The sequence below is a fragment of the Cibotium barometz genome, chromosome 22, assembly GCF_041138505.1.
Source record: "Cibotium barometz isolate CiBa-2024 chromosome 22, ASM4113850v1, whole genome shotgun sequence".
NCBI classification, from domain to species: Eukaryota; Viridiplantae; Streptophyta; class Polypodiopsida; order Cyatheales; family Cibotiaceae; genus Cibotium; species Cibotium barometz.
The window spans coordinates 19,229,060-19,301,148 of NC_141067.1; the positions used below are offsets into that span (position 1 = coordinate 19,229,060).

Genomic DNA, 72,089 nt, shown 5'->3' on the forward strand with positions numbered 1-72,089 from the left:
GCAACCTTGGTGTCCATGTTGAGTAATGATTGTAATATTTTTATTCTCCATTTCAAGAGCCTAAAATAGTAAGAAAAGTATAGTGCTTACTCCACCCAAGAGGCTAAGGGCTAAGAAAAGTACTTTGGGTTCAATTATGATTATTTTTAGGAATGTTCATGATAGAGACATTAACCAGGTGCATTGGACCTAATTTCTGGGAGTAGTTGGCGTGTATAATGATGGATGCCAAAGCTTGGTGTCTGCGGAGTTGACTCAAGCCAATCTGGATCCCAAGCTTGTGGGTTGTTTTGGATAGGGACCACTGGCTGGGAGGTGAGTCCCTAGCCAGACTCTATTGTGGTCATTGATCTTAGATTTGATGTGGGTCATCTTAACTCTTGGAGGGTTCTCACTTATGTGATCTTTACATGAGTATGAGATAGGTAACCATGGTTGGAAACTAGCTTCGGAACTCCTTTTTTTTGGTGTATGTTCCCAATGTTTAATAGGCTTATTTCCTAAACTTTTAAGGTTGCCAACTTTGTGTTTAAATCCATAGTTTTTCATTTTACAAATTTGTTTGCTTTTTTCTTTTTACAGTATGTTCTATGCCTTCTACAGTGTGAAAATATTTACTACCATATTTAGTAGAAGGTTTGGGTATAGCTTACTCATGTGCTCTGACTTTCACTTAAAAGGGGTGACACTGGTTGTCAAAACAAGGATTATATCAGAGGTTAACTTTTCAAAAAGTGAGGAGATGCTACCCTAGGTTGTGTTCGTTGTATGTATGACCTGGACGGCTCATGGGAAGCGGATTATGAAGGGTGAAGAGATGCTACCCTCGTTGTATGTGTGACTTAGACAACCGCTCATGGAGGCCGATTAAGGGGTCTAAACTTGGAAAGTTATGGAAGCCCTAGATGACTAGAGGGTGGTCGAATTAACAACCTAGTCACACAAAGCTAAGGGCTTGAGCATGGTGGTTTTTCTTGTTCCCATTCTTGCATTGACTAGCAGAACTAGCCCAAGGCTAGCCGCCTAGCCACCTAGGGGTTGGATATTAGCAATGGAGAGGAAGGTTTAGTGGCATCGGAAAGGAAGGTTTAGTGGCATCGTACTAAATGTAGCACTTATATATCTCTAGCTCATTGATGCCTATACACGTGTGAGTCTTGATTTAACTCAATGTTGACACTAAGACGATGAAATTTCTTAGGGTGTGTCTTGAGCATTGTAGTTACCTAGATAGGATAACCTTGGGGGTTATGGTTAAGGTGGGTATTTCCATGAGCTTTGCTAGTGCTTAGTAACCAAAAAAACATAACCTCTTTACTGAGCAGTGGGTTTTACCTAGATGGGATAACATTGGGTGTTATGGTTAAAGGTGGGTATTTCCTTGAGCTTTGCTAGTAATTAGTAACCAAAAGAACATAACCTCTTTATTGAGCAATGGATTTATTACACAACTTCTCTCATGATGGCTAGTTCATGTTTGAACTTGTGCCTTGTGTACAAAGAGGCATCTTTTACATGAGAGAGCTACTTACAGATATTGGTTAGGATTGTTGTCATTTATTATGACAACATGAGAAGCATACATTGTCTAGTAGCTTAATGTATCATACTAGAATGAAGCACATGGAGGTACATTATCACTTTATGAGGGAGAAAGTTCTAGCAAGTAATGTGGATTTGGTATATATCAACATAGAGGATCAGGCAACTAACATCTTCACAAAGGAATTGGGTATAGAGAAGCTCCATAAGTTCAAGAGCTTACTTCGAGTGCAAGGTATAGAGTTGAACTCAAGGAGGAGTGTTAAGATATTGAGCTCAACCAGTGCACATATGGTACAAGTCCACACTCACGCCATTGGCATGGTTGGTAAAATCATGGGTGCTATACCACCATTGGTTTATAGGCTATTTGACATCCACTTTGACTTACTAGAGTTATAGCACAATTATAGTACCAGCTATATCAATCTTACTTTATACATGTTCACAGACCCATAGGAATTCTTCTTTACTTTATGGATCCACTTGCATCCAATTTCCTTCTTCTCCTTAGGCAAAGACACCAAATCCCATGTCTCATTTGCATCCAATGCAACCATCTCTTCATCCATGGCAACGTCCCAATGCCTATGTCCAAGTGCCTCCTTAGAACATGTGGACTCTATCTCTTATATTGCTTTGACCATATATGTATAATGATGGGATGTATACCTATCATATTTCAACTTGTCTATTGAATATCGGATCCTTGTGGAAATGTGTATACCTAGATCACTTCCATGTGTTCTTAACACTACTTTGGCTCTTTGTACACTAGGTCTAACAACAACTGAGATCCCAAATTCCTCATTAAGGCTCTATTTTAAGCGTGTATACTAGCTACTAATCTCATCAAACACAATGTCCCTGCTTACTCACATCTCATGCATGGTGGTGTTATATCATCGATAATCTTTCTACTCGAGGGAGTATCCAATAAAGATACATTTTTCTACCTTGGGATCCAATTTGCTTCTTATCCCATCTAGTACATGTACATAGGCAATGCACCCTAACATTTTCAAGTATGGGTTATAACATCTATAACCTTTCTGGTCAAGGGAAAATCCAATAAAGATACATTTTTCTACCTTGGTATCCAATTTACTTAGGCAATGCATCCAAACACTTTCAAGTGTGCCAAATCTTGTTTTCTACCAGTAAACTTTTGTTTAGGTGTCATGCCATGAACTTCTATACTAGGGGATTCTATTTATAATATAAACTACAGTTGCTACTAAATAATGAGGCATTCCTTTCTCATTTAGACAACTTCAACAATATGCATGTTCTTCCTTTATGAAACCCCTTTTTGTTACTATGTGTACCTGCATGTTAACTACCTCTTTATCCTATGGTGTCCTAGAACTCTTCATTGAATTCATTCCCCGCCATATGATCTTAGGCATTTTACGTGCATGCCGTTTTCTTTCTCAACCATAGAAAATGCGTAAACACTTCACTTTTCTCTTTCATGAAGTGAACCCACACCTTTCTAGTGTGATCATCAAAATGAAAGGATATATATTAGTTGCATCCTTTGATTGATACCATATTTATTAGTCCCCAAACATCAGAATGTACCACATCCAAAGGTCTTTGACTTACATTCTAATCGTATTGAAATGCATACTTAGATTGTTTTCCCAATTGGCATGCATCACATACTTTGTGCATTCCATCCACTTTGAACCTTGGCGAACCTATAACAATAACTTGGGCTTGCATATTTTTCAGACACTAGAATATTGACATGCCTAATATATTTATACCAAATGTCAATGCCTGCAATCACACCTATACTATGTGTAAACATTGCAGCCTTCACTTCAAGCATGTTTATATCCAATGTATACACTGTGCGAATTCTATTCCCCTTTACAACCACGTGGCACTGGTTATTGAAATCTTCTACATAACATCCACCATGAGGATTAAACTCACTTGTAGACCTTGCTCAACCATTTGTCCAACAAAATTCAAGTTCTCTATAATATTTGGAACATGAATACATCAGCTAGGTACATCATTTTACCATCTTACATACATAGACAAGACCTTACCAACATGTGCAATAGAATGTGTAGTATCAACACATGTTTCTGCATACCGTGGGTTTTCTATTTTTTGCATATCTCTTCACCATGAGTGGTGATGAGTGGTTTTTCCATTTTCTACATTTCTCTAAACCACTTACCACAATGACTGGTGAGATTTTTTCATTTTTTGCATGTCTGTAAACCACCCCATGACTAGTGATAATGAGTGGTTTTTTTATTTTTTGCATATCTCTCTACCATCACCATGACTAGTCATGTGTTTAGAAACATCTGAAGTAACATGCCATACATGTTAGGGAGTTTGTGCATGTGCAATCATGGAACTAAGCGTATGCTAGTCCTTTGCTATATGACCTCGTTTGCCACAATAATAGAACTCCATGGAAGTAACACTCCATGCTATTTCTACTCTAATTTCTTTGCCATCCACCTCGATCACTTTGGATCCCCCTGCCCCTAGAGTGGCCTCTTCCACCTGTATATGCATTAGATTCCTATTTGCTAACCATGATTTTTGTTTCCATAAAATAGGCTACACCTCAACCTCTAAATGAAGATCTACCTCTACCTCTGTCCATGTAAGAAGGGCTCAAGTTTGGGTATCTGTCCAAAACTGATCATACTCTTTGCCATGCCCACTTATGTGACACTAAGTCGTTTAATAGAGGCGAGGGCATCTACAAGTCCTTTCACTTTTAGTGAGAGTAATCACTGATACTCATCTCATTCCTTTACACAGTATGCAAGTCTTGCTTTAAGTGCATCTTTCTTGCCTTGGTACTTGTGCTATATAACTTAACCAAGGTATCCTATGCATTCTTAGGTATCGTTGCATTCTTAGGTACTTGTGCTATATAACTTAACCAAGGTATCCTATGCATTCTTAGGTATCGTTGCATCATGTATATGATCGATCATAACATCCGATATGATAACACACAACCACTTTACTAGCTTTCTCATGCCATGCCTTAAAGGTATGCACCCCAAAACAAACTTTCAATATCCTTTTCCCATGGGAAATGTTTTCATCCTAAACTTCCATGCTTAGAAGTTGTTCTTGTCCAACTTCTCACTCACAATCTAGGATAGAGTGTCAAACATTACCTGCACAAACTTACCAAATACTACTTGTAGAAACTTCTGCACTTACAACAAACCTATAATCTTCACACAGTCACCTCTCCCGCAGTACTGTAAACTTGTATATACTGCAACTATATGTCAAGCAATCACATAAACATACATCCATCAACAACTTGTCAATCGCAGATTCACAACATGAAATGTTTTGCAACTAAATTTCTACCATAACTATGCATTGAACTAGACATTAGACATAGACAAATCAATAATTCTACATAGTGCAAAAAACTTGCAGAGCTAAAATAGGGCTTAAAATGGATCGAATCCAAATTCTCATAACACTAAGGTTGACATCCTACAAACTGTTCCCACATATAATAATGCCCATCTGCTTCACCCCGTAAAGGGCATCTCAAGAAGTGACAATACACCTTACTATTGTTGTGCTTGCCTCTGCCACTCTTGAGACTAGTAGCTACGTGTAGAGATTCACTTGTAAATCAAAGGGAAAGAGATGGAGTTACCCTTACCTACCACTTTCTTTGCTTGCCTCTTGAGCTCTTCAACACAAACTAGCACTCTGATACCATGAGAAGAATGCAGGGAGAGGGTGAGATCTAGAGAGAAAACACACATACATAAGAGTAGATAAGCACACAAGAGAGATGGATGGCTATTTTTTTTCCTATTCTCTTCTCTCTTCTCTACAACCATAACTTTAAAGATAAATGAACATGGTATAAGGGAAAGTACTCTTCTACTACTAATACATATAAAGTTGGTCCATAGTGTTAACTCAACTACATGAGATGACACTATAACTATGAGAGTACATGCAACCATAAGGGAAAGTACTCTACTACTATTAAAACATACAAGGTTGGTCCATAGTGTAAACTCAACTACATGAGATGGCACTATAACTATGCCAATCAAAGTGGCTGCCACACAGTGTGTAAAACCATTGGCGGCATATTGCCCATAATCTCACCAACCATGCTAGTGGCGTAAGTGCAGAGCTGTTATCTTAGAATGTCATCCATATTTACACTAGTTGAGCTCAATATCTCAACATACAAGCAACCCTAAGGCACTATAAGACCAAAATATGTCATATGTGAGAAGAATGCGATGGGAGAGTGTGAGTTTGAGCTCCTTGTTGCAAGCACACACACACAAGAGTAGATAAGCACATAAGAGAGATAGATGGCCAAATTTTATTTTATTCTCTTCTCTTCTCTACAACCATAACATAAAGAGATAACAGTATATACTATAAGGGAAAGTACTCGCCTGCTATAACATACAAAGGTCGGTTCATAGTGTGAATCCAATTACATGAGCTAACACTACAACTATGCCATAACTCTAATGCACCAAAGCGACTAAATATCCTGTAAACCACTTAGAAAAATATCACCCATAATCTCACCAACCATGTGAGTGGTGTGAGTGTGAAGCTGTCATCTTGGCATGTCACTAATATCCACACTAATTGAGCTTGATATCTCAACACTCTCCCTCGAGCTCAACTCTATGTCCTGCACTCCAAGAAAGCTTCTAAACTTGTGAAGTTTTTCTGTACCCACTTCCTTTATGAAAATGTCAACTGCTTGATCCTCTATGCTGACATACACCAAATCCATGTCACCTACCTTCTCCCTCACAAAGTGATAATGCACCTAATTTGCTTCATCCTAGTGTGATACATTGGGTTACTCACCAATTGTATACTTCTCATGTTATCACAATATATGATAATAACCCTATCCATGGGCTCACCCATATCTTCTAACTACCTCTGTAATAAAGCTACCTTACATGTTGCCATAGTAGCACCCTTGTACTCAGCCTTTATACTTGATAAATCAAGCTTTTTGTTGCTCTAGCTAACAACAACACTCCTAAAAGAAAACATAAAGTCGCTAGTAAATCTTTTATCTAAGATACTACCAACCAAATCTGCATATGTATATCTGTGCACATGTATCTATACTTTGGCTCTAGCTAGTAACACTCCTAAAAGAAAACATAAAGTCGTTAGTAGATCTCCTATCTGAGATACTACCAGCCAAATATGTATATGTATATCCATGCACTTGTATCTATACTCCGATCTCACAAGAAAGTACATAGTGTATTATGGACTTTATATATTTGAGTAGCCACATCCCAGTGTGGCTTCCTTAAGGCATGCATAACTAAGTCATCAACCCAACAAATAGCTCAAATCTGGCTTGGTGATAGTTATGTAAGTCAAACTCCCTACAATGTGCCTATGCATAGTAGGGTCCTCCAAAAGATCACCTATATTCGCAACCAATTTTGTGATTTGAAAAAGAATCTCCATACATCATGGTAATTCTGGCCAATGTGTCAAAAAGCTAACTCTTCATGTTTGGTTTCTAGAAGTGGTCTTGTAAACGTTTCCTCCTAGTGTTACATATCCTCTAGTCATTCATGCTTCCTAGAAGTGGGCCTCTAAACATTACCTCCTAGCATTGCATATCCTCTAGTCATTCATGCTTCCTAGAAGTGGGCCTCTAAACATTACCTCCTAGCATTGCATATCCTCTAGCCATTCATGCCTTCGTTTTTGCTAAGGATAGAGTGAAATTAGACCCTCTAAAGGTGAGTCCCAATGAAAACACATATCTGGTGGGCTACTTGATGTAAAGAGCATAATCTTGGTCTTGTGAAGATTCACAACCTGAGATGCCTGAGATGCCTTTCCTCGTAGTGCATAAGAAAGAAAGAATAATATCTAAAGTGCAACCAATTGCCTATGCAATTCCTCGATTCCTGAGTTTAATATTATCTCAATATCCTATATATATATATATATAAGAGGATGGGTAGTACCACCACTTGGGCATAGCCATGACCCTTTGCCTCCCAGCCGGTTCCATAAAATTCTAAATCTCACCAATATACATCCCAAAGAGAGTAGGTCCTTCGAGCCGCAATGCAACTTCCCAAAATGTGGGTGTGCTATCCCATCTGGCACGTCTTCACTCCATTGTGACTGGAACACTCCATGGCTAAGTGGGTGTACTAGCCACCATCCACCACATCCTCACTCGATTGTGACACTGGAACACTCCATGGCTATGTGGGTAAAAGAAGAGTTCTCTTTGCCAAGATGGAAGCAAGAAGGAGATAGCCTTTGCAGGGGTTCTCTCTCACAAAAGGTGGAGGCAAGAAGGAGATAGCCTTTGTAGTGGTTCTCTCTCACAAAAGGTGGATGTAGAAGAAGCTAATAAGAGAGGGATAAGCCTACAATCAAACCTATTCAAACTAGAAACCATCTAGCAATACAACATCATACAAAAAGCAAGAGATCAGGGAAGAGACAGAGCTCACAAGTATTCTATTATAAGGGAATAAACGTGTATCACTCAAAGTGTTCAATGCAAAAAATGAATTATAGACAAATGGCTAGTGTTCACACTTGGCTATCCACCACCATAACTTAAAAGTAGTCCCGAGCCACTAGTTCTAGCCTTAAGCATATACACGAAGTGTGTGACTTCCCTATTTGGCATTAAGATCAGGGTAAGGCTGCTTTATAAATTCCAATGCCATCTTACAAGAATTGGGTATGATGGCAAAGTGCGACTATAGAATGGGTGGGTGAAACCATGCTAACCTATAACATGGTTAATAAAGCCCCTTCCTAATGGTGATCACGTCCTCACATCGTCACCAAGCTCGGGTGGTGTACATGCTTCTGATTCCAGAGAGGTGTGGATGGTTAAATCATATAGTCAGTAAAGACTACTTGGGGGCCTATTTAGGAGATAGGGTTTGGCTAGCCATTTAGTTAGGAATAATGTCGAGGCTGTGGTGTAATGTGTGTGGAAAAATACTTGATGCAAGGCCTCATATCTGGGTTTGTGAATTGGTTGGGCCCATATAAGGAAAGAGGGCCCATGGTGTGCTTGGAGATTCATATGCCAAGGCCACCTTCATTTGATAGGCAATGGCCGATGGTGGTCCTGAATGTATCCACATAAATTAGAGCTTGTAGCTTATGCTTTTGGAGTGGATGATACATCTAATCACATTATTAAGAAACCTCTTAGCTCTTGCAACCAAATCCAAGCCTCCTTAGGCTTAAGCTAGCCAAAGAAATTAGGGTTTCCCATTCTAAACTTGTAATTAGAATGTCAAACTTAATACAGAAAACAACATCAAAATCAAATGCATCCAAGACTCTAAAACTAAATATCTTTTGGACTATAACCACCTACTGGAAAGAGAGGACGCAAATTAGCACCACTATTGGAGGCTAGTTCCCAATAGTGGATCCAAATATTTTTAAGACTAGAGCAATTCATGTTGGCCCTTTCTCAATTTTGAATTTTTTTCATCTCATCTCATCTCAATTTTTGAAAGGAGAGCTATCACTTCTTACCTAATGATTTACTTAAGAGAAAAAATAGGAGCCTCTCTATTAAAAGGTGAGTTTCATGATGAAACTTCAATGTGTAGATCTCTCTCTCTTTCTCTCTCTCATTGTAAAGAAAAGATAAAAGACGTTGCATGTAAGATGCATTTATCTGAGAGTGAGCACCCCTCACCACGCATCCCCATCCATTAAAATTAATTTATACTAAAATTTAATTAATTAAAATTATATGTGTAGTGTGTGCATATACAAATTTATTTATATTTATAAATACACATATACGTGTATGTATAGGTATATGTGTTTAACACAATATTATGTGTGTGTGTGAGAGAGAGAAAGAGAGAGAATTTCTATGTGTGAGAGTGTATTTAGGGGGAGAAAGTGTGCATTTGCATTAATGCATATGGGGTTGTGTACATGGGGTCCTCCCATTCTCCAAGAAACACTTTTCGAGCGAGAAAAAAATCAAGCAACACATTTCAAGGAACATGCACACAAGAAGGCTAAGGCAAGTAATGAGAACACTAGATAGTAATGTGTAACACAAATTCAACACATCTAGGAATGGATTTCAACACAAATCAATTACACCATCACAGTGAGCACTTCAGAGTCCGAACCAACACCAAGACATGTGTATCGAGATTGAAACATATGACAACAAAAGAGAACACAACAAAGCATACGACATTTTCAAACTTCCTTAATAACATCGCAAGTGGCAACTTTCCAAAAATGCATCAACTCTAGTGGATTACAAAAACATAATGTGGACAGGAAGTCATAGCCCACCTAAATAAGGTAGGTGCAATGGCAAGGATGAATATCAGTAGAGCCCCAAAATGTGACACATAAATACCCAGATGGATCGGGATGACAATATCAAACAATATCAAGGAGCAATGTTATGGTGTCTCCCACCTAGTGCTTGAAACAACTCCACCTAAGTGAGTGCAGCTTGGTACATTAAATCATATGCCACAAGCTCCGAACCAACAAGCACCTGGATGTAAATATAGTAAATATGCTTGCATGGAACATATGTAAGCTTTTTGCTCCCTCACAAATGGATCGTACATGAAGGCTGACATGGTTGGCCAACCTTGCACTCTATGCACATGGTCAAAATGAATCAACATGCTCTCTAAATTTCCACATGGTCGCATCCTGTTAACCAAGTCAAGCCCACTTTTGGGGCCCATAGTTGACATTTTTAACACATGGCATTCATGTTCAAAGGCCATCTGACCTAGAAATAGGACACTATGAATGAATGGAAACCTGCATTTTGTTTTTTAAATGAACGATAGCCTCCAAGCCATAACCATGGCCATACTTCCCCTTCCTTGCTTCTTCTAAACACCGTTGAATCCTTTTTTTGTTTGAAAGTGGAGTCACACTACCTAGAAGCTCACCATACTCCTCCTCCCCAATACCAGCAAACAGCAGAGGCTCCACCCTTCTCATCAACAAACATATTGAACATCACATCCTCAGTTACATTTGTCTCCATATGTTTGACTGTAGTAAATGGATTGAAGTTTGCCCTAAATGAAACCATGTCTTCAATGCTTTGTTGCATTTTTCTACTCTGTTTTTCCTCATATGGATGACTGTGATGATCCAAGTGTATTGCACAACTGCTAGTACCCTTATGGTCTCTAGGTAAGCAATAATATATCACAGCATGACACAAGGCCACACATTCTGGCAGAGCTGGTCACAATGTCTGCAAAGAAGGTTCCCATACTTGGGGCCAATCAACCCTGTGAGAAAACTCTTTTTAAATCTGCCCTTCCACTGTGTTTCATTGTGATTACCAAGCCTAGAGTAATAAGGACAATCAATGTTCACACAACGTAAGTGGCCTGAGCATCTACTAAACTGAACTTGTCTCGGGAAACAGTCACTTGAACATGTATTATATTCAACCCATTGATGACAATCATACTTCTGTTCCATCCCATACATGGCTGACTTCTCTAAACATGGAGGTAGTTCAAATGCTACATACCCATCATAGGCCGTAGGCAGCTCGTCCACTTGCTTAACTTCTTTAACTCTATGCAAAGCTACATGTAAACTACTGTTCAGAGGCAATGTTCTTATTAATTGTTGCAAAACACTATTTTTTTTCACCTTGTCTAGATTATCAGGTTCCTCATTGCTAACCTTAGCAATCACTGCAACCACTTTGTAAAACTAGTGTTGCATGGCATCAAGAGTGAACCCCTCTTCTCTATTTGAAAGCAACACTAGCTCAAGCTTCACATCTTCACCTACTAGCATCAAAGGTTGCAAATAAATATGCATTCCTTCCAAACCAAAATGAGTTTTCAGCTCTTCTAAACCAATACAAACTAGTTTGTCACTTGACATAAGCACTAGTTTTTGTCTCAGCTCTAGGCCGTAGATGCTAATATGCCACAACATTGGATTTGTGCAAACAGGCCAAACAAGGATGAAGAAAAGGAGAAGAATACATTGCACAGCAATCAAAAAAGCATTTTTGAGGAAGGAGAGATAACCATTAACAGGCTGGTTGATAACGAGTCTTTATTTAATATTTATATTACTAAAATTCAATGTTAATAAACCTATAATTGTGATGATAATAATCCAATAAATATTCTATAACAACTAACAAAATTCAATTCCCAAGAGTAAAACTGAAATTAATTATTTTTATATGTAAATATTAGATATGTATAAGAGTTTCATGGTATATAAATATTATTACACGAGAAAAAATAATATTAATAGAATTATAGTAATTTTTATAAATGGTAAAATATTTAAATCTATGTCAAAATTAGATTTTCTTAAAGCAAATCTTAAAGCACGACCTCGAAAATCGTACCCTTATAGTTATCAAGCTGTAAATAGCATTAAATGTACTTACATTCCTTAATATCATCTATCATAATGCCAGATTCAGACATAACTGAATAAAAAGAAACATTCAAAAAATTTATGCATCTCAACTAACAAGTATGAATTTCAAAAAAATAACAACAAAACAATTAAACTTATCAACTTTTTGGGTTTTTCCTTTTTAACTAGGGTATCACTTTGTTTTTAACTTATTGTCTCTTTACTTTTTTACTAGGGTTCTACACACAATTCTTCTTTCTTCTTGGCCAGAGATCTTTCTTCCTCCTTTCCTCATTTTCTTCTTCATCTGCTGCTCATGGAGATCTTATCTTGCAAGCATCGATGGCACCGAGAAGAAGCTGGTTTCTAGGTTTGTGTGCAATTCTTCATCCTTTTCTCTTTGTATTGAGGAGGGCATGGCCTTCAAGCTCTCCATGGCAACTTTCTCCAAGGCCAATTTCTTTTTTTAAAAGAGCCCCGTGGGCAGACCACGCCGACAGTCAACCCACAGGGCATTTTTAAAATTTTTTGGCCTTGGAGAAAGTTGCCATGGAGTTTGAGAGGGAGAAGGAAGCTAAGCTTTTGTAGCATTAGCTTGCGTTGCGTTTTTTTATTTCTATGGAGAAATGGAGAACCCACTTGTGTTGTAGTTTTTTAATTTCCATGGAGAAATAGAGAAGCCGCGCTGTGTTTCTTTTGCATTAGGGTTTTCTTTTTAAAGCCCTATGGACAGGCCGCATCGGCGTAGCCTACATTTTTTAAATTTTTTGAATGCCATAAGGGCATGGAGCAAAGGGCTTATGAGGATAGTTGCATAGCTGCAATGGGGATTCAAAAAATTAATAAAAATGCCCTGTAAGAGGAAGGCCAGGCCGGTGCGGCCTGCTCACAGGGAATTTTTATTTTATTTTTGTATAAGGGCATGGACCATTAGGGCTTATGAGCATGGGTTCATAGCTCGCCTATAGGCATTCAATTTTTTTTAAAAAAACCCTATGGGCAGGCCGCACCAGTTTTTAAATTTTTGTATAGCATAAGGGCATGGACCAAAGGGGCTTATGAGCATGGTTGCATAGCTCGCTATAGGCATTCAAAAAATAAAAAAATTGCCCTATGGGCAGGCCACGCTAGGGCCGCCTACTCACAAGGAATTTTTTTAATGTTTTAATAAAATAAGGGCATGGAGAAAAGGGGCTTATGAGCATAGTTCCATAGCTTGCTATGGGCATTCAAAAAATTAAAAAATGCCCTCTAGGTAGGCCGTGCCTCACATGGCATTTTTTTAAAATTTTGTAGAGCTTAAGGGCATGGAGCAAATGGGGCTTATGAGATATTTGACCATTATTGCTATGGAGAAGCCCCAATGCTCCATAGCCGAGCTCTTCATGGCCTGAATGCTCCAAAGCCAAGCTCTTTTAGCCACAAAAATAAAAAAAAAGCCGTGTGTTAGGCTGTGCCGCTGCGGCGTGTGCCCACATGGCATTTTTTTATTTTTGTGGCCTGAATGCTCCAAAGCCAAGCTCTTTTAGCCACACAAAAAAAAAGCCGTGTGGCAGGCCGCGCCGCTTTGCGGCGGCCGGGCTGCCCACATGGCATTTTTTTATTTTTGTGGCTAAAAGAGCTTTGGCTATGGAAGAGCTTAAGGCCATGTAGAGCTTGGGGCTAAGAATATTATGGCTAAGGAGTGGTGGCATTGGAGCATAAGGGCTATAGCCTTTTGTTTTTTTTGCCTATGGAGAAGAGGCCATGGCCTAGCTTGAGGGATTTATTTTTTTGTGGCCATCGAGATGATAATATGGAGAGCTTTCCATGTCCAATGGATCGTCTTACCATGTTGGTATACTCCCAATAGGATAATCCCAAAATTTCTTAAGAAAAGGTTTCCATTTGTTTTTCTTAACTTGGTATATAGGATTGCATAGCATAGTTCATTTAGAAGTTGATGTTGTAAATTTAGTTTAATGTTTTGTTTTTTGTTTGTTGTAAAAGTCCTACAAATAAAAGCAAAAGAAGGCAGACATAATAGAAAAGTATACCTATGCCTCTACCTAGTGACATGGACCAAGTCATCCATGTGGTGGAAAGTCAAGCTAGAGAAGATGTTGGGGGTGAGGTGGAAAGACAAGTGCTTGATGCAAATGCCACACAGTGTCAACATGAGGTAGATAATGAGATCATGCCGCATGAGGTAAATCTTGCATTGGTGCCTTACATAGTTTGTTCGGAGATTCCTAGTGATGAGGGGCATGAAGAATACTTGTACCTTGCCCAAAGGGAGGACATCATGAAAAAAACCAAGTTATTTAGTTGCAATGAATGTCCTCCAATTCTGTTATGCAGGCTTTTACCACATGCCAAATTGAGGGGCCTTCGGGAAGATTTTTTGGGTTTAAAAGCAACATTTGGGAAGGAGGGATATGTCCCTGAAAAAGGAGCATTCATTGTGTCCTTATGGACTTGCTCCCATCAGGAAATCATGGTCACATATGTGGTAATGTCTTCTTGGGATCCCCAGAGATTAACAGGGAGTTCGAGGATGAGCTCGCTCGTTTTTTGGTCCTCTCAGTTCTCTCCAATCACATGTTTTATGAGAGGGAAACCACCGATTCATGGCAATCAATGAGATGTTCTCAATGACAAAGGAGAAACCTTACATAGTCCTTTGCACGATCATTGATCCGTGCAAGGTCAGTGAGATTGTATTGCTCTCAAGTTTGCAACGCATGAACTTGTATCTTTTTTCCCTATAATTAACATGAATTCAATGTAAATAATTTTCGATTAGATTATGTTAGTTTTATGTTTGTTATCTTGTGCACATGACCACGCTTTATTTTACAAGGCCAACAAGGCTTTTATATAATACTACTGTATGCCACGCAAAGCATGAGGCCTTGAAAAGCTTATGGTTTTTGTCTTGGTTTTGAAGATTCGTTGAGTTTACAAGGGAGACTCTGTTCGTTTTTTTCTGGGGAATTGGGACTTGATTTGTAAACCTTCCTTGCACGTTTTTGGTTTAAGAAGGCAAGCGTCTAGTAAATCAACCAATTTTACATGAGCCATGTGATGTGGATGACACGCAGGATATGTGGGAAGAAGAGCCATCACAACCATTTGGTATGCATGTCTCGATTGTCTTTTCTGGGATGGTCACCGAGCAAGCTTGGTAGAGGGAGCTTTTCTTGGCTGCCCTCACTCTCTTTACTTGAACAATCTCTCTCTAACTATTGCCACCACCACCCCCACCACCTATCCCAGCCTAGCCTAGCCCACACCACCCTCTCTCTCCTTCTCCCACCCTCTTCCCTTCTCCCACCCTCTTCCCTCCTCCCCTCTCTCTTCCCTCCCTTTTCCTCTCTCACTCTCTCTAGGAGAGAGAGTGTGGTGTGGGCTATATCCATCTCTATATCCTCCTCTCTCCTTCTCCCACTCTCCCTCCCTCCCTCTCTCTCTCTCTCTCTCTCTCCCCCTTTCACTCTCTCACCCTCCCTCTCTCTCCTTCGCCCACACTCCCTCCCTCCCCTCCCTCTCACACTCCCACCCTCCCTCTCTCTCTCTCTCCTCTCCACCCTCTTCCCTTTCTTTCTCTCCTTAACCCACCACTACCCCCACCAGCCCACACCATCCTCTCTCTCCTTCTCCCACCCTCTTCTCTCCCCCTCTCTCTTCCCTCCCTTCCACTCTCCCACCCTCCCTCTCTCTTCTCTCTCTCCCTCACTTTCACTCTCCCACCCTCCCTCTCTATCCTTCTCTTACCTCCTATCCTCCTCCCCTCTCTCGCTCTCTATATCCTCCTCTCCCTCTCTATCCTCCTCTTACCTCTTATGCCCCTTCCCTCTCTCTCTCTCTCTCTCTCTCTCTCTCCATCTCTTTGCTCTCTCTCTCTCTCTCTCTCTCTCTCTCTCTCTCTCTCTCTCTCTCTCTCCATCTCTTTGCTCACTCTCTCTATCCTTCTCTTTACTCTCTCTTTGTATCCTCCCCCCTCTCTCTCTATCCTTCTCTTGGCTCTCTCTCTCTCTCTCTCTCTCTCTCTCTCTCTCCTTCTCTTTGCTAACTCTCTTTATCCTTCTCTCTTTTGTATCTCTCTCTCTCTCTCTCTCTCTCTTACCTCCTATCCTTATCTTGGCCCTCCTTCTCTCTCTATCCCCCCTCTCTCTCTCCATCCTTCTCTTTGCTACCTCTTCAGTCCTTCTCTTTGCTCACTCTCACCTCTCTCTCTCTCTCTCTCTCTCTCTCTCTCTCTCTCTCTCGCTCTCTCTCTTTCAGTTCTTTTTTTTCTCTCTCTTTATCTTTCCTCTCTACCCTTCTCTCTCACTCTTTCAATCCCTTTCTTTGCTCACTCTCTCTCTCTCTCTCTACCCTTCTCTTTGCTCTCTCTCTCTCTCTCTCTCTCTCTCTCTCTCTCTCTCTCTCTCTCTCCTTTTTTTAACTCTCTCTTTATCTTTCCTCTCTACCCTTCTCTCTCACTCTTTCAGTCCCTTCTCTCTCTTTATCTTTCCTCTCTACCCTTCTCTCTCACTCTTTCAGTCCCTTTCTTTGCTCACTCTCTTTATCCTCCCTCTCTCTCTTCCCTTCTCTTTACTCTCGCTTTCTCTCTCACTCACTCTTTCTGTCCTTCTCTTTGCTCACTCTCTCTATATTTCTTTGTCATTTCTCAACAAAGCTTACTTAACTCATGTTTTGCATACAGATCCTCGAGTCTACAAATGCTTCAACCTTATTCATCCACACAATACAGAAAATATTGATTCTTTATTAGTTTGTACATATATAAACATCGTTGCAAAGGGGAATGATGTCTTATTGTTGCAAAACCCCAACATCAGTTGCTCTCGCCCTCTTTCTCTCTCTCTCTTTTAATATGAAAAATAAGATCATGACCCAGTCACTTGGATATTCACAAATAAATATGTTTACTACACTACAATGAAATATTCATCAAGACACCCTCCACTACATCCTCCTTGGGATCAATACAAACAATGTTCATGTTTAATTTTTGTGCTACCATAGAACAATCTCCACATCCAGCATAAAGCTATACTAACACTTGCGCTTGCTTTACATGAGACGGCTCAACAAGCTATCCCAAAAGTCATATCCACGCTGAGATCCACCTGCAAAGAAAATATCTCTCTTAATTCCACCAAAAAATGTAATGCCCTTATTTAGGAGCACATGAAGAGTTAACTCCATACCTCACCATGCTGTCCTATTTGGGCGTCTGCCCAAGTGTATCATGTTGTAAGGATCAATGATATAATCAAGTGAGAAAGGTTATGTATGGTTTTGTCCAACTATGCTCATGAAGGTAGCAGTGAGGAGGGTATGTACCTGCACACGAGTATAAGATGATTTTTTGTAGCAAAAAGTTATGCTCAATAGAAACCTCTATGGTTAGTGTTGCTTACCTCTTGTCCAAAGGCCCTTCCAATTTGCGTTGTACATCGCACATTCACCAAGGTTTCCAAGGAGAAGCTAGAACGCTCGGCATGAGCTATAATGGTTGTCACTTGATACACGGTACCGATGACAATAATAGAGCCATTGTCGTCTAAGATGGTCTCACAAATCTGAAGCAATACATGCTCCTCTCCATCTACGTGTCTCCATCTACGTGGCATTAATTAGAATGACATACAAAAAAAATGTAAGCATGACATACACACACACATAACATATGCACAACAACACACAAGGTCTTGATGAAGGGAAAATAATATCATCACTCACATGTGCAGAGATTCCATGGTGGGACAATATCATCAGGGTAACCATAAACAGAACCTCCTCACTACAATACATTCACAGGTTATGTTTGTATTGACATCTTTAACAGTAAAGGTCCTATCTCCCACTTTGGCCTTCTCAGCAACATATCAAAGACATGTTCTAGCTCCGGTGGACATTGCTGGTTCAAAAGTGCACAGCCTATCTCCATCATCTTTGTAGAATGATGTCCTGCCACACCATGTTGAGTAAATTTATACATATATTATTATTACATAATATAAAAGACACACCTTTACAATCATTTCGCATGTGGTCACAATTGATTATTACACCTATTAACGCTGAGGCTTCTATAAACGGTAGAGAAACTAGCACTTTGATGTTTGCTAGGAGCACCGAGGACTACTCTCGTGGTATGATGAGACACTCCTACAAAGCATACATTTTCTAAGTGCATGCACCACACAAATACTTTACATTATCATTACCAATGAGTAAAATCATACCTCGCAAATTCATTTGGATTGGAGTCAGGTCACCAAGGCTAGGTGGATCAATTGGTCACAATGGTGCATTTGGCGCCTCACCTCTTGCCAAGATTATATGAATCCATAACTTAATCTATGTTAGTATGCAAACAATGTAACAATAATACCAATGAACCACAAGTAAAAGAGTGCCCTGCCTATGTTGCTGCATGACCAACTTCTTCAACTTGTGGGGTTACCTCAATCTTGCATGTGCTATCATTAGAATTGCTTTTGTCATATTCAAATGGAGAGGTATAAAAGTTATCCTCTTCTTGTAGTGACTTTACTTTTCTCTTTCCCTTCGTTGCATCCCTTTTTGGCATTTTTACCCCTTCATCATTATCATCTTCATCATCGTCATCCTCTTCATCTTCATCATCCCCTTCATCTTTCATAAGACCTTTACCTTTGCCTTGATCATGTGATTTGTCACGTAAACTTCTAGGATTCACAATAGAATTCACCATTCGAAAAGATATAAGAAATAATATTTAAATTAAAGTGAAATATCTAATTGTATAGTTCATACCATGGTTGATTGCTTTGCTTTACAAGCCCGACATCTCCTTCTCGCTCTTGGAAAATTTACCACCTGGAAAGTCAAAGAACAATGGGCATCTCTTGTATATCTCTCCATCCCAAAGGTCTCAAAGTTGCTGCTATGTATACATAGTGCTTTCATGTTTTGGGTTGCATCACTCTTTAAAGATTGCATGCACATCTGCAATAGATCTCTCTGCATGGCACTTATAAATCCATCTACACATTATTATATCCGTTCAGTTTACAAATATAAGAGTACAACCAAGTAGTAAGTATGCTTTATGGAATGTTATGCACCTGAACGCTTGGTAGCCTTAATGAGACCATAGGGTTCAAAGCTACTACACTTTGTAGCTTTGAAGCAATCACCACCAGACACCTTGTAGCATACCTCCACTTTCTTTTATCTTTATAAAATAACGTTCTCCATTTCTCTTCAAACTCTTGTGCAGGCAAACTATCTACTAGGGGGTCAATATTTTGGGTGGCTATACGAGGTACTCAACCTACTATTCACAAATTACAACATTAGTGGATGATATGCAAATATAATCATATATTGCAAGTGTCTAAAGATTGAAGGCTTACCAGGAATACTATTTGGGAAAGTTCCGAAAGCTCGCCAGTTATACCAGGATGGGTGGCCCCTTTTTTTTCTATGTCGAGGCATGCTTGTCCATCCATGCCTTGTTCATCTCTTTAGTGTGCTTCATAATTGTTTCTTTGTTTGCCATCCCAAGCACCCTAATGAGGCACACTTTATCCCCAAGGGAAGAAGAAACATAGCCCACTTCATTCATCCTATGGCAAAAAAAAAAGGTTATGATGAAAGATTGAAACACAGTGTACGCCGAATATTCCTAATTCAAAGAGTCTTAAAACATATATTCTCTTACCTGTTTACGGGAGTGATCACTGTGAGAACCTCCCCCTCACTATCCTCATTGAATTCAATAAGGATAGTGTCAACACAAGGATGTCTTGATGTAACATTCTTGAATGCTACAGTTACATAGTGCAAATCTAATTAGTCCCAAAACTATTTTAAAACAAAAGACCGCATTCAAAAAATTAGGGAATTTAAGCAGACTCACATTTATTAATCTCCTCCATCCATGCCACAACTCGATGATTTTCATCCCACACATATAACATCTTGTTACTCATGAATTCCCACTTTGTGCCTTTGATTATATTCTTGAACTCCTCGTTTTTTGCTAGATGTCATCCCATGTAATAACATCATCTTGAGTCACATGTCTAATAGGATTATGGGATGAGGAGATGGAGAAAATGAACTTGCATCTATCGGCAACATAGCCATTCGTATAAAATTCCCTTGCCAACTTCTTATACCTAAACTGCACTCTTCATATAGAGGGGTTAGGCATAAGTCTGCACAAGGGAATAGGTGGAAAAGGAGTGGATTTCACCACCTGCAATGAACACACACGTTATGCTTGGTAATACAAAAGATACCTTGTGTAAGATTTGATAAAAAGTGGTTAACAATTACCTTTACTTTGTCAAGACTGTCATGAAGGAGTTCTAATCGCAAGCGAGTTGCAAGAGTCACCATGAAACCCTCTTCATTCTCGCCTTCTTTTTCAATTGCCTCGTCCACCTCTCCTACTTTCTTAGTTTCTTTAATGGTTTTTGAAGAAGCACCTTTCTTCAAAGACTTAGCAACTCAATTTCCAATCATCATCTTCCTCTTGCACTTTCTTCCTCTTCTAGGTACTTGTCACTTCTTGGCTTGCTTGCCTGGCTTTTTACACATTTTGCTTGCTTGCTTGGCTTTTTACACATTTTGCATGCTTTTATTGTGGGGTTTCCTTTGATGTGTTTGTAATAATCTAAACACATGGACATATACAAGATAAATTGCTCTTAAAAAAATCACTAAAAAGAGCATAATTGGAAAGGTAGAGAGAAATAAAATAAGACTTACACAATTTTTCACTGGCCACATAATGATGTATTCTTTAGTTTGATTTAACTTGTTAATATCACCATCTTCGAGGGAAAAAGGAAGAGAAACATCTCCCACCTCAACATTTTCTTTCGACACGCCAACACGACCAAGCGGCAAAGCAATTCCATGGATAGTATCCACGGTGGGGTTTACATGCAAGACGGTCCCAGTAGCTACCTTGGTATCATTGAACATCAAGGATACTTGTGTCCCTCTTTGAAATTGGGGAGACGCCATGAGGAGTAACACGAGAAGAAGGAGTTTGAACAAGTAAGAAAGAGTCCTAAAAGATATAAGAAAGCAAAAGATAAAAATAGAGCAAAAAAGCAATAGATATAAATAGAAGATATAAATAGAGGGATAGATATAAATAGAGAAAAAAAAGATTAAACTAAAAAGTAGGGTTTTGAAAGAAGAGAAAGAAGGAACAAACAAAGAAGAAGAGAAAAAACAATGAAAAAAAGAAAGGAGAGGAAAAGGTATAGAGAGAGGAAAAAAGAGAGTGAAGGAAGGGTTGGTGAAAGAGAGAGAGAGAAGGGGAGTTCCGTGAGAGAGAGAGAGAGAGAGGGCTACTGCATTACAGAGGGAGGGGGCCGCATTTTGTTTAGGGGGTAGAGGGGAATGCCGCATTGTTTATGGGGGGGGATGGCTACTACGTTGCAGGGGGGGGAGCCTTCAGGCATTTAATGCAGGGGGAGGGGGGAGGTGCATGCGCCCCCCACTTAGTCACCCCCGTTGCCCATGGTCGCCCTTAGTAGGGTGACACGAGGGTGACTAAGGGCGAGGTCATTCACCCCCACTAAGGGCAACGGTCGCCGTCAACACCCCCCCATTAAGGGTGACCGTTGCCTTTAGTGGGGGGGGTGGGGGTCACCAACTAGGGGCACCCACCCACTTAAGGGCGATGATGGGGGGGGGGTGTCATCCTTAGTTACCCCCACCCATACTTCTAAGTTATGGTATTTTAAAAATGGGAAGTTATGGTATTTTTAAAATGCTTGATGTTTTTCATACTTACACAAACATGCTAAGCATGATATGTATAGTTGCAATTATGCATGTGCACATGTGTGTTACATTCCTCCATAATGTGGTCCATAATGTGGTGATGCTGCATTGTGTTTACGCACTTGAGGACCTTCAAAGAATGGAGGAGTATGATGGAATCAGCAAGCTTCTTTGTCTCTATATGTCGAAAATAAATGAAGGCCTTTATAAGTTTGTACGTTGTAAGCACAAGAACATTTAGAAGGCTACTAACCCTCCCAACCTACATAAAAATTATGGAAAAACCTAAAGGAGAGACCGTTATTACGATGATGATGACAATGACCATGATGATGATAGACATGCCCAAATGTTGCATTTTGAATCTTTTCAAATTCTCCCATGCAGTGTTGGGCAATACAAGGATGTACTCTACTCTGCTACTTAGAGAACCCAACGATATTGCAGTTGTTGGTGATTATGTGGAGATAAGATGTGATTTCGTTGCGGGATTGAAGAACACCATCTACACTCAAGTCCATGAGCATATGCTTAGGTGTGCAAGTAAGGACAGACAATATTTAAGGAAGGGAAATTAGTGTCATGGGTTGCAGATTTGGTGTTCTTGGATCTCCCATTTGGTGGCGGAGTCCTCTACGGACAGGTGCCACGTCCACAGTGGGATGCGTATTCAGAAGATCATGTTTGCTAAATGGCAGCTTCTACTCTATCGGATTTGGGAGCGCTGCTTGCGATGGCCTCCATAGGAGGTAACAATCCCAGTCTCTTTACAAATGTGTACCTTCTATTACTTTGTTTCTTATGTCCCTTGCATTGAATAGGAGACACTATTGGTTGGGTGGAGCGCTACTGTCGTGTCTCTGACGACTTGGAGATATCGAGGAGAGTTCTTGTGATGCATCCCTCCCCACATGGCTATTATGAGATCTCAAGACTACGCATTGAGGTAATTGCTTCATCATGGGACACTTTTTACATAGTCAACTTTGCATGATTGGAAAATGTTTACAATGTCTTCTTGTGTCCTTTGTAGTATTGTACCTCCATGGTGTGGGATGGTTAGAACTTCGTTTTGCCAAGAGAGCGGCTAGGGAAGCAAGCTCAATTATGGGATGCCACTTTTTCGAGCATGTCTACACACAGGCCGTGTTTATGTGCAGCTGTTGATAGGGATGAGCATATCATCTCTACCTTTGTGATCCCTATGTTGCATAAGAGTCTAGGGAAGCAAGCTCAATTATGGGATGCCACTTTTTCGAGCATGCCTACACACAGGCCGTGTTTATGTGCAGCTGTTGATAGGGATGAGCATATCATCTCTACCTTTGTGATCCCTATGTTGCATAAGAGTCTAGGGAAGCAAGCAAATGTAGGTACCTCAGGGGATGTTGGAGATGATATAGATGTACATGCTGGAGAGAACCCCTATGACTAGTGAGCTTCCCCATGCCACTTGGTTTTGGATTGCCATATTTTGCTATATTACATTATGGATTTGTGTTTCTCCATTTGTTTGAATATTCCATTGAGTTATGTGTGACATAAATTTATTCTCCCCTTTCTTTTTGTTGTCGAAGTGTACTGCCAGAGTATGCAGAGATGATGGCTTCAGCTATGGTAGCTGATCGACGTTATGATGCAGATACTCGAGAATCCTCCTCAAGATGTAATCCCTTTGTTGATGATGAATGTACATTTGATTAATTGACGCATATGGATAAATGCCATACTTGGCATTCTATGTTTTGTTTTGACTACATCTTTTTTGTATCGTGGCTACTATTAAAATTCGACTTGGCTTATAAGGACATGTATTGTCGCAAAAAACGTAATGTTTAAAAATCGATATGTGCTTGTGTTATTTCATTTTATGGTGAATTTATGTTGCACACCTTTGGTATTCTCATTACCTTTGGTGTTCACTTAAATATTGTCACTCACTTTTTTCTCATTACCTTTGGTGTTCTCATTTCTTATTACCTATGGAGCGATGTGAGATATAAGAAGAGAGAGAATACATGTGCAAGTGTATGTGTGAGAGAAGGTTGTGTTTGTGCACGTGACAACGACAAAGAAAATGCATGTGAATGTGACAGAGACACACAAAGATATGAAAGAGTAGACACATAAACACACACATACACACATGTACAAAGACACACAAGTATATACAAACTCACTCACACACATTCTTGCCTATATATACACATACATAGATAGATAGATAGATACATTCATATAATAACACACAGCAAAAACATAATGCAGAGAGTGACCTACTTGTGAATGTCCTATAAAAGGAAAGCAGTAGGTGCTGTGAGCGTTCGACACAGTGGGCTAGGTCCTCTCTCTGACACACACACACACTCTCTCTCTCTCCCTCCCTGCGCGCACAGGTTAAATTAGCACTTCAGCTTGTTTCTGAGCATTTTCGTTGCACAGATCTCTCTCACTCTCTCTCTCTTCGTTTTTATGCATATCATCTTGAACTGTTCAAAATATGATTGCTTTTGTAGAGGAGTAAATGGGGAAGGCAACTGGTGGGCCCCTTTTGTCGGTTGCCGACTTGATGCAGGATCTTTCAGAGGAACCCCCATGTATCCAAGCTCTCGCTAGCCCATCCCACGATCAGGTCTCTACGCCTTCAAGTTCCGGTATTATTTTGGATCCCTTTACTTCTTCCTGGTTTTATGTCTAAAGGAAAGCCTGCTTGATGTATTGCTTCCGGATATCTTAAGGTTATACTCATGTATTATGGGCAATTAGAGTGCATGTGAAGGACTACAAAATGGTCATGGGGATGACCATGCACTGGGTTTCCCTGTCTGCGGAATGATGGTGGCTGGCATTCTGCATCCAAATGGTGATGTCAGCTTGTTTGCCTCAAATGAGGTCGAAACAAGCTTGCTATTCCTCTTGAGCCACGCACACCGTGTCTGTCCTTTGAAGGCTGATTCCCATGTCGGGCATCCCTCTCTTGGGGCTTTGATGGGTTTCTGTGTAAAAGATAATAGCTCCATGTGTATTAAGTCTCTGTGAAGCCTCTTGTGTTTGACCATAGGGTTCTTTTCCAATTCCATCTTGCCATCCTCAATCATCTGTCTTACCCCGTGTTGTCATGTGGGCCGTTTATCCTTGATGATGACCTTGCCATCATGGTAGAGTGCCCACTTACCTTCTTTTTGCTTTTATCACAGTAGAGTGCCCACTTACCTACTTTCTTGGCTTCCATCACCTGGGCCATCCCCGTCCTGCAAGCCCCACCTGCGAGGGTGTAAGACTGTCTCCTAGATAAATCTTGGTGTCTCAAAGAGCCACCCTTTTTGGGAATCGTGACTCGTGATGCTTGGTCAGGGAATTGTAGTTTGAGGGGTTGTTCCTTCCTTACATCCTTCCCCATTCGCCATGCATCGACAAAGGGGGTATATGTATCTCCCATTTTCACGCATAGTGTGGCACCATCATCCTTAGGCGTGGGGCCTTTTGGGAGGCCAACTTCCCTCATGTTGAGCTCTTTGCTCTTCTGGCGCTTTTCTTCTTCAACTGTTGCTTTCATGATAGAACTCTGTTGTGGCATGGTTGCCACCTTTTGCTTCTTGACAACTACAATCCACTTGGGAGGTTGCCTCACTGCCATTCCTCAGCCCCTGGGTGTTTGTGGCCATAATTTGATTGGTCTCTTCCAGTGCAGTTTTTAGGCACTTCATCATGAGCTAGGGCTGTTTGTATGCACATTTCATGCTCTTCCAGCCTTTTCCATGTGGGGGCCTTCATGCCAACCAACTCTTTCTTGCCCTCTTCACCCTTTACTAAAGACAACATGGGTCTATGAGATCATTCAAGCTAAGACTGAGGTGTCAGTTTCTTTTCCTTTTTGAGAGAAATGACAAGATATTTTTTTATGTATACTGTTTGCAAGATGTGCAGTTTTGAAGGTCAAGTATGTGGATGAGTCTGCATCCTTTCTTTTCACCAGCCAGTTATTGGCTTTTTGCTACCTAGGAGTGCATATTGTGATTTTATGATTAACCAATTTGATTTTAGCCGGTGATTTGGTATATTCATTTCAGGTTTAGAAGCATTTGCTCCAATGAGTGAAAGCTTAGATGATGCCTTTGAGGTGAGTTATGTGGTTTTGATTCAATTTTGTAATACATTTGTTTGTTTTTACCAGCGTGGGAAGAGCATTTCCCTAAGTTTGGAAAATATCTTAACCATTTAGCATACCTTCTCTATGTATGCTTCATTTGCCATGCAATAAAAGGTACAATATGGAGAAAAGCTCTGCTTTAAGAGGGGGAGGGGGTGGCGCTGGATGTTGAACTAGTGGGAAACAAAAAATCTACTTGAAAAAATCCTGTAACTAGTGTATTTTGTCCAAGTGCTTGTGCTCCTTTGAATGAAGCAATGACAATGATGGTCACGTAGTGCGGAGTCTCCACAGCCTGTAATTTGCCATATGCAGGCCATAGTGTAGAGGCGAATCTCTGTGGCATTGTGAGAGCTCTCCTTACTTCAAGCAACTCCTGCAAGATGAACTCACGTGCACAAACCAATAGGTGTGGTGATCGGCAGCTCACCTCCCAATTATAGCTCCATTTGGAGCACCCCCCGAGCTAGAGGCTAGATCAACTCCACGACCTACTTTTCGCCCAAACCCCAGCGTTCCATACCACTAGAGCCCATTGTCCAAGTGTGGCTAGAGCATGGCCAAGGCCTTGCTTGGGGCAATAAATAAAGCAGGGAAGCATACTTATTTCTAAATAATCACTATGGCCGGGAAAAGCTATGCTTCATAGTCACAAGGGACGGGGGACGGTGATGGGGGACGGGGACGGGACGGGGGACGGCCATAAGTAGGGAACGGGGACGGGGGAGGGAACGGCACTCAAAAAATACTTTTTTTTAAAATTTTCTACTCTGCACTTATTCTACTTTGGAAGCACATCAAAATGAGCACAAATTTACACTAAAATGCTAAGATTTTGAGTCATATTAATAATTAAGTAGATACAAAATGAGTCATGACTCAAGAGTCAGGACTCAGGAGCCTTAAGGAGGCAAAATACAAGGACGGACTCAAATGAGTCAATGACAAAAAAGTGCTGAAGACTAGATGCTAGAGGCTAGAGCTAAGTAGTAAGGCCCATGAATCATGATCCATGAATGATCATCCACGTGAAGTGCTCGCCTCATGGTCATGGGTAGCTTGTGCGGCTGCCAAAGAAGCATCAAGCTCATCCTCAGTCTCATCCTCACTGGCATACTGCTCTTGCACCTCATTCTCCCGTTGCTCTTCTTGTTGACTCATCTCCCACTTGGTGAAGGAATCTGCCTTCTTGGTCATGCTCTTGCAAAGCATTCGCAAGTTCGTGCTGACGAAGACAAGGTCATTGGCACGCTCTACCCCGAGTCGGTTCCTCTTCCTAGAGGCAATGTGGCTGTAGTACTCCAAAGTTGCTCCAAGCAAGAGGAGCTGACGGCCTGGCTAAGTATGCGGATGGCAAGCTGCTGCAGCTCCGGTCCATCTGAACCAAAGTCCTCCCACCATAGAGCAGCACCAACTTTGGAGCGGTCAACCTGTGCATCATGACAGCCATAGGAGCCATGAAACGACCTGTACATCGAAAGCTGGTCCCTGATCTTGCGCCTAACCGATGCATCAGGCACAAGACGATCCAAGATGATCCTCCATCCAGCGCTCACCTCCCGGTCGCTCTCCTGCTTGTTGCCTTGGAATTCTGGGTCCACCACATAAGCTGCTGCATGCAATGGAGAGTAGTAGGAATTCCACCTTCCTAGACACAAGGCATGGATCTCCTCGTATCTGTCTTCGTCAGGCACGAAGTCTTTCAACTTCTCTATCATGCGATCCATGGCCTCGTAGACCTTGCCTATGCATGGTTGCATAGCGTCTACAATCCTCAACAGGTGGACTATGGGCCTCACCATAGCATCTGTGGTCTTTACACGCTCCCACCAAGAGGCGTCATCCGCCCGTAGCCTACACTCTTGGCCATTGTTTGTATGGGACTCTTGCATGGCGACAAACTCGTCGCTAAGGAAAAGGCCCCTCAAAGCACCACTACAATCCTTCAACCGGCCCAACATGAGAAAGTTGTAGGCAAACCGGGTGTCGGAATATTTGAGAAGAGAGAGACAGGACCTCTTGTTGAACTCATGCCGAAGTCTTTGGTGGTTGAGGACAAAGGAGACCATGGTGTTGGCCTCCTCAATGAGCGGGCTGATCCATGGTAATGCCCCGATGTCGTTGAGGAGGTTGTTTAGGCAATGAGCCATACAAAAGGACACCGTGACATGTCCATACATACCTTGGAGAATAGCTCCCGCCGCCCTATTGGAAGGCTCCCCATCCGCAACAAAGCCCACTACATGCTCGGGGCCAACGATCTCCATGGTGGTAGCCCACTCCGCCGCAAGCACATCCGCGCTCTTCCCAGTGCCGGATGCATCATGAGATGAGATGAAGTACATCTCTCCACGGGAATATGCAACCATGCCGTGAATACTCCTCTTGCGGGTGTCACTCCATCCATCCACAATGAGGGAGACTCCGTTCCTCTCCCATTGCCGCTTTGTGTTGTCGGCCGCTTGCTCTACAATGCGCTTCTCCTTGTCGAGCAATGTAGTGCGCAAGCTCTCGGATGAGGGGGGCGTATAGGTTGAGCCATACTCCCCAATCTTCTTAACCATTACCTTGAAGTATTCCGACCTATTCAAGAAAGTAATTTACTAATGAGAAGGAGACTAAGATGATGAAAACATGAATGATGAATTGGCAATGATCGATTGCACTTACCTAGCCGCTTGAAAGGCAATGTGGTTGTGGAAGAAGAAGCGGGCCACCGCCATATCCACCTCCTCCTTCAACTTGGGGTTCCAATTCTCCCCAAGTGTAGATTGTCGCCGTGGGCCACGTAATGATTGAGAGGCCGTGGAGATGGAGGGTGCCGGTGTCGTGGATGGAGTAACATTCCGACTTGATGGCGAAGGTGATGGTGTGCATGATCCCGATCCACCACATGACTCCATGGTAGAGGCTTGAGTTCCTCTCCCCATCGTCGCGGGATCCATGGCCACTCGTGGTGTCCTTCTTGTCGCTTCGACCGCTTCGTAGACGCTAAGCTTGTCAAGAAGTTCCCGTCTCTTCTCGGGCGTGACATTCGTGCAAAACCTCACCTCATGCCCACTCTCATGCAAGAGGTGGGCTCGCACTTTGTCGGCGCCACCCGTTCGCCGGTACGGGCAAAGCTTGCATACCCATGGCCGAGAACCGCCTCCATGAACGGATGTGGTGTAGTTTACCTCCTCCCACCATGTCCATCCCGTTGTCCTTCTACGAGAAGCCCCGGCACGTGAGGAGGATGCCATGGTTGAAGATGGCTTGCCGCTTGACTCTTGAGCCTTGAGGAGTGAGAGAGAGAGAGAGAGAGAGAGAGAGCCTAGAGGCTTGGAAGTTGGAAGACTCAAGAGGCTTGAGGGAGAGGTGAGAGCCTAGGCCCTAGAGCTTGGAACTTGGAAGTTGGAAGAGACTCGAGAGAAGATTCAAGAAGCTTGAGCAATGAGCAATGAACTTGTGTGTGGCAGCTTGTAGCCTTGTAGAGGTGGGCTCTTATATAGATAGGCAAGAGAGAGAGAGGGCCAAGGCCCAACAGCCATAAACGGCTAGTAGAGCCCAAGCCCAACAGCCATAAACGGCTACAATGGCAGGCACGCGGCAGGCAAGCGCAACGGCCAGAAACGGGCGCAGGCGACGCAGGCGCAACGGCTATCTGCCGTCCCCGACAGCCCTGCGCCGTCCCCGGTTTGAAACGCCCGTCAGGGGACGTCCCCCCGTCCCCGTTCGTCCCCGTCCCTGCGCCGTCCCGTGTCGGCGTCCCAGCGTTCCTAGGCACCGTCCCCGCCGTCCCCTGTGACTATGCTATGCTTAAAGGTGGTGGGGTGGGCTTTTTTTTTTTTTTTTGGTGGGTGGGTGGGTTGCTCTCTCTGGGGGCAATGTGATTTGAACAACTCTTGCAAGATGAACTTACGTGCACAAACCAATAGGTGTGGTGAACTGTGACCGGTAGCTCACCTCCCAACCATAGCTCCATTTGGATCCCCCACCATGACCATGCTAGACTCCCTAGGTTTAAGTCTAGCCCCAAATAATATGCTGGTTGCACTGTTGGAGTCGTTGAGACTGTTGTTGTGGATGAAGAAGCTTTTTCCTTGCCTTTTCCATTCTTCTTCTTCGGCTTCTTTGTTGGGAAGTCCTTCCCAAAGTGAATAGTGGAATTACAATAGTAACATTGCCCAGCGGCTTGCTTGGCTTGCTGCTCTTTAGGAGCGAGGCAAGGCACCAAGGCTCCCTCACTAGGCTTATCCTTACAATCATTCGCCTTGGACTGCCCCCTTTAAGGTGTTAGACTTAGCATCTCTTTGATCTTGTTTAAGGCTTTTGAAGGCTTTCCAAGATCTAACTGAGGAGGCATGACACCTCTCCTAGCTTGACCTCTACTGTCATGTGCATAGTGTGTATCTACCGTATGCTACACGCACACAAGACTAGCTTCGAGGTTTGGGGAAGCTTGGAGCTAGGCAGGCTGATTGGCGAGCTGAGTTAGGGATAGACTAACGGGCGGGCACCCAAGTATGGACGGGCGGGCGTCCAAGTGTGGACGACCGATGACCGGCCAAGAGCCTATAAAAGGGTGGCCAAGGTTAGTCATACTCAGGCAAAGGTTTGCTTTGGTGGAAGGAACTCAACCCTAAGCCAACGACTTGGGCACAATTCGAAGACGTCTTCAAGAAAGAATTTCTCAAGAAAGAGGATGATTATAATGTTGTTGCTTGGTTATGGATCCCACTACTCTTTTGGGGTTCTTCGTAGCTGGTTTACCAGACTCACATCGTTTACAAGTTAAAAATAACAAATGCAAAACATTGGACGAAGTCATTTATTTAGCTCGTATCTATGATAATACAATGGTTTCTTCCAAGTCTAAACTCGTTACCGAGCACGGGAACAAGCATAAACGAAAGTTCTCTTCACTTATGGTTAACACGACTGAAGGAAAGTCTTCGGACCAACCTTCGAAATTCAAGTTCAACACCAGCGAAGAAGAAACGATTTCTTAGGGGTTTAAAGCTCAAGAAGGAAGGACGTTGTTTTATCTGCGAAGAAAACCAAAGCAAAAGGATGCAAAGACCAACGCAGGATCCAAGCCAAAGGCAGCTAACCAGTTATCTTTGACAGGTATGTCAGTTACTGTACTTTCTCGCCCTAGTACTTGTTCTGATTGTCTGTTCAACTCTAAAGTATTTGGCTTGCATGATCTTCTCCGCGTTTATGGAGAAGTGAATGGCCATAAGATTCACATTCTTCTAGACCCTGGCAGCTCACACAACTTTGTTAACTACAAACTTGTGCAGAAATTGAGTCTTGATACAACACCTAGCGATCATACCTATGAGGTACGCGTACTTGCGGGAAGGCAAGTATGGGATCAAAGGTGGAGTTGCTTCCAATCCAGATTCAGGACTACAAAGATACTTTGGAATGCTATGTTATGCACCTAGAAAATGTAGACTTGTTATTAGAGATTGAGTGGTTTAAGACTCTTCAAGTCCAGATAGATTGGTCTAGTCATATTTTTTCTTTTCAGCATAAGGACACCCAGTATAGTATTTTAGGTGATTGTATACATCCCTCTCATGGACCTCTTGTAAATACAATTGATTTTTGGAAATATAATGGATTCTTCTTTGTATACCGCTTTTCATTGTGTGTTGATTCCACTTTCTTCATTTCTCATACCTTCCATGGATGCTAATGAATTAAGTGTGTTTGAAAGCAAAGAATTATAGAAGATACTTGATTCGTTTCAAGACGTATTTCCTAAGGAATTGCCATCGAGTATACCACCTGAACGGACAGTAGATCATCGTATTAACTTGATCCTTGGTGCTCATCCTGTTAGTATTCCACCTTACAGGATGAGCCAAGCTGAGGAAGATGAGTTGGCTAAACAACTCGAAGATTATCTGAGGATGGGTTAGATCCGTCCAAGTAAATTACCTTGGGGTGCACCTGTGTTGCTTAAGAAGAAAGAAGAACAACACCTGGAGAATGTGTATAGATTACAAGAGATTGAACAAGCTGACAATTAAGAACCGTTATTCTCTCTCTAGATCAGATGACCTGATTGACCGGTTAGCAGGAGCGAAATATTTCACGAAGATAGATTTATGTACTGGCTATCACCAGATACGTATTCATGAAAGGCATGTCGAAAGAACCGCCTTTCGAACTAGGTATGTGTCAGAATACGCAACGGAGATGATGACCAGATCTGGGAACACAATAGCAAAAAAACGCAGGCGGAAAAAACAGCACAAGAGAGAGAGAGATGTAGGCGTGTAACTCTGCCCTGATATACACAAGAAGATCCCGAGAAATGATACAAATAAGGTATGGGGGTTGGGGACCTATTTATATGCCCCCAGGTAGGTAGTCGGCCTGCTGAAGAGGCCTCCACGACTGCATCAACAGTCGGCCAGCAGCAGCAGATCAAGCCCACGATTGCATACATCCAGTCGGCCAGCATCACAGAGGTCCACGACTGATGTCCAGGCAGTCGGCCAGCTACTGATCCTCCAGCCGCCTCAGGGCTGCCTCCCAAGCCTCAGAAAAATGGGAAAAAATAGGGGAAAAATGCGGGGAGTGAGGAAAAATGATAAAACACCTGATAAGGGCGGGCACACCCACAACAAAGGCCCTGGTGTATAAATCTAGACAGGAGATGACTTCTAACACCCCCTCCCAGCTCCTGGCTGTGTAACCAACCACAGGGAGCTGGGGTGCTGCCTGAGCAAATCGTGAGAGAGCGACTTCGTGAAGAGGTCCACCGTACTGTCCTTCGTCGAACAGAACTCTAGCAAGATGTCATCAGCAACGATCTGTTCACGAACAAAGTGCCTCGGATGACCATGGGTTCCTCCAGTGGAAGCCCAAACCTGCAATGTAACCTCCTCCTGCTCCGTAAAACTGCTCCTGGGCCTGAAGTAGATCTCGTCGTGTTCGGATCTCCTCCCCAAACCGAGTCACTCTAACTGTGGAGTCGGACTCCATCCAATAATCCCCCTCCTGTGTACAAGAGTCCCTGATCCTTCGCATGTCGCAGAAACCACACGAAACGTAATCCTGCCTCCCAAAGAGACATCTGCAACCATGAGCTCAACTGCCTCATCAGGAAGCTCTCGTCCAAACTGGTGTCCATCAACCAGATCAATGAACCATTTAGCTTCTGAGTCACAGAGACATCACACTGCTCACAAGGATCAACACCTGTTACGGTGCACAAACAAGTCCTGGAAACCTGATGAAACCTGTCAACCACCCCCTCTGAATTCGGAACCACAAAGCCTGGAGAAATCACCTCCTTTTGCAAGTAAGCACCTGCCACCTACCTGCCTAGCTTTCCGAAAGGTCCCCGTGGAAAGAACATCCTCAACAACTAGAAGTTCTTTGTCCCGAACACTACGAGAAATCAGAGCATAAGTGACGTGTTCAGCTTTCTCTGACTCACAAACACAAGAACTACCAACATCAGTACTGGAAAGTTCCTGCCAACTGCTGCCAACTACTGGCAAGCTATCCACCACCTGGTCTCGGAAAGCCCGCACCTGCAGCATATCCACACTTAAGTGGCCATTACCAGACGGTCACTCATCACAAACCTGAGGACCTGGGAGAGAGAGTGCTGAAAGCCTGTAAACTCCATTCTCCACTCCACCTTCCCAAACCACTTGGCCTGTTGCTTTGTCCTGAAGAGCACAAAATGCTCATCAAACTCCACCCGTACGCCAGTCTTGCAAACCTGATGCACTGACAACAGATGAAAACCAAGTGCCGGAACATACAACACCAGGGAGGAATGCTTCCCCCCTCTGCCATCGGGAACTATCTCCATCGTGCCCTCACTGTGAACTGGGATAGTGGACGTATCACCAGTAAGAATATGACCAGAACACCTGCAGAGATCCTGTGAACCGGAACGGGAAGGAGTCATGTGCCTGGAAGCACCACTATCGAGAATCCACTCCCGAGTATCCGTTGCGGAGAGTCCTCCAATCTCCTCCCTGCCTGAAGAAAATGAAACATCGATGTCCATCACCTCTAGGTGCACAAAAGCCGGAGTCTTCATGATTGCTGCTGAGGAGTCTTCACCCTTATCGGTCTTCCGCTTGGGACACTGCCTCCAGTAGTGGCCTTTCTCGCCACAATCATTACAGGTCCTCTCAGCCTTCAGTTTCTCGCGGTCAGTGTCGGACTTCTTCTCAGAAGACTTCTCTGATGAAGCCTTTCCTTTGCCCGAGTTACGGCCTTTCGACCGTTGGCCAGTTAAGGCCTCCGAACCTCCACCCTGAGGAGGGTTCGTGAATCGTTCCTCTTGGTCCAGGACCATGGGCACAAGCTCCTCCCACGTGATGGTGCTGAGCCTGCCACTGGTAATCAAAGAGGAGTAAAATGCTGAGTAAGAAGAGGGCAAATGTGACAGCAACGTTATGGCCATGTCCTCTGACGATATCTCCTTCCCAGCCTGAAGAACTTCCTGCTGAAGAGCCTGCAGCTTGTTAATATGCTCCCGCATCGTCGACGACTTTGCAGGGCTTATAACCCGCATTTGCACTTCCAAGGAGATCCTCTTCATGGGCGATACCTTGTTGTAAAGTGAGGCCAAATGCTGCCATATACCTCTGGCCAGCGTCATATGCTTTACATGATTGATTACCTGCGGTGTGCAGTTGAGGAAAATAAACGAACGGACCCTGGCATTGACATGATCCCACATCTGTGTCTGGGCCTCCCGGTCCTTTCGGGTCGACGGTAACTCCCCTTCCTCAACTTTCGGCCGTGGAACACCAACAACGACGAAATCAGCGAGGTCGTAAGACTCCAGAATAGATTCCATCATAACCTTCCATATGCCGTAGTTGCTCCCGTCCAACTGATGGTCCACCGGGAACGTGGGGAGTGTCGGGATCTTCACATGTCTCTCGGCATCTCAAACAGATCTGCCATTGCGGGGATGTACTCTGAAAAGGGTGGGTGGGTGGGAACAAAGAAGAACTAAAACCTGCAAGTGGCTGTCCAGCAAATCAGCCCGCCGTCCTCTTGCTTGTCCTCTTCCCGAACAGTCCAAAACAGTCCACCAATCAGCCACACAACAGTCCCCCTCTTGCTCACACTAATCCCAAGACCTATCTAGAGCCTAGGCTCTGATACCATGTCAGAATACGCAGCGGAGATGATGACCAGATCTGGGAACACAAGAGCAAAAAAACGCAGGCAGAAAAAACAGCACAAGAGAGAGAGAGATGTAGGCGTGTAACTCTGCTCTGATATACACAAGAAGGTCTCGAGAAATGATACAAATAAGGTATGGGGGTTGGGGGCCTATTTATATGCCCCCAGGTAGGCAGTCGGCCTGCTGAAGAGGCCTCCACGACTGCATCAACAGTCGGCCAGCAGCAGCAGATCAAGCCCACGATTGCATACATCCAGTCGGCCAGCATCACAGAGGTCCACGACTGATGTCCAGGCAGTCGGCCAGCTACTGATCCTCCAGCCGCCTCAGGGCTGCCTCCCAAGCCTCAGAAAAATGGGAAAAAATAGGGGAAAAATGCGGGGAGTGAGGAAAAATGATAAAACACCTGATAAGGGCGGGCACAACCACAACAAAGGCCTTGGTGTATAAATCTAGACAGGAGATGACTTCTAACAGTATGGTTTCTCGTATTACCCTTTGGGTTAACCAATGCTCCAGCCACTTTCCAGCAAAGGATGAACGATCTTTTTCGTGAACATTTGGGAAAATTTGTGGTGGTGTTCCCGGATGATATTTTGATATATAGTCGTACTCTTGAGGATCATGTTAGATACCTCACGATTGTCTTATCTATTTTAAGACAAAATCGACTATATGCTAAATTAAGTAAATGTGAGTTCTTTATGACCGACATCATTTACTTGGGACACAAGATCACTCGAGATGGATTGAGCATTGACTATGACCGAGTTCAGAAGTTTCTGGACTGTCCTATACCGCGTACAGTGAAACAACTTCGTTCTTTTCTCGGTTTTGTGTTGTTTTTCTTCGGAAATCTGTACGGGAGTACTCTCAGCTCACACTACCGATGACCGACTTGTTGAAAGGTCGTGGACGTAAGTCCAATTAGCCTATCATTTGGAACAAAGATCTAGATATGGCCTTTAGACTTTTGAAAGATAAAGTCAAGGAAGCACCTATCTTAGCAATACCTGATCCTAGTCGGCCTTATGTTCGTGAAACTGATGCCAGTGACTATGCTATCGGGGTTGCTCTATTTCAAGATGGTAGACCGGTTGCTTTTGAAAGTAAAAAGCTAGACGACACTCAATCTCGTTGGCCAACCCTTGAGAAGGAGCTTTATGCTGTGATTCATGCTCTCAAGGTTTGGAGACATTATTTATATGGCTCCAAGTTTGTGGTATTGACTGATCATCAGACAATCAAGTATGTGTGTGATGCGGATGATTTGAGAGGAAGGAAAGCTCGTTGGGCTGAGTTAATGCAAGATTTTGATTTTGAGATTCGTTATCGGAAAGGGTCTATGAATAATGTGGCAGATGCGCTTAGTCAAATTAGAGAGGTGAATACTTTGTCGTTCACCGAGATTTCTATTGACTTATTTCAGAGTCGTAGCTTTTCTCACCTTAGAGGATTCCGTGTAATTTCCACCAGAAAAAGCAGCATCAAATTGCTGTAAAAAGGTAAGTGCCTTTAGCTTGTCTTTGGCCCCGCTGAATGTGTCAAATTTCACTGCAACTCCCCCTTCCTTATAATCCTTCGCCTTACCCATAGGCGTTAGATTATCGTAAGGAAGTGGCTTCGCAAGATTGCTACCCCTAGCATTCATGCCCATCATAGGGTCAACATTGCCAATTCCCACACTTGGCATACCATGCATTCCTGCTGATCCCCCCATGTTTCTAAACATACCACTATGCATACCGGACTGCATGTCCCCATACATGTTTCCTTGCATTCCGGGCTGCATACCACCATACATATTCCCCTGCATACCAGGCTGAAAATTAGCTCCAAAATTCCCTTGCTCCCATGCCTCCCTGAGGGTAACCCCCAGTCATTGATTGGAACACGGAACCACCGCCAAAATAGCCTGGATGCATAGAGTGCTGCGGAATAGGTGGTGGTCCGAAAAAGGAACTCTGTGGGTTTGCACCAAAAGTGTTCTGCATGGTACATGGATTTGGATGACCCGGTTGCTGCTGTTGGTGGCATGGCTGCCAATAGCCTTAACATGGATCTTATTGAGGAGATGATCGAGAAGGATGTGGGTTATGCTTCAGATGCCTCGGAGCAACAAAAACGTCTAAGGCTTGATGTTGATGCAAGTTACACTCTGGTGAATGTTGGAGAGAATGCAGAGGAAAGTTCTCAGGTACCTTCTCCGGAGTTTGCACGTTTGCTGCAGATCACTGGTGAGCTTCTGCAAGAATATGTGAAGGCAAATAGCGTGCAAATGGCTGCAGTAGATAATGATGGTGTGGCTGATGTATGCATGGAGACTCCTTTGTTGCTACAACAGCTAGTAGATTTTCATGATCGTGCTGCTATCTTCTTCTTTACTGGGCGTATTCCGCCGTTGCCTCGTCTTAGAGCATGGTTGGGCCGCTTGGTGTCGCCTGAGGCACTTGAGGAGATTTATGATGGTCCGAGAGGCTTTTATGAAATACTTTTTCGTACTTCGGAAGCCCGTAGGGCAGTCTTGGAGCAGGTGCCACTCTTTTTGGATGGGCAGTTGGTTCATGTGGTTCTGTGGAAGCCTATGGCAGAGTACCAAGATATGTTGCGCCAGGCTTGCCCAGTTTGGGTTGAAGTGAAACAATTCCCACCAATGTTTTGTCGTGTTTTACCAGATCTCATGCGAGGTATCGGTGATGTCTTGGTGGTACCTCGAATGACATCTAGAAACCGAAATCGTCTATGCATGTTATGGGATACTGGGAGACCTAGGCCGACACATTTGCGTGTCAATATGGCTGGGCTGCAACCTTTAATGTATGAATTGAGGTGGGATACATTTGCTGGCCACTGTTTCAAATGTGGTAAGATGGGCCACTTTGTCTCCGAATGTCCTAAGAAAGAACAAGTTGTTGCTACCAAGGATATCGTTGATGGGCAGTTGCCCGTGGAAGATGAGCATGATGTTCCTTTACATGATGCCCAACACATGGATGTACATGTGGATGTTCAGAATGAGATTGAGCTTCCATGGGTGGAAGTACGTGGTAAAAAGACACGATTTATTGCCCCGCGGGGGGATTTCTCAGATGCTGCTTGGCGGGGGCCTTTGCGTACTCATCAGGGACCCTTACATACATATGCTCGTCGCCCTTTGGGTTCAGGTGCCCAGCAACAGACCAGGATTGAGAGGCTGGGAGGCCAACTTTCTCAGGGTTCAGGGGCTCTTGGGGTGGATAGAGTAGAACGCTATCCTATTAGAAGTCGCCTAACAAAAGAAGCACAACAACAATTGCCTCTTATGTTTGGTTTGAAGGGTGAGGTCATCTCGCCATGGGATGGTCATTACCCTTTGGCACGTGCTCGGGAACTCCAAGGGCAGTCTGAGATCACAAATACCATGTCTAAAAATGCAATGCTTGAAAAGGTTCGTGATTTGGCAGATTGTCCTGGGCCTAGTACACGGCCTTGTTGATTCCTTTTCTGGGAAGGCTTATGAAAATTGTACAATGGAATGTAAAGGGTATTTCTTCGCGCCAAAAGCAGTTCAGGCTTTGGCGTGCAACTTTTTATCATGGTTGGGATGTTTTGTGTGCAGTTGAACATAAGCAGCATAAGTTGGCTGGCAAAGCCTATGTATATAAGGGGTTTCATGTTTTCTACAGCGGACATCCTGCTTCGCAGTCAGGTGTTATGTTTGCTGTTCGTTCGCAATTTCAGCCTTCTCTTGTGATTCAAGAAGTTCATGGAAGATTTCTGGTGATACAAATTGTTTGGGATGATACCCTTTATGGTTATTAGGGGTGTATGCTCCAAATAATGCTCGTGCACGCCGTTTGCTGTGGAATGACTTGTGTGCTCTTGCTGTGGAATGACTTGTGTGCTCTTTCAATCTCTCATCCTAGCTTTGTGATGGGAGACTTTAACATGTGTGTCTCCGGGGAGCAAGCCACGTCGCCTCATTCTGTAATGGATGGTCCGGAGAGAATGGCGTGGGAAGCTTTTGCAGCAAGGTCGCTAAAACAAGACATGTGGTCTTGGTTGCATCCAGATGAAAGGGGTTACACTTATGCCTCACAACAGTTTCGGGACATTTATGCTAGATTGGATAGGATGTATATTTTACATCAAGATCTCTTTTTGCCAGAGGTTCTTACTATGATGGTTGATCAGCAAACAGGTTTTGTCGGATCATTGGCCGCTTGTGTTTGAAATGGTCTATCATCCTGTGGATGCATATAAAGGCTTGTTGGGACACTTGCCTTTGCGCTTAAATCACACTTTTTTGGAGCATGAAGTTTTTGATGTTTATATGCGTCAGTTGATACGACATTTCTCCACAAGAGTGTCCATGGTTGATTATCATGCTTGGCCAGTGTTTCTTACCAACACTCGGAAATTGGCGCGGCATTATGGTCTTGCTAATGCCTCTATACAAAAACAGCATGTGGCTCTTCTTGAGTCGCTTTTAAAGGGCTTGCAGGCGTTCATGTTTACTGACTCTATGGATGCTGAAGTTGTGGATGCCATAGAATGGCTGAAAAAGGAGCTATCTAGGGTGCAGGAAGCACAATATGTTCGCTTTAAACTACTTGCACGTCTTGATGCTTTGCGGGATGCTAACGTTAATCTCATCGCTTCTATGATAAGTTGCATCAAAACATATGCGTGAGAATATTGTTAGGCTGATGGATGCCCAAGGCAACCTTGTTACTCAACCTTCTGAGGTTATTCAGCATTGCATCAGGTTTTATGAAGATTTGCTTGCCCCTCGAGAGGATGTCTCGTCGGCTGTCCTGGCTGCAAGGGAGTCATTGTTTATTGAAGTACGATATCAAGTTGACCCTGATGTGGCGGTTCAGCTTGATGCTCCTGTTAGTCAAGGGGAAGTGGAAGCTGTTCTCTCCAAACTTCCCATGGGAAAGAGCCCTGGTTGGGATGGTTTGACAAATGAGTTTTTTCGAAAATATGCTGATCAGCTTGCAGAGCCTTTGACACTTATTTGTCAAAGGGTTTGGGATGAGGGATATATGCCTGCCGATTGGAAGTTGGGCATACTTTGTTTGTTGCCCAAAGTTCCTTCGCCTACTTCTTTGGCTCAATGGCGCCCAATCTCACTTATGGGTATTATGTATAAAATCTTTACAAAGATTTTTGCCAATCGCTTGTAGAAGGTGCTTCCTACTCTTATTCATCCATATCAATATGGATTTGTGCATGGCAGGAATATTTTGCATAATATTCTTAATGTTCAAATTGGAGTGGATTATGCCAAGGTAAAGAAGCAAGAGATTGTGATGGTGCAGTTGGATCTTGAAAAAGCTTTTGATCATGTCAGCTGGTCTTTTCTTTCTCAGTTAATGACAGCCATGGGCTTTGGTCCCAAAATGGCTAATTTGGTGCATTTACTTGGCTCTGGCTCTATCACGCGGATTATGCTCAATGGAGGACTTTCGGATGGTATTTCTCTCACCTGTTCTCTCCGGCAGGGCTGTCCTCTTAGCCCTCTTTTCTTTGCCATTGCCACTCATCCTATGTTATCTCGCCTAGATGCTATGGCATCGCATGGTGAAGTGGTTGGTTTGCATCTCCCGCATGGCAAGCAATTGGTTGCTCAAGCCCTTGCGGATGACACTTTTATGTTTCTCAGGGCCGAAAAAGCCAATATAGATCGGGCAATGGAAGCTTGGAATAATTTTGCATTGGCTTCTGGGCTGAAAATAAATTCAACAAAATCAGTCCTCATTGTTTGCACGGAATTTGATCTTGAGGCATTAGGGTGGCGAGGCCGTGTGGTGCATACAGGAGCCATTGTTCGTCATCTTGGGTATCTGGTGGGTGTGGATGTGGACCCCCAAGCGCTTCTTGCTTGGATTTCTGCTCGGATCTTGGATAAATTTATGTATTGGAAAGCTCAAGGGTGGCCTATGCACGTGAGGGTTAAGGTAGCTCAGGTTATTATGCTTAGCATGATTTCCTATTTTTTTGCCTTTGCTACCTTGGATGCACAAATCTCTTCTCCGTTTGGTTGCTCCCATTCGGTTTATGCTCTGGAAGAGGCAAGGAAATATTATGGGTCAAACATGGATAGCTTGGAATCACATTACGACGCCCAAAAGAATGGGTGGGGCTGCTTTACTGGATGTCCGCTTGCATATGGTGGCGCGTAGGTGGGCGCTTTTTCAGGATATGTGTTTGCAGGAGCAGCCTTGGGTATTCATGGCTCGTCACTTGATTGAGTTGGAGGGATTGTCACATGGACGGACACGTGAATGCGGCTCATCCTGTCCGTATTCGCTCATCTCACATTTTATCACATATTCTCCTTTCTTGGCATGAAGTTCTACTATTGGCTCGGTGGGATCCTGGTCATGAAAGACTACTTTTGAACTCTTTGCAGTTCGAAACATTTGTGGAGTCGCGTGTCATTGTTTGGCCAGACAGAGATGCTTCACGCATACGACTCAACCGCATGGTCAGGTTAGGCTTGGTTAGAATCCGAGATGCTGTGATACCTAGTCGTGACAGGCTATATTCGTTTCGTCATATTCGGCAGCACTTTAGGGTTCCTCGGACATTTCAGCCACTATGGGTTGACATCATGCATGCAGTTGAGCCTTTTACTCCATTGCCTCGGCCATCTGCTGATCAGCCTTGGCGTGATTGGGCACTATGTAAATCTGGTGACTTGATATCACTTTCAGCTAACCAGGTCTATCATAAGCTCGTATCAGAGAAAGATTGGGTTTCAGCCAAGGCCAATAAGGTGTGGGGATTGCACAAGTCTAAATCATGGTGGCAAAAAACTCTTATGCGTGGTTGGCAGTCTAAACTCCCTTACGAAGGTAAGGTTTTCATTTGGAGGATGTTGGTGGGAGGGTTACCTACACGGGATTAGCTCAGCCATCGTAAAATTACATTGGCCTCTTGCTTCTTCTGCACGACATGCACTGAAACAGTTACGCATCTGTTCATGAGTTGTCCAATGGCGTGTCAGATTTGGTCTTTTGTCTCTCGTGTTTGGGAGGCAGTAGAGAGGTCTACTGTTTCGGCTCATCAGTGGATATTTGGGATTTGTCCTCAAGTCATTACTTCGGACAGTCACCTTTTGATATTCCATTTCCTTAGATGGACAGTACTTTGGCATATTTGGACTACACGGAATGGGTTCATCTTTGATTCCTTGTCTGGAATACATGGGCACATTCTACGTATCCGCGGTTTGCTGCTTTGGCAGTTTTCTTCACTTCTCTCAGCTCAGCTCTACTGGATGCAGATGCTATTTCGTTATGGTCTACGGCGGCTTGGCTGGCTCATCTTTGATGCTTTTATCTGGGATGCTTATTTGGCTAGGAGGCTTTCTTATTAGTGTACAGGTTTGCATGGTCATAATCCTTTAGAGGATCTTTTGTGGGGGGTTTTTTTGGGGCCATAGGTTCTGTGTGAGCCATGTGGCTGATGTACATTTTTACATATAATATAAAACACCATTTCACGAAAAAAAAAGAGAGAGAGAGAGAAAATTTCAGGCTGCGCCTGTTGTCCTGTCAACCGCCTGCCTGCAGTCTTCCTCGCCCACCTCTTTCTGTACCCGCTGTCCTGTAGCTGCTTGTACCAGCTGTCCAATAGCTGCCTGCGCCAGCTGTCCAATAGCCGCCTGTACCAGCTGACCTGCAGCCGCCTGCGCCAGCTGACCTGCACCAGCTGTCCTGCAGCCGACCTGCACCAGCTGTCCAACTGTATGCCTATGGAGAGAACCGGCCAAGCAGGCCTGTATGTATCCCTTCAGGCGACCCTCCTCCAGAGAATTTAGCGCCTTTGAGAGAGGTGTGTACTTCCAAAAATGGAGTAGCCCCTCCCCAAACTTATCCTAGGGGCCTCATAAAGTTTATTGGAACTTTACTAGGGGCCACTTATGCCTAGGGGCCTCCCAAGGTTATAAACTTTAATAACTTTAATCCCTTGGTCCCCCTTCACACTTGGAGATGTCCACACATGTTACCATTTGTCCGGCCACCCAAGTATGAATGGTGAAATTTTTATCTTGCTCACGGACAACCATGCTCACACTTATGCTGTACCCATTTTCATAGGGTCATGACACATTGCCACGTACCTTGAGACCTCATGTGCTTGCTTATGTATTTTTTGCTTTGCATTAGAGTTACGTTTGGCTACAGGTGCACTCTTTAATTGGCACAAGTCGGTTGTATTTTGGATGTGTGACTTGTTGGAGAACAAGCCTTATCCCTCTCTCTCTCTCTCTCTCTCTCTCTCTCTCTCTCTTTGAACCTGAGCTCGCCGCCCTCTCTCTCTCTCTCTCTCTCTCTCTCTCTCTCTCTCTCTCTCTCTCTCTCTCTCTCTCTCTGCTTCGCCTGTTCGCCTCTCTCCCGCCCGTCGCTTCACTGCTCGCCTCCCTCTCTCCCGCCTATTGCCCCGCTTGCTGACGCTCTCTCTCTCTCTCTCTCTCTCTCTCTCTCTCTCTCTCTCTCTCTCTCTCTCTCTCTCCCCTCCCCCGCGCCTGTCGCTTCACTGTTCGCCTCTCTCCCGCCCGTCGCTTCACTGTTCGCCCCCGCTCGCGCCGCGGCTTCACTACTCGCCTCTCTCCTGCCCGTCGCTTCACCGCTCGCTGCCCTCTCTCTCTCTCTCTCTCTCTCTCTCCTCGTGTCTTCGCCTCGCTGTCCTCTCTCCCGCCTAGGCTGGCTCGCTATGCTGGCCCGTTTGCATTTCCGCTAGGCCGTTTGCCTCCCTTTCTCCACCCACCCTTCTTCAGGCCCCCAAGGCAGCAACATAACTCTCTCTCTCTCTCTCTCTCTCTCTCTCTCTCTCTCTCTCTCTCTCTCTCTCTCTCTCTCCTTGCCTGTGGGAAGTGCTGCAGAGTAAGCTCGAGGCTCTCGAGACGGCAATGAAGGCACTAATCAAAGAGAACAAGAAGACATCCGATTCCAATCTCAATGAGGTGGAGAACAAACTACACCGGCACATCATGGCCCTCGAAGCATGGGTCACGGACCTTGAACAAGAGAACACAGCACTCAAGGAGGAGGTGAGTGCATTGAAAGTGGAAGTGGTAGGTGTCAAGAACACCGAGAAGGAAGAAGGGGAGATCAATGACAACACTCTCACGGCCATCAAAGAAGAGATCTCCAAGGAGATCACAAAGGACATGGAGGGAAAACTCGAAGCCAAGCAGTCATGATGGGTTGAGGTGGTGAAGAAGAACATCCGTAAAGAAGTGAGGGAGGAGACTCAAAGGGAAGAACACCAAATCATTCACACCACCATTGAGGAGGAGAAGATGAGGCATGCCCGCTGCCTCGACATTCAAGTCACAGGTATAGCCGAGACACCCGACTCCACTCCCGAGAAAGATGGACAGCTTCTATGCATGAAGCTCGGCTATAGGGAAGAGGACCCTCTCCCCTTCACCAAAACATGGAGAGCCGGGAAAGACTCAACACGCAAGCGAGCCCTCATCCTACAGTTTGCAGGAGAGACGGAGAGGGTCACCTTCATGAGAAAAAGGGTGATTCTACGAGGATTACAGGGAGATCCCATCTATTTGGATGACGACCTTACAAGGATGCAGATAGAACATAGGAAAACATGCATGCCGAGAGCCCTACAGGCCTGGAAAGAGGGCAAGAGAGCATTCTATCGCGATGGCCGTGTCATCATCGATGGGTGGCCACCGATTAGCGCCAGGCGGCCTATGGGACATCGGCTATGGAGGATCCAGATTCACAGATATACATAGCAGTTTGGAACTGCAATGGAGCACTTTGGACACATCTTGGGAGGATGGAGGAGGTCATGGAGGGACGGGACATCGTACTACTTACAGAGATGCACCATAGCCCAGAGAGGGGGCTACCCAAAGTAGAGGGCTATCAGTGGGAGTTTACATACAAGGGGACCACACGGCAGAGCACATTGAGAGGATCCGGAGGTATAGTGGTACTCTTCAAGCGAGAGCTACAGGAGCGCCTACAGGTGGTAGCACGTGACCAGGAGGCTAGATACATACGGATTAGACTGCAGCTCTCAGCAGACAAGGTGTTATACATTGCTCTATGCTACTTCTCTCCTAGAGGAGCGAGATATGCCATGACAGCAGAGGATGAGAGTAGAGGCGAGGAGGAGGATACAGGGCCATTGGGAGAGTCACCATATGCAGCCCTTTCAGATGAGATCATACACTACTCCAACTTGGGGGAAGTCCTTCTATGGGGGACTTCAAGGCACGGACACGGAGCCGACAGTGCGACATTTATGATTTCGAGCACCTCGAGGTGATGCACACACTAGAGGTGGAGGACACAGGAGCCTGCAGGGTGTTAGAGGACATGGGGCCGGATAACACCAGATATGGTCATCACTTACTTGAGCTGGGAGCACGACACCATCTCGTTATTTATAACGGGATGAGACAGTGGCAGGATTCAGGAGCACTGACATGCTTTCCACGATGAGGGGGGGGGGTAGCACAATGGACTACATCATGGGGTTCATGGAGACCACACAGGTAGTGACATCTTTCACCATCCCCCCCCTGTCCTATTGGTGTGGATCACATGTACCTCTTACTGTCACTGGCGAGCTCCGCACTAGCACCCACACAGCCCACACAGGCATCGCATACAACCTTCTACTTCACCCATGACTTGGCAGACATATATGAGCATCATGTATATGACGGGCTATTCCAGATGGATCCCTTGTCACCTCTAGACACACTCACCACCCAACTGTCATCTCTACTACATACGGCTGCCACCCGCAGCTTCCCCCATCATACACACATTGCACATACAGATAGATCTGGGAGCATGTCCCAGAATCGGTGGTATGATGAGTGTAGAGAGCTATATAGACACCTCCGTGTCCAGAGAGCACCGAGGACCATCACTCGGAGACAGGCGAGCCGACAGATGAGGATCCTCACACGCCGTAAGAGGCGTGCATATGAGGAGGCACAGTACTGGGATATATACCACCTTCTCATGAGCAGAGATGCAGCCACTGCATGGCATAGGATGAGAGAGCCTCGCCCCTGTACCCCGATTGAGGATCCACACACATGGCACACACATGCAAAGAGCCTCTACCATATCCCTCAGCAGCCACCCATACCACAGCCACAGGAATCGTGCCCTACCACGTCTACTTTCTTTACCGCCTCGATGGTAAAGAGAGCTATCTGCCGGTTACAACATGGGAGATCGGCTGACCACACAGGTATACAGAGTGAGCATCTTATTTATGCAGCTGACACACTGGGACCCTTTGTTGCTCACCTCTTTAATAGGGCACTAGTGGAGGGCCTACCAGCTGAGTGGACTATGCACACCATCGTGCCTCTCCACAAAGCGGGAGACATGCTAGACCCCAGCAACTACAGGACTATCATGATTGGTCATACATTGGCCAAACTTTATGGCGCAGTGCTTGAGGCAGAGTTGAGCTCATATGCAGAGAAGGAGGGACTGCGAGCACTAGGGCAGGCTGGATTCTGACGAGCTTTCTCCACTATTGACCATAGATTCACTCTGAGATGCTGATTGATGAGGCTAGGAGTGGGAGAAAAGATTATAGTGCTGCTTTGTGGATTTCTGCAAAGCATTTGACACGGTGCCACGAGAGAGACTCTTCTAGCACCTACAGTCATTGGGGATCCCATCAGAGATGGTTTGGGGCATCTATGCTTTATTTGAGCAGGTCTTCGGGCGCATACGATGCCCTGGGGGGCTATCTGATGTTATTGCTAGCACCATAGGTGTGAAGCAAGGATGCCCACTCTCTCCTACACTATTTGGGCTATACATCGATGAGGTGGCTGACTTCATTGGGGACGGGGTAGACATCTCAGGTACCACAGTCCACATTATGCTATATGTAGATGATATTATTCTGGTCTCTGAGTCGCAGATGGGACTACAGCACCATCTCCATGCACTCGATGACTCGTGCACACAGAGGGGGCTTACAGTGAACCTTGGGAAAACCAAGGCCATTATTTTCCACACCTCAGGGCTGGTTCGACGACAGGCCATCTTCACACTAGCAGGAGGACAGGTAGAGGTGGTAGACTCATATGTGTACCTGGGGATTACATTTACGACTCTGCCAGGAAGATTTACTATGGCACAGGCAGCCAAGGATAGACTCACATGAGGATATGCAGCTCTGGCCATGCTAGAGAGACAGTGTCACTAGGCTCACTTCCAGGAACCCCGCACGAAGGGGTGGTTGTTTGGCACACTAGTCACCCTTGCTTTGATGTATGCTGTAGCAGTATGGGCACCTGGGCTTGCCACCTCCACATGGTCTCAGATAGAGAGGCCTCAGATTCTCATGCTCTCACGGATGATCCGCAGCAAATCCTCCGTCCCACATGACATTGTCCGGACGGAGTTTGCTGCACCTCCTATGCTAGTAGAGGCCCTCTTCCAGACGATCTGCTTCATACAGAGGATCAGAGATATGCCATCAGATTGACTCTCACATAGAGCTTTTGAGGCGTCGAGGCAGCTCGCACAGAGTGGAGATAGGAGATCATGGTATTCACAGATGATACAGTGGCTCAGTCAGCATGGTCTTGACATAGATCACCTGCCACCTTTATAGTATGATAGACATGCACCACACATCCAGCTCTCTCACAATGAGAGAAACAGAGTCCTTTGGCAGGATTTATGGCAGCGATACACTCGAGAGACTTGGATTACACCCAATCAGCCTCTACCGCCGAAGATGCTATACTACAGAGATCAGTTTATGCGTATCTCAGTGGATGGATTCATACAGAGACTTGGATACATGGATGTGTACATGCCTCACAGTGCTCGAGTGGTGATTGGCCAGCGTGTCATCACACCAGCTTGAGATTGAGGCAGGTAGGGCAGCACAGATCCTAGAGGAGAGAGGATATGCAGACTATGCCAGGAGGAGGTTGAGAGTGAGGAACATTATGTATGCAGATGCACATCATATAGTGTCATTAGAGAGAGAGACACCACCATCTTCAGTGGACATCCCTCACTCCGCCAGATCATGGAGTCCGCAGACCAGCGCAGATTTGGCCAGTTCTTGCTAGAGAGACAGCGCCACAGAGAGACACTGCTACGGACTCATACCACAGGGAGAGATGGGCGACAACTCCAGCTCACTGATTTCTTCTAGAGATCTATCCCAGTGCCTATTCTGACACAAGAGGGGGTTACACTTCAGCGCGCTGCGGACCTCCGAGCAAGACGGAGACCGAGAGCACCAGGCTACCAGACTCCCAGACTACATCAAAGGGAGATCACAGAGATACGGGCTCGACATCAGCACCATATCCAGGAGCGGCTAGCTCACTTACACTCACACCCGGAGATCATGCTTCGAGGTATTTTTGCCTCGCCATCGCCTATGTATCACATATTACACCCCCATTATGGTACTGGTTGGAGCTAGACAGATTTGCATTGCATTCTTGTATACCCTGCGCATATAGGTTGTATATTGAGCCTCTAGCAGTAGTGCTCCATCCATCACACCCCCCCATAGCTTAGTACTTTCATAGTTTACCTCATGTTCATTTTGTCCTTTTTTTTTCTGGACATCCAGAAGACATTGACAGTTGTACATTGATTTGTCTCATAGGTCGAGTTCGGCCTCTAGTAGACGTTAATACAGCTTTCTTTCTTTCTTTCTTTCTCTCTCTCTCTTTGCTTCAATGCCATAGCCATGTTTCAGTACAGGCCACCATAGCTTATGCACCAGGCAGCTAACCCTAGGCCTTAATTTCTAATCAATTGGTATCAAAGCCTAGCTAGGGTTTCAAAACTGCCTGGCATCACCTTCAACCACTACAATTTTTGATGCTTGTGCTTTGGACTGCCACTTGTCCTATTTCTATCGACTTGCCGCCTGTGCATGCTGATCACTCCAGTCTCATACCTTGCGCCAACCTAATGTTGCAGGCTGATATGCCTGCTTGTTCGTGCCGCTGATAGCCACAATTGTCGCCTATTGTAGCCGCATGTTGTTTCTATAGATGAAGACGAGCTGCTGTCTTCACAAAAGTTATAAGCCTTAATCCTAAGGCTTACCAAAAGCCCTAAAGGATTTCTAAAGCCTCAGCCAACAGTGTCTCCGCCTCCATTGGAACACACGTCAACATGAGTCAAAAGAAAAGAAGCTTATTTGAGAAAAAAAAAGAGGAGCCTCCATGACAAAAATCAACATCTCCAACAAGCAACAAATCAGAAAGCTACCATTACATAGGAAAGTAAAATCAATTTGGGGCTTTTTAAATTTTTTGCAAAGGCTTGCTTAATCAGAGCAATAACCCTAATATCCATCATTTTTCAAAATTGAGGGCACAAATCAAGCATTTAAGTGTTCCTATAGCATGCTACAACATTATTTCTATGAACCTCCTTGCTTGGAAACCCTAATTTCAAAAAACCCTTATTTCTAGAAGCCCTAAACTTTTTTGGGGCATGTTTTGTAAGGGATTAAACATTGATATTGGAAACTCTTCTTTTCTAAGACCTTCTCGCCCTTGAAGTACAATCATCCGTCTAATGCACTTGCTTGAAGGTTTTGCAAAATTAGGTTAGGGGCATATTTGCCCTTCATGGGTAGAAAGTACTCACTCAAGTAGGCCCCCATTGCTTGGACAATGCCGATTGGTTATAGTATCCATGACAACATTCTCTTTGCATGGCAAATACTCTATTCGATATGGCAAAATTAGGATTTGCGCAGCCTTAGATTAGGTGCACGTTTGTGAAGGGTTAAATAATTAAATAATGCCTAAAGGCAAAAGCTATTAGAATGTGAAGTCTGGGAGCCGAAGAGCTACGAAGACCGAACTGTTGGTCATAATCAGAAGTGCAAGACACTTTTGTTAGGGAAAAATCAGTAGGATCAGAAATGGACAGGTTTAGACCAGTTTAGATATCCTTACGTAGGTTTCCACCAGCCTAGGCCCTAGCCAAGTATAAACACATCCACGGACATTCATCACACTTTTTTCTAGCCGACTTGTAGTAGCTGGGGAGGTTTTCCTCATAAATAGGTGCCCAAATCCCCGTATTCCTCATCATCCTCCACTTCAGCTCTAGAGAAGAACTTACAAGGCCACAAGCACCCTACAGTAATGTTGGGAATATTCACATTACAGTAGTTAAAATTTGTAATGGGTTAGTAAATAAGAAGGTGCTAGGTGGTCGTGTAAACTAGCACTTTTGTGTGAACTAGGGCTTAAATAAAGCAAGTGTGTAGGTTCATTTATGTGTGGGAACAGCCCCTTAGAAGGATCTTATGTAAGCAATGATATGTAAAGGTGGCACTTCTTAGGGACACTTGGCATCATGTGGCATGTGTGGTGGCAGCATATGCATCAAGAGGGTTTTCTCATTTCTCACCGGGTTGTGGGAAGGGCGGTCTCCAATCAGTCCGAGATACCGTTTTTATTAATTTTGTGCCTCAGTTTGATAGCCTTGATGCTCGAAATTCTGTCAAATTTCTGAAATGAGCAAGGCATTTGTTTACATGCTTTCCTTGTTGCAGAGGGAAATCTCCCATTGCTTCTTCAAAGTGCATTGCTAGTCCAACGGTGTAAATTCCTAGGCGACAATGACAGGTCCTGCAGTCCTTCCACTAAAGAAGAGCTGGTCCTTGGCAGTTGGCCCTGTCAGTGTGTATGGACAATGTCCTTGGAGCACACATGCTTATGTAGATTTGGAATGGCTCTGTGAGCTGCTTCCACGAGACTGGGAATGGTGCTAGGAGCCCTCGCTTGCTCATCATCTTACTGCTCTTCCTGCTCATGCTTCTGATCATGGCCGCCTTTAGAGTCCAAATCCTGATTCTTGAGAAGAGATTTCTGCAGCTCCATGAAAAGGGCAGTTAACTGGGGAGCCAACTGGTCAGCCAATGATTGATCCTCCAACCAAAGTGAGGGATGGTTCTGCAAGTCCTTGGTCTAGGGCGATTAATTGTTCCTAGCAGGCACAAGGAAAAAGAGATCCTAAGGTACAGCTGGGGTGGTGCAAAAGAAAACCTTTCCCAAGATACAATGCTATTGTGATACCAGGGTCTGACCCTAATAGGCAACTAATATTGAAAACAGCCAGAAAAAGCCTGAGCAAAAAATGAAAAATAGCAATCTAGTAGTGGTTTACCAACTGGAGGGCATCCACATATCTCACTGGTTGAGCGTATGGCTGAAGCAAGGCTCCATGAGACAATTCTCATAGCTTGTGACATGTGCCTCTACGTTTACTTTGGCTTTAACTTTTTTAATTTGCAACTCATCGAATAGTTTCAAATGTTATATTGTTTCTAGTTGCATTTGGAGCGATTTTTGATAAATTCTTTTTATGTAGAGGACATACAAGGAACTGGACCTAGCACTGGCAAGCTCAGGTCACTCTTGGACCAGTCTGACACAGCAGGTAAAAATCTTGCCTTATGGAGGCTTCAAGTTGTAGATGGTGTCTAGTGTGCAATTCTTTTTGACTGGATTTTCTGCCATGAAACAGTTATATTCTGCCCTCACGTCTGCCAATCAAGTTGTGGCAGTCGTAAATTCGAATCTCAAATTTTTAGCAGAGAAAGTTTCAAGCCTAAAATCAGTTCTAGAACGAGGTGATGCTGTTATGGGTGACCTCCAGGCTGCTGCCACTCAACTGCATGCTCAACTGCAAGGCGACAAAATGTAGAGCTGTCTCCAAGTACACAGATTATTTGTGCTTATAACTTGATCTTACAAGATGTATTTTAAATTTAGCTTGTTAAAGAGATTACCTTTGTATTTTATTAGGAGCTAGAAAAATTTGAACCTTTCTAGCAGTTCAACCTGTGGGTCTTGCAAACCCAACTAGGCGATCTCCTCATGTTCAAGGCCTATCCCTTGCTTTGGATAGTAGTATGCGTACTTCATGCAATAGCCCATTTACATGTAAAATTTTGTCAACTTGAAATGATTGTGCCATGTTGCACAAGTTAGGACTGCTTCATGTTCTTTGCTCTCACACCAAGAAAGCATTTATTCTTATTTTAAGTTTTGATCATTTCATAGGGCAGATCAGTAGAATCTCTTGTGCTCATATAGAATTTCAAGCGCCACCTATGAGTGCCATCTTGAAAATATTGATTAAGCAAGCTACGCTGTAATAGATCCCATAAACACCCAAGACAAAAATGTATGTACCATGTCCATACCTTCAACTTTAAAAGTAAGCATTTGTTTAAATTCCAGTTAACGCTCAGTATGCTTGTATCATCATCTCCTCAAAAAAGCATGCGATAATACTCCACTCGGTAATATGCCTGCATGGTTATAACTATTTTGACCCTTTCCCTTTCAAGAGATTATTCCAGAACAAGAAGGCCAGGGTCAACCATGCATCATGGAATGTATTGGGTGTAGACTAGTCCTCAATCTATCCTACTGTACTCATTGCTAACAGGAAACATATCATGAGATTGCCACGGCTTACATTCACAGCACATAAAAGAAAAATCATAGTTTTGGAAGGCAAATGGATTTGAAGAGGATCAACTCTTGTTAGATTTGACACTGTGTTTGGATTCCTTTACAACTTGTACGGGATTTGACTAAAGGGAAGGAGGAGAAGCCTTATGATCTAGTGTTGGAAATTTGGTCATCTGCAATGTGATTGCTTTTATCAGAGTGGGCACATGAAGAACACTTACATAGGCACTTATCGATATGATAACTACACTCTTGACTGCACGATCCATCCCACATGGGTCCTTTTAAAATCAAGTGGGAAGGATGTCAAAAATAGGCAAACGTGTCCCTCAACAATCTGATATAAACAATATAAAATACACAACTTGAATGAAGGGGTCTCGAGAAATCAAGGAAGCATTCTTTAGCAAGCCAGGTTTTGGTCTACTCAAGTGGAAGGGAGAAAACATGCTTCCATCAAGAAGCTTCAAACACTAGACTATCACCTCAGCTCATTTCCCAATCTACTACAAAGGGCTTAACTGTGTAACTTGTTTTGCAATGATCACGATAGTTTGTGTAAATTGATTCATGTGTACATTGTGCATCACATGAATCAATTGATGAATCAAAGGTTACACATTATGTCTTGCCAACACATACATGTAAAAGCATAAATGGGTTGATTTAATGGCAGAATGCTTATGACAATCACAAGCGAACTAGCACTCATGTTGCTTTGTGAGAGATATACCCATAGACTTACGTGTTCATCACATTTCGGATTGTGATTATTGGTGCTGTTGGTAACTTCTGACTTTCGAAATAGCTCTATGTAAAAGGTCCAATGAATGTTAAATTGAGCCAAGTTTGATGCTTGTATGGTAGTTGGGATTTGTCAACCTATTCACAACAACCTAAGTCCTATTTTTTGACATCTTCCCGAGAATGCTTGGCAATGGTAATAAGCTAGCCGTCTTTTTTGTTGGAGAGCGTTTTATATATACTAGTGATAGGCATCATGTAATGATAACCAGCAGGTTTTGCACTCGTGCACTTGCCTTGACAGTTGAACCACTTACAATCTAGGTTACACATAAACCTTTCACTCACAGTTTTAAACGGTACATGCATTTTCATTTTCGATTAGTGAGGGTCTTGTTATATTAAATCACAGTGCCTTATATACCAAGATGTATTGTCAATGGTGAATTGTGAAATTTGCACCGTCAACTCGTTATTCTTTTGATACATACACCTTATCATGGTGTAATATCCCTATGCTGCATGTCATGCTCTGCTCTGCCCTTCCAACATGCTATGCTCTGTTCTTCAACAAAAGTGCTGTCACTAACTCTCTTTGCATACCTAGCTCTTGCATGAGTTTGCAATTAGAGTATAGTATTTGAATATGTTTTGAGTTTTCATGAAAGCCACAATATACCTTCAATCACATCAACTCTATCTAGACTTGTAATTCAGGACTTTTTTGTTTGGGGTGCTTTGTATGCAAAGCTTGGATTTTGGCACAAAGGTTTCTCACACCTTTGATCCACTTCACCAGCTTCCCATGTTGACAACGCAGACTAGGCACTTGAAGCCTCTTCACAAAAAGTGAATGTGATGCACCACCATCTGAAAGAATGCCCGCATTATGTCCTTGGATTTTACTTTCCAGGAAAAAAATGGGGATAATGCAATTACACTGAAAGAGTAAATGCATATGCAACCTTAAACTAAAGTCTACAAATTTGTTTCCTTGTTAAATTATTTTTTTGTGTGGGTTTCAAGGCTAACACAACTGTACCCTTTTCCGACCCTTTATAGCACATTAGTCAACTGCCACACGTCAAGTTGGCCAGCTGATGAGACTCCACCAAAAGTGAATTATCAGATTTCTGGACATGAGATTGTAGACTTCTACTCCCTCTTTTAATAGGATTTGCTTTTCCCACCATTACCATAAACTGCCACTTTCATTTCACAAAGCTCCAATTCGAGTTCCTCCCAGAGATACGCTGAACCTCCAGCCTTGGGTGAAGAAGTTTATGTTTGCGGTATAAACCCTTTTCTCAACCCTCTTCTCAAGGAGTGGCGATGGGTTGATAAAGCCTAGCCTGGTTTCGTATCCTCCAAGTAAACCACATACAATGGTGGAGTTAGGTCTGATTCCGCCTGGTTATGAAGCCAAGATCACAAGCTGATGCTTGATCTCCATTTCTCATCACTTTCTTTTCTTCTATGGTGGCCGTTTTTGCTTGCAGGCTTGAGTATGATTCAGCATGGTCAAAATCATCACAACTAATGATGGACCGACCTCAATGACAACCATTGAAGAGCTTTGTAAGAAATATGCGGAGTTTACACATTAAGGCTCAATGCAATTAGTCTTCCTCTCCTTCACCCTCTACCACTCTTCTCATTAAGTAGTTGAGTGATCTGAAGGTTTAAGCTTCAAAAGTCAAAACATACGAGAGAGCATATAAGAACATTTGACTTGCATAAGATACATCAACTCTCCTTAAGTGTTTGTACAAAGGTAGACAGCCTTGAGGTTATGACGACTTATGTGAGACTGAGAGTTCATATTGCCTTGAATGCCTAAAGACATGATGACATATGACCCCATCAACAAAGCACTTAAACTTAGCAATGATTTATCCATTCAAATAAACATGTATGGCATGTATTAATATGAACATTTCATATGGAATCCATGTCCAATGAGACATTTTCAAATACATGTCACGCAAAAGTGCTTAGTCTTGTCTAGCAAACACAAATTTTGTAGATGTATTGTGGACAACAAAGTGTCATATACAAACTTGTTGATTCAGATGTCCGAGCACAGCTATCTACAGAAATAGGCAGCACACAGCCCTGTGCTTGAGGCTATGAAAACCCATATTCCTGCACAAACAGCAAAAGACTAAATGAAAGCATCCAAACACCCATACGCAGTAAGCAAACAACTAAGATAATCCAAACACCCATCCCATCCACTACTTAATGTACATGCGGACTCAAAAGACTTTCATTTTTGATACACTCAACATTAAAAACGGTATACTAACAACGAGGCTGCTTACTGGGGTTAGATGAGCACTATCATGCATGGTCCAGGCAACCCCCTTGACAAGGGGACACAATGTGTAAAGGTATTTGCAAGACCCTTCATCAAGGACCACCATCATGCATGGCCTAGATGATCATTTAACAAGGTGTAACTAATCTAAGTCATGGTGTTTACACAATCTCTTGATGGCAGCACCCCCATGCTTGACCATATGACCACCTCCACAATAATGTGTAACCAACCTAAGCACAAAAGAAAGATGGGCAACATTGCAAGCCTGTGGCTGCAAACTTGCACCATGTTTTTGAGACACATGAGAATGGGCCCTCCTGGTAGGAGATTAACAAAAAGCTTTGAAACCTTACCTAGTGCATGAAGCTTGGTGGCTTTGGTGCTCAGCATCATTTGGCGCTGCAGGGCCATAGCCAAAACAACCAGCAAACTGCCCAGCTTCTCCCTCACCACTCTCTCCTTCATGTCCAATGAAAAGAGGGCGCCCATTGTGGCAGCTTCCAAGACCACCTTGATGAACAGGAGGAGCCCAAACAACAGGTTCAGGAGGGCCCAAAGAGGGTAGCTGGCTACGGCCACTGTGTGCATGATACTGATGAGGCTGGCAGAGGTGTAGAGAGGCAGCCAAAAGTACCAATCTGGCAAAACACATTTGTAATTGTAAATGCCCATTCACATAGCACATTCTAGAGCAAGAGTCCCCAAAAGAAACTCATATGGGAGCCATCTCATTTGTAGTAGCTTGCCTTTGCACATAAAGAAAAAATCAAGAACAAATGAATTTTAGGAAACCATAACTGCAAAAGAACATGTGTATTTTGAAGCTCACAAAATATTGAAAACCTTAAATGAGAAAGATGCCATGTGTATTTTGAAGCCCACAAAACAGTATTAAGGCTGGAGTAGCCATGGTTGAGCCGAGTATGTAAGGCCGTAGTATCCATGGTTGTGCATCCCAGATGAAAGACACCCCCACATCAACCAGCCTATGAGGGTACAGGCATTTTTAAGCCCAATAGACAAAGAAAAGAAGAACCCATTGTGAAAAAAGCAAAGCCCAACAAGCCTATAACGCAGTGTTGGGAAAACTGTTTTTACCGAGCCTTACATGAATCCTCTTCACCATGGATTGGAGAGGAAATGATGATTTTGAACTAGCAAAGTCTGAAAAGACCCATTTGTATCAGGTGAACATGGAGCACCCATCCACACAGCCCCGATGGTAATGCGGCCGAATCGCCACCACAAGTTGTAATGCCTTCAGGCAGGGAGACCAAGCCGCCTTGGGGCGGGTGCCAAGCCATGCGAGGGCTGACTACAGAAGGATCTACTCAGGAAAAAAAAAGATGGGACACCCATTTGTAAACATGCCCTCCTTCTCCCATGCAAATTGAAGCCTGTCTATGGGGGCTAGAAAATTGAAGAATGAAAGGCTTACCTATGTCATCCAACTGCACAGAAGCCGAGTAGGCGAAGAGGATGGCCATGAAGAAGCATCCCACCGTTGTAGCTCCCATCATGGCGCCTTCTCGAACCAGCCCCATGCTTCTCCTCCTCTTTCAAGCTCTTGGCGATGGGCCCATTTAGCCATGCCGTTGACTACACACATTTTGTCAAGTGCCCATTTCCTGCTGTAGCCCCACACGCCTGCATCGGATCCCGGAGTCCCAGTAAACCTGCAAACTATATATACCAACAGACCTCGTTCTTACCTGTACATTTTATTTCCTCAATTTTGAAATAGGTCACATTTCAAGCAAATTTTCAGGGTTCTAAGTTTTGTAATTTGTTGAGAAAAATGTTAATGTTTTACCCATTTCTTACTAATTTTGAGTAAATTAGAAGCATTTATAAGTAAAGACTCAAAACTTGGGAATTGTGAAGCCTTGCACTCAAAACTTTGCATTCAAAGGTGCAAAATTTACTATGCCCCGATTTTATGAGCACATTCGGAGAGGTTCCCAGTTGAAATTTGCTCTGTCCTTTATTCTTGTAGAAGGGTCCTCCCTCTCATTAGCTCCTTCTCCACCCACTTTACTATAGAGCCGCAAATGCAACTTACCATGTGGGTGCGCGAGATCGTCCGTAGTGTTCTCTCCGGAATGCCCCGTTGCTAAGGGGATGAAGGTAGAGCTTCCTTTGCTTAGATGGAGGCAAGAAGGAGATAGCCTTCGCGGTGGTTCTCTCTCACAAAAGGTGCCAACGGAGAAAAGCCCAAGACTTAGGTCGGTTCTTTTGTCCATTCCAAGCTATTGGGATCACCCATATTGCTCTGTCTTGATTAGGAGGTACATTCCGAAAAACATACAGTTTTGGAGCCTTGGATATGTTTAGTTTGTTGTTTTTGATTTTGTTTTGAAGCTTGTTTGCATTACGTCATTCTAGTTTTATAACTTGGAAGGAAAAATCTTTGGTTTCTTGATGATTTTTGCATCATTTTGAAACCCACAAGGCTTAGATTTCATTGCATTGAATCAAGGAATAGCTTCACATTTGTGATTAGAAGTGAAATGCAGTATGAAAACATAGGCTTTGAGCTCCACTAGTGTGGATTAGATTAGAGTGGGACAATTAATTTTTGTTGATGCATTTTCATGCATTGTTAGAATTGGTAACTTAGATAGAAACATGCAAAATCAACCAAAATCAAACAAAAAGCACTTCATCACTTGCATAATCACCCATAATCAAGGACATGAACCTTAATCACCCCCCATAAAGTCAAAAAAAACTCCAAAAACTCCAAAATCTAGGATAAACCACCTCTCAACAGGTAGGAGATGTGAGTCCACAGCCATGCACAAGAAAGACGTGAGTGTGAGTTGTAACAGATGCGGGTGTGAGCTATAAATGAGAGACATGAGTCAACCAAGATATGAGCGTGAGTCGAAGGTAGAGACCTATTCCAAGTGAGAATGGTAGATTAAAGAAGGGTCTGGCCATGCATTACTGCAGAGGGGGGGGGGAGGGGGGGAAGAAATAGCAAATTTCATGTGGTGTTTATTGTCTTGAAGGTGTAGAAAATCAAGAGCCTACCCATGCTTTTAGGAAGGCCGTGGCTTATGAGCGAGAGGATTAAGCATGTGGTAAACTTATCATATTCTCATTAGAAAGGGAAAAAAGAAAGTCAGAGTGTTAGTGGGGTGGTGGACAGCCAAGGATAAGATAAATATAGCCAACCAGCCTCTACACGCAGAAGGGTTGAACTACTTCAAAGGCATAGAGGATGTTGAGGAAGAGCATATTCTGAGGGAAAACCCACACTTGCTCACACTTTTGGAGGTATTTGTGGAACAGATTGTATTAAGACATGATCCAAAAATCTTGACAGGTCAATTGGAAGAGCTACCTACTAAAAAACAAGAGGAGACGAATGAAGAAGAACCACAAGACACTAGAAGATGGCAAGAGAGCATGATAAGACCATTCTTGCACTCAAATAGTTGAATGAAGAGGGAAAGACACATAACGTCAGAGTGTAGGAGGGTGAGCTTACAAAAATAAATCTGGGTAATGATCGAGAATCCCGCATGAGAGGTAGATGGGCCAAAATGTGAAGAAGGAATTGCAGGAATTCTAACTTCAAGGATGTGTTTGCATGGAGCTACACAAACATGAAAGAAATTGACCTAAGCTTCTACCGACATAACATTAAAATCTTGAGGAAGATGCAATACCCATCACACAAGGTAAGATGAACCTAAACTACGCAAAATGCAGGTCAAGGAGGAAATAGATAAATTGTTAAAGGTTAGATTCATCTACTCCGTGACAAAATAGAATGGCTACTATCACCAATGGTCATCGTCCAAAGAAGAATGGAAAGCTGAGAGTCTGCATAGATTATAAGAAACTTAATGTAACTATAATTTTCGATCCATTCACAGATTCCTTGGATACAATGGTAGGCCATGAAGTATACTCATTAGTGGGGTATAATCAGTTTTGGATGGCCACAAAAGACAAAGAAAAAACATCCTTCGCTGATAGAATAGGAATTCACTTCCAAGTGAAGACATTTGGGCTGAAAAAGCATTGGCGACATTCAAGAGGATAGTTCCGGAGATCTTCTATGAGTACCTACCACATTCATGAGAGTTTTTGTGGATGATTTTAGTGTGTTTGGAAAAAATTGGATCACCTCCACCACCTTACACTATTCCTTGAAAAATATAGAAAGAAAAGGCTTAACCTGAACCTAGCAAAATATACTTTCAGTTATTAGTGGGTCCTTGCTAGAACACATATTGTCAGATAGATTGGCAGTGGATTTGGCCAAGATCAAAGTCATTATAAAATTGCAAGCACCAAGAAATGCAAAGGAATTAGCTAGATTCCTAGGTCAGATTAAATGACACATAGGTTCATGAGGTTTCTAGATGATGTGGCTAGGCCTCTATATTGCTTGACATGAACGAATTGGAGCATATACCTTCCTCAAATCAGTAAGAACTTGTATAGCCTCTTCTTTGGTCCCACCTCCACCCATTGATCCACATCACCTCTATCCCCAGTGCTCATGCTACCACTAAATAGCTTTAGCCACAGAGGTTGCCTAGCTCCATCGCAACAATAGGTATGGTCTAAATCCATTGCCATGTCTTGACAATCTAACAATCTTGACTCCCCCCCACCAAGAAAAGGGATGTTAAGAAAATGTCAAAGAAAGTAGCAAATAGAGTCAAAGAAAGAAGCTAATTTAGATAAATCTTCAAGTTGAAGGAGTACACACACATGGCACACCTTCCGCCCATTGTTCATGCACGTCTCCTGCATATTTCACTACAGCCATCACATTTTTTTTCATATCTCGCATCTCACGACACACACAAACACAAGCATCTGCAACGAGCCTCATCAACGCCAACCCTCGAGGTACATGTCATGGCACACACAAACACATGCACCTACAACTAGCCTCATCAATGCCAACCCTCTAGGTACATCTTTGGATGGGGGGACCATTGTGGGCGTAAGCTGTCCCATGGTATGACCCATTTCTTAGAGAATCCTCCATCTTGTAGGTATGTCTTGCAGGTACGTCCCAAGATCTTCAGCACATGCAACCTTTACTTTGACTTCAATTCAACACCAACACACCTTGCCCTATGGCCAACGTATTCGGCACGAATAAGCCCAATCTCTAGGCATCACACTATAAGCTTAGGGTATAATATCATGCCATGCCCAAAAGATCCAGACCGTCATCTACCCATGCAAATCATTCCATGGTGGTCTTGACAAGGTGCGGACTCCTTCTACCAACTACCTAATTTTTAAGGGTCCCAACCATTTCCACAATAGAATGCCACCCTGACAAACTCCCTACCACCACCACAACTACCTAAATCTTCTCACCAATATGATATACCCTTATGTATTCGGCTCTGCAGATCTGTCCCAAACCAAACTGCTTAACCTTGCATGCTAACTTCATGGTGTATATTGGACCATCCACTTCTACCCCGACAACAACTTCACCACCACTAACTTAGGTAACACCTGAAGGGCAGTCCCAAACTGCCGATTCGTAAGAAGTGGGACACTATAAAGGAAGAAGGTGCGGTGGTGGATTCTACGTCGGCGAATCGATAAATTATTTGTGTTGCAACAAACAGCAGCAACAGTAATACCAACGGTCACTCTAGTGACAATCGTAATGATAATTATGGCTGCCAACCCTTCGGGACTCAACCAACTATCGATGTCTATGGCAGTTGGGACTGCCCTTCGGGACTGTGCTCCAAAAAGCATAAACATCACGAGGTCCATCTAAAGTTTAGTTTTTTTTCTTTCGCTCGATACACTGGTGCTCGACTTCAACAAGTAGGCAACTCGACCTAAAGGGATAGGGCGCCAACAAACCACACTCAAAGCTGGGCTTTGATCACCAGGGTCAATCAAATGCTCCGGTATTTTTTGTCTATTTGGATGATATGATGGGTTAATGGATGTGGTAACCATTAGGAAGGGGATATGTTAACCATTCTACAGGTTAACATGGTTTCATTTGCCTGCCACCACCACGACCTACCATAATGCACTTTGCCATCCTACTTGCTCGAATGGGCACTTATCTTTTATAAGACGACATTTGAACATATAAAGTGGCCTTGTCAAATAGGGAAAGCCTAAGGAGTTCATGTGCATACTTCCTTAAGACTAGTTATAGAGGCCGGGACCATTTTTAAGTTTCATCGGCCTAGTATAAAAGCTAGTCACTTGTATATAAGTCATTTTTTATAATACGCAATAGATAACCATTACCTTGTAATAGAATACTTGTGAGCTCTAAGGAAAGGCCCAATGACATGCTTTGGCAAGGCTAACATAAGGTCTTGACTTGAATACTTGCCGATGGGAACACATCCAAACCATTGGCTGGATGCAAAGGTTAAGACCTTTGGACCACCACTCACTTGTGGTGGTGGGTTTCCAAAGGAGCGTTGTACACTGTGATCCGCAAAAGGCCTTGCATGAAAGATCCAAGGCTGGTTCATGATTGGGAAACCAATCACATTTGCATACACAAGAGTACTTGTTCTTCAAAATTGACTTGAAAACAAGGAAGATTCATCCCATGGGTCAAGGAATTCTTCTCAATGAGGTTGACAATGAGTCCTACTTTGGTCAACGTGTGAATGTTAAAATATGTTATTAGACGTGAAGATGATAACCAAGATTATGAGACTCTTCTAGAGCATGATGACTTTGAGGGGATTGGGGTTCATGTCTTGGCAACCATGGACACTGTTCCACAAAATATTGGAACAAGATTTGCAAGAAGGGACATGATGGAAATAGCCTCCCTGTTCATGCTTAGTGCTGCATCCCTTTTGGGAGCAAACATTGACTTTAAACTAGGGGTGTCTTCTCCGTAGAAGCAACTTCTTCATTTCCCATAGTCAACTAGCCAAGAAGGACAAAGCCACATAGGAAGCTTAAAAAGAATCTTCTCCCCATGGAGATGGATCTTTACTATATTGAAAGCCACATAGGAAGCTTAAAAAGAATATTCTCCCCACCATGGAGATGGATCTCTACTCACTTGGCTATGTTGAGGCCATGGATTCACATGAGACCTAAACAAGGTCACCCTTTAGGCCAAGATTGTGTGGGAGGGCTAGGACCTTTGAGCAAGCCAAGCTCTGCCAACCCACCAAACACGAACTTAATAAAATCAAGGCTGAGGTAGAGAAGAAAGCCAAACTCACAGAGCTAGTCGAGCCTCAAGAGGAAGATCTAAGGCAAGTGCATGAGTACTTTAATCATATAATGTTGGTGTGACAGGGTGGTACACATGATGATAAAGCTTAAAGAAGCCCGTGAATAACCTTTGCCTTTTATGATGGGTCTTTTGAGGTCAAAAAAGTAAATCTCATTGGACCTGGTGAAGAATCTAAGACATTATTTATTATTTCCAAAGAGATCACCCTTGAGCAAGAAGAAGAATTGATAGCCTTACTCAAAGAATTGGTAGAAAATAATTTGAAGAGGTTTTTGCCTAGAAGTACACTCCTGAATTCCTCTAGAATTCCTTTGTTTATTTGTTGACCCATGAAGCATTGCTTTATTTGATCAATAAACCTTGTACCATGGGGATGTACCAAGAGGCATTGCTTAAGCTTTTGGAATTTGATTTCACTATTACAATGCAAAAGGGATCTTGCATGTTCATGTTCATGCTGATCACTTAAGCTTTTAGAATTTGATTTCATTATTACCATGCAAAAGGGATCTTGCATGTTCATGCTGATCACTTTTTTAGAATTCCAAACAAAGAACCCTTGCTAGGAGTGGAAGATGGTCCTCCAGATGCTCCATTACTCCACATTAACAATGTATAGACATCACCCACCACTTCTTGGCAAATGGATTCCCAATTGATTGTCCCTATCAAGAAGGACAGTTTGGAAGGCGACCCCTTATTAATTGATAGTGGAAATTATTTATAAGAAGAGTCAAGGGATGACATCATGAGGAAATGATTTATAAGAAGGGTCAAGAAGAGATGACATCATGAGAAAATTTGTTCTTTAAGATGACTTTGTAGCCATTCTTGAGGACAAACCCATTCTGGCATAGGACACTTTGCTAGAAAAACGACATCCCGCAAGGTTCTCCAGGCTGGACTATGGTGGCCCTACAATTTGTTAGATGCTAAAATGAATATGCCAAAGGTTCACCATGGTCTAAGAGAAGGATTGTATGCCTCTAATTCTCGTAATTTGGGAACAACCATTTAAAAAATGGGACTTAGACTTCATGGGTTCTATTAGCCCATTTGTTAAACAAAAAAAACCTAGGAACACTTCATCATAGTCGCCACACTGATTACTTCATCATACTTCATCATACTTCACAAAGTGGGTTGATGCCAAAGCTATAGAGAATGTTAACACAAGTTCTACCAAAATGTTAATACAAGTTCTACCACCAAGTTCCTTTATGAAAATGTAATTACTCATTTTGGTTGCCCACTACAAAAAGTAAGCAATCGTAGTATTTATTTTATAAACAAAGTGGTGGAGTCATGAGAGAACGGTAACACTCGATCTATCCCATAGAGTGGTTGTTGTGTCCTTGATAGATGAGGACACCCCAAACTCTTCAACTCTTCAATATCCCAAGCCTCGTCGATGTCTTCACCTCAGGTAACCCCTAACCTTTAATATTCCTCTCACCTTGATGCATCATCCACCCCCTTAAACCATTATGGAGATCCAAAATCTCACAGATAAAGGCAAAGACCACCCCTTAAATGTTAACCTCAACAAAACTTTAGGGAAATCTATTGTATCCTTGTTGGTAAAAGAGGGCATCCTAAACTCTTTAACATCCCAAGCCTTGTCGTTGAATTACATGTCGTCATCTTAGGTAATCCCTAACACTTAAACACTTCTCTCACCTCAATGCATTGGCCACCCCCTTAGACCATTATGTAGATACAAAACATCGTCGTCGGTAGAGACAAAGACCGCTTTGGGGAGATCACTAAGAATGTGTGGGTACCCATGAGTACCCTGGCTAGCCAAGGAAGGTACAATGTCAAAGCAAAGACATGGTAGTCACCTTTTTGCTCCAAAAAGCCTACCTATGTGCACAAATCTACCAAGTGGGAGCCTCATGCAGAGTTTTACCCCCACAACCAAGCCCCATTGGATCCTTATCACAACATGTTAGAAGCTCAAGGCTTCTATGATGGGAACCCATCCGTTTGGGTCCCAAATACATCATCATCCACAGCACAAGACCCTAGTTAAAAAGAGCTAGTGATAGCCCCAACCATTTCCACCCTAACCATTAACACCACGTTAGACAATTTTTGGAGGCTTGTGGCTTCTATGAAGGGAACCCCTACATTTAAATTCTAAGGTCAAAGAAATTTGTGCCATAAGCCTCTACACACACAACATCAAGCATCAAATCAAGATGGAGTGGAGGACTAAAGTCATACCTCCGATAACAACCCCCAAGTTTAATTAGGAGTGGAGAATAATGGCCCCTTCCTCAACTTACATGCTGACACCAGCATTAAAGCATTCGCATCAAAGAATTTAGAATTTTTCATAGATGTTTCACAGCCCATGCGCAGTGGTTGTACCCTTGCTTCAGTTCAAATCAAAGAAGAGCCACATGCGGTGCCAAAACCCCAAGAGAGTTACGCACCCCCTCCCTTGGCTTTGCCAAGTGATCTGAAGGCTTGAAGGGATCACCATGATCCCACATCACCCCCTCGCACTACATCTCACAACACCAATTCATCAAGAAAAAAAAGGGAAGGCTGCAAGTGCAAGGAGAAAAGCGATCAGAAGAAAGAAGAAGAAGAATTGGCAAGAGGAAAGCAAGAGCGCGGGGCACAACCTAGTGCATAGCCACGATAATACATAGGAGCATTGTCAACAAAAAATAGAGACAATGCAAATAACCAACCAAGCACAAACCCTAAATCTCCTGCACTAAATCTGCTTCTAGCAAAAACACATTAAAAAGCAAACATAGGCCCTCAACTGCCATTTCAGTAAATAGGTTTTTTGAGGTGGTTTACCCTCCTTTTACTACTTATTTAGCTCGCCCACTGATTGGGTAAAGTAGGTACATGTGGGTTTTTTTTTTTAAAATCGAAATGGAAGATTTGTATTATTCAAAAAACATAAGACTCAGATGCAACCAAGCTACATGTGGGTTTTCGTACAGGTACCCACCTTGGAAAGTCCAAAGGCATACCTCAAAAAGTTAAATGCATTTAACTTTTAACTATAAAGTCCAAGATCCCACACACTCACCTTTGTAGATTTCAATCTACCCAATCCACACATTCCCGAGCACATAGTACAATGCATAGCTCATTCCTAGCTAGTCTTTCTTTTAATGTGTCCCCTTGTTATGCATTGAGTCGTGTTTTTGCCACATCTAATCCTCTTCCATACTGCACTTCACATAAATTGATAGCATCAAGACCTAGAACCATGACTGATAGTGCCACTTTCGCCTCATCCCACTCTGTAGGTAGCCTAGAAAGTGGCCTCTGGATCTTCTTGATCCATTGACCAAATGGGATTAACCATTATGGGCTATTCATGTTCCCTCTTGGCCCCAAAACCCTTCCCAAAGTTTGTAGAACCCTCATTCACACACAAGTCAAGAACACCCTTTGGAATCAATTTAGGGTGACCTACTATCGACAAAATGTCATGTCGTTTTTCAACTACTATAAGTAGCCCCCTCCCTTGAAAAAGTCCGATGCCTCCTCTCTCACCTTGCACTTCATTGAGTCCTACCATAACACCTATCATCATTCAGGAGAGGTAGATATGTCTGTTGACGTGCCATAATATAAGATCACTCTCTAGGAGGAACTATTTAGAAGAAACCTCCACACCACCAGCATTAAATAAGGTACCAAACAGCCTTCAAAGAAAAATCTCACAATTATCGATTAAATACATAAGAGCCTGATGATCCACATGAAAAGTCAATTCATTACCTAGCACAAGTAATGTTGAAATTTGTTTATAGAATATATCATCCCAAGGGCTTCTCTCTTTGTAGTGGAGTAATTCTTTTCTGCTCGAGAGATTAATCGACTAGCATAGTAAATGGGTTGAAACCATCCATCTTTGGATTCTTGCATCAATGCACAACCAAAATAGTGACATCTGATGCGTCTTTAAACACATGGAAAGGTCTGGACCAATCTGGCACCTGTAAGATGGGAGCTACTGTCAACATCATTTTAAGTTGTAAAGGCTTTATCACATTCCTCTATCCGCTCATAAATTGTATCTTGCTTCATCAAGGCATGCAAGAGTTGTGCCGCATCATCCAAATATCGAAGAAACTAGCTATGCCAGTGGATTTGACCCGAGAACCTGTTGAGTTTTTTTGCATTACCAAGATTACTACCAAGATTACTAAGAGTCTTAATGACCTCCACCTTCTACGGATCAATTGCAAGGCCATCCTTGGGGACAATTCTCCCAAGAAGAATTTCAACATTGACTACAAATGCACATTTGGCTTAACCCTAGGCCTTTTTGCATTTCTCTAAACACAATATGAGATGTAGCAGGTGAGTGGATTCTATCCCCAAAAATGCTGAAATCATCAAGGAACACCCGTATAAATCTTGTCGAATATTGATCAAATATCTTCTGAACCATCCTTTGGAAGGTTGTTGGGGCATTCTTCACCCCAAACATCATTACATTGGAAGAAACCACTCCCCATTCTGTCACAAAAGACATTTTCTCCCGATCCTTTTGGAGCCATCAAAACTTGACTATATCCACTGAACCCATCAAGGAAAGAATACATCTCATATCCCGATACTACATCCAACAAAGAATCTGTAAAAGGAAGTAGGAATGTAATCTATACAGACCCTTAATTTGCCATTTTTCTTGGGGGAACAGTTACAATTGGTGACAACCAACATGCTTTATCAACCAGGTAAATAAACCCAACTTGTAAGAGTTTGTCGATTTTCTCCTTCACTTGCTTGGTATATTAAGGATTCATACGATCTCTCTCCCTGGCAAATTGGTACTGCATCCTCCTTAATATTGATGCGATGTTGATAAAAATGGGGATCAATGCCTTTCATATCAGTATAGCTCGAGGTGAAAACATCCACATAGGATTTAAGCAGGTCATAAAGCTCCCCTTTGAGAGTATCCTTCAACCTGGTGCTTACCTGCACTTTTCGCGGATTATCCCAATTCCCTAAATTCATATCTTCCAACTCATCCTCCTTAATGCAGATTCTCTGCATTTTCACCTCGTGAGGAGCTTCTAAGGCCATGAATGCTTTAAAATCTTTCTGATCATCCTCAAGCTGTAGGGACTATTCCTCTACTTTAAGACTATCAACCGAAGTTAGGTCTTCATGAAGTTTTGGTTGCATCATAAGGGAAGACGGGCCATATTGGGAAATAATATGGTCCACATCTAATTCAAAGAGAGACACCAAATTTGGATTTTCTTTTAAAATTTCTTTTTCATCCTCCTCTGCCCCTGCTAGGCAGTTTAAGCCTTCAACATAGAGTGGTCCAGCTGCCTTAGTGACCTTGTGATGTGAACCAGCTATAGTAACCCTAATCTTCTTTTTGCCTTTCCATAGGGTGATCTGGTTGGTCAACAAATTATGTTTTATCTTTCCTTTTCGTAGCCCTGGTCAATCGAACAACATGGGGTAAGCACTATAGCGATTTCGTCCATCTTCATAACCATAAATACCATGGAATAGTCACATCCGATAATTTGAATTTGTACTCCTCAGATAAGCCCTAATGGCTTACCACGTTGGGTTGGGTGATGGCCTCTATAACACCACTAATAGACACACAAGAAGAAGACATAAAGGGATCAGAACTAGGGGACACTAAGATCCCAGCTCCAAGGGAACCAATCAACTTTGCTCTTGTTCTCAGCCCTCTAGCTGACACCTACGGACACCTGAACACTCTCCAATGTGACTCGGCTGACTCCTCTAGCTGTCCTCAATGACCTCCAACATCTCTGATCTTTTACTTATATGGCCCAGCTGACCGCCTCTGACTTTCATCAGCAGCAGCAGCTGACCAGAATCCTTCCCAGCTGACTCACAGCTAATTGTAACTGGATTCAGATGGCTGATGCTGACTCCAATCCAAAATGAGTCCTCCAAGCTCTCCTATTATCCTCCAGCATTAGCTAACCTCCAATCCAAAACCCCAAGGCCTCACTAAACACTTTGCTAACCGTCTGCTGACTGCATCTAACTCTAATCTGCATGTTTTGACCAAACTATCTAAGCCGACTCAGCTGGATTAGACCTCCTCTCTTATGTGTCCTCTAACACTTCTATACCCTTGAAACACTTTATCCTTGCAAGGATCCAATCTTATGGATTATCAGCTCTGATAGCAACTGACTCTGGATCACCACTTAGCTCACAAACCCATTTGATTGCTGCTGACTGATGAATAGACTTCTAACAGTCAAACCTGACTCATAAACACTTCTCCCCAACTCAAACAAGCCGAACCAATCCCTCTACACCTTCAGCTAATGAGATATATGATGCTCAGTTGACTTAGAATGACTCTGTATTCCCTCTCATCTGACTCTGATTGAGTCAACACTGGCTCAACACCAGTTCACTAGTCATCAGACTAATACACACACATATGATCCATCCTCAAGAACTTGACCAAAACAACTCATTCAATAAAAACATCAAATCAACATACTTTGCATCAACTCATAACAGATACAACCCAAAATCCTTGTCTGCTTCAAATAGATAAAAACAGTGTCTCAACATGCCTAAGACATGGGCTCCAACATATCAAATGCACTGAACCATCTTCACACTCACATATAAATCAACACTCAGCTGACACTCAGAAGCTATAGTTGAGCAAATACTGAACTGATTCAAGTCTCTAACAGAGGTGCTGCACAGAGATCCTAGGGGACACACCTCCTAGCTGATCCTCAGGTCTTTAGCTCTTCCTCTACTCTGATCCAATCAATTCCTCTCACACTGCACTGTTCTCTTCTCACTGCTGCAATCTTGAAAATAAGCAGGTCCTCTAGCCTGTAAGCTTCAAACTAAACAAAAACTATTCTACAGGAGACGCACTCCACTACAATCTCTCTCCCCTCTGGTGGTCTCTCTATCTGCTCTTGCATGGAGAGTCCCTCTTGGGGGCGAGACACACCCATCTATTTCTCCCTGAGAGTCCCCGAAAACTTCCCAATTCTCACTCTTCAACCCCGTCGCGCCACCTTGCTTCCTTCCATAACACTTCATCGCCCGGTTCCTTCGTTCGACCATACACTTTATTTTTTCATTTCGTGCACCTACGCCAATCTACTAGTCTACCACCCACGTTGCTTTCACTTCACACCTTTAAATATACACTACATCTACCTATACATCATGCTTGGATGGGGCTTGGGATTCTCCTCACAATGTCTTTGATTTGCCATTCGGACTAAGAAAGGGGCAAGTTCTAACTCCATGAGCCCCAATTTCTTGTGCATAGTATCTGAAATGATATTTACCCCTAACCCACTACCTAGTCGAACGCCGGGGATTCGTCTTTATTTAATGGTAGGTATTACTTTAGGGATGGCTGTCTTCCGATTTGGTTCTATGGCGGCTTTTGGGTCTACATTTTCCTTATCTATTTATACTACTAGATCCATCAGCTTACTTAGGAGCTCCTTTCGATAATTTGATACCAGACTCAACAGGCTAGTCCAGTCTTATATTAATTTTTATTTGTTTCAAATCTTCCCATACATCATATTGTGATTGTCTACAACCCTTCGTTTGGCTTTGCCCCCGATTTAATAGCTCCACTGACTCTACTCATACCTGGCTATAATTTGGTGAATTTTGTTTTCTAGCTACTGCTAAAAGTTCTGGATTCCTTAATGTTTCTCTTGGTTGTTCTGCCTGGTTGTTCTGCCATAGTAATTTCCATTGTTGGAGCACTGATGAGGCTGGCTGGGATCGGACCCTTTTCTTGGGCTTCCCCTACCATCTGCATCACCTGCTCCCATATTTGTTGTTGATTCTACCATGCAGGTAATAGTTCCTTCAGGTGAGAATCTTCTCCTAGTTCTATGAATCGATGTTGTTTGTGGGATCGTGCTATCGCCAAGCAACCAGGTCATGCTCGTGTTTACTATTGAAATCCTATGTAGTGAGTACGATATTTTCTATTGGCTTGGTAGTATTATCCATCATGACTGGTTGTGGAGGTTGTAACTCCTTTTGATGTTTGATCCAGGTAGGACATTCGGTCTTACGGTGCCCTTGCCCCGCCACCGTTTGGTAAAAGCATTGATACCCTTTGGGTGGCATATTTCCCCTACTATAACCAAATGGTGTACGAGGGGTCAGAGTTGGAGCAGCCACCACTACCACCGATTGCATTGGTGTTATTGGTTGAGGTATAACAGTTTGGATAGGTACCATATTCTATGGTTGAGTATTCAGGAGGTTTGAAGGCTGGTCTAGAGTGGCTATTATAATGGCATTTCTCTATTGAATGATTAGTCAAATTATAGATAGCATAATAATGAGTTACAATGTAGTTCTCCTTCAAGTGTCCAAGCTTGAAACATTTTCCACACCAAACTTTGGACCGATTTCTAGAAGCTACTGCCCTTGGTTACTTTAGCCAAAGCTGTTATAAACCATTCCTTAACTGACTTGCCAGCTTTCCGGCTCCTCTGGTGCTTGTGCTTCTCATCATCACTTGAGAAATCCTTCGAATCCTCATCAGCAGATGTGGAATCCACTTCACTGTCGGACGATGCAGATTGTGACTCCTACATTTTCTTCTTATTTCTTTGTTTCTTCTTGGTATGTATATCCATTTCTAGTGCCCGTTCATAACAAATGTCTGCCTCCACAAGTTCATCAAATGAAATATAGGCCAAATCTATCAAAGCCAATGCTTAACGGAGCTTTGGCTATAGGCCGTGTACGAACCATCCATTGGTAACCTCATTAGACGACCGATTGGCTGCATCCACCCATCCATGGAGAGTGCAAAATTTGGCTGCATAATAATATTTTCTACCTGAGTGACCAAAGCTTATTCAACACCTTCGACGACGTCTTGGTAGTATGATACCATTGAAGAAAAGCTTCATGTGTAATGCTGCATAAGTGGAAAAATGTGCATCTGCATATTACACCTTCCATCCTTCAGCTTTAGATTCCAAGGTAGAGGCAAACACATTGCACTTCAATTTGTCAGGTCGATTTTGATTACCATTGGAAGCTCATAAGAATGAGTATTGCTCAGATACTATCATTATTGCAATGCTCTAGTGAGTGTCTTTTATTTTACATTTGTTTGCAAAACAATCCTTATTGTACCTCCTCCGCCCTACCCTAATTATTGTTTTGTCCAATGTAGCATGATGAGAAGCTGGCTGAACC

General features: G+C 43.3%; 2 protein-coding genes across 4 annotated transcripts; one reads left to right on the forward strand and one right to left on the reverse strand.

The window, feature by feature from the left end:
• Positions 1–23,778: 23,778 nt before the first annotated feature.
• Positions 23,779–52,094, forward strand: LOC147626343 (histone-lysine N-methyltransferase). 3 transcript variants are annotated; one of them, XM_086816492.1, is made up of 5 exons: positions 23,779–23,824; positions 24,282–24,419; positions 25,836–25,885; positions 51,461–51,529; positions 51,617–52,094. In XM_086816492.1, exons 2-5 carry the CDS (start codon positions 24,290–24,292, stop codon positions 51,794–51,796), a joined length of 429 nt encoding a protein of 142 aa, XP_086672618.1. In that variant the 5' UTR covers positions 23,779–23,824; positions 24,282–24,289; the 3' UTR covers positions 51,797–52,094. The 3 variants fall into 3 exon arrangements, with proteins under 3 accessions (XP_086672618.1, XP_086672616.1, XP_086672617.1); XM_086816490.1 differs by lacking the exon at positions 23,779–23,824 and adding an exon at positions 23,968–24,106; XM_086816491.1 differs by lacking the exon at positions 23,779–23,824 and adding an exon at positions 24,002–24,161.
• Positions 52,095–55,215: 3,121 nt separating this feature from the next.
• Positions 55,216–57,360, reverse strand: LOC147626344 (transmembrane family 220 helix protein). The gene is made up of 3 exons (XM_086816486.1): positions 57,078–57,360; positions 55,993–56,277; positions 55,216–55,461 (listed from the first exon to the last, which is right to left on the reverse strand). The coding sequence occupies exons 1-3, from the start codon at positions 57,181–57,183 to the stop codon at positions 55,403–55,405; spliced, it is 450 nt and encodes a 149-aa protein (XP_086672612.1). The 5' UTR covers positions 57,184–57,360; the 3' UTR covers positions 55,216–55,402.
• Positions 57,361–72,089: the final 14,729 nt, after the last annotated feature.

Coding starts and splice junctions, on each gene's coding strand:
- LOC147626343 (XM_086816492.1), top strand. CDS start 24,290: ATGGGGAAGGCAACTGGTGGGCCCCTTTTGTCGGTTGCCGACTTGATG. Junction 24,420..25,835: donor CTCTACGCCTTCAAGTTCCG/GTATTATTTTGG, acceptor TATTCATTTCAG/GTTTAGAAGCATTTGCTCCA. Junction 51,530..51,616: donor GGACCAGTCTGACACAGCAG/GTAAAAATCTTG, acceptor GCCATGAAACAG/TTATATTCTGCCCTCACGTC.
- LOC147626344 (XM_086816486.1), bottom strand. CDS start 57,183: ATGGGGCTGGTTCGAGAAGGCGCCATGATGGGAGCTACAACGGTGGGA. Junction 56,278..57,077: donor TGTGCAGTTGGATGACATAG/GTAAGCCTTTCA, acceptor GTGTTTTGCCAG/ATTGGTACTTTTGGCTGCCT. Junction 55,462..55,992: donor CACCAAGCTTCATGCACTAG/GTAAGGTTTCAA, acceptor CTGTTTGTGCAG/GAATATGGGTTTTCATAGCC.